A 72,089-nucleotide genomic window follows, 5' to 3' on the forward strand; every position below is an offset into this window, starting at 1 on the left:
GTCGGATAGTCAAATTACTACCCCGATGGATATTTCTCATCCGTCGGGAGTCTCTGCACAACTTCAAAGCTCAATAATAGTCATAAGTGCAGATGACTTAGTAATTGTACAATCACTTTTAGGATTGAGGGAAGGAAGTGAACTGAGTGAGAGTCTGGGTTGCTCCCAGGAAAAGGGAGAGAAAAAGAGTGAATTAATGCAGTCCATTTCTTCAGGACTGGCAAAAGTGAGTGAGAGGAGTCCCACCTTAGATGGTGAAGGTGAGGGTGTGAGGGTGGGAAGCCAAGGGGAGCCGTTGATGCAAGAAAAGAGAGATCATGAGAGAAATGCAGATACAGGAGAGATAAGGGTGGAGGTCATTGCTAGTGAGTCAATGAATGTCCAGGATGCAGACAGGGAGGGACTATCTCAGCAAAGTCAAGCTGTTATAAATTCCACCTCCTTGGATGCTGAGACATTTACTCATCCTGTTCCATTATATCAACTTTTAGCTGGACAGGGCAATGAAAATGCAGAAAGGATGCTGAATTTGGTGCACACCACACAGTCTATGCAAAGAGCAAAGGATGCAATCACAGTTATGCCCTCTACAGCGGGTGATATTGACTATGAGACTGGTGGGTCAGAAGAATTCTTTGCTGATGAGGGTGAAGATATTGTAGATGAGGCACTAGACATAAGGGGAGAAGTAGGCCCTAGTTCCAGATCAGGCATGCCATCATGGGCATTCTCCAAGAACTGTGATGAACATCATTTCAAGACCACCCTCATCCAACTCATCAGTCAGACACAATCTGCTCTTCAATCATCCAATAATGCTAACACCAAGAAGCTCCTGCAAGCACATCTTGCTTCTCTCCAATTACAACAAATTCAAGGCTATCAACATAGTCAAGATGTCACTTCCACCAAAAATGAGGTTGATCAACTCAAGAAGGACATTTTTGACAGATTGGAAGCTAGGCTTCCAGAAACAACAATGATGGATATTAAAAGACAGCTAAGGAAGAACTCTGATCTTGCCACCAAGGTGGATTTCCTGGATAAAAGGATGATTTCTATGGAAGCTTCTCTTACAGCAATTCATCTACACCAAGCACAATAAACATACTTGCTTCAAAAGCTAGTGGTTGCACAAACTTCTTCCTCTACTCAACTTGATGATAACAAAAAGGGGGAGAAAGGAAGCTCCATAGTCCCAATCAGTCAAGAGAGTTCAAGGAGTGAGGGGGAGCAGAAAGTGTTCAATATTCAAGTAAGCAAAGCAATTGTGCCAGCAATTGTTTTTACAAAGCCACCTGCTAAAGATAGCATTGATCTAATCAATGAAGCAGCAGCTGAGAAGAAGCTGGTGAGCCCAATAAACTGGAAGAAAACTGATGAAAATATTTAAAAGAAATTTGGTCCAATACAGAAGCCAGAAAAAACAGTCATTCATCACTCTCAAGTCAAGAATATTTCTGTGAATAAAATGAGTATGAATTATCTTGAAAGAGGCCAAACATCCTGCATCAAATCTCCAAAGGCAAATCTGATCATGAAGCCAAAAAGGAACTACTCAAACTTTCAGACAAAAATCCTTTGGATACAGTGTATGAGACACCCAGGCCAGATGAGAAGAAGTTGTTATCAAGGTCAATAGAATTTTACAAAGATCTAGCTGATTCAGTACTGAAAAGAAGAATTGCCAAGGTTTTCAGAAATGGTAAAGAAATCTGTATGATGGCTGGACACCCTCAGTTTGTAGAAGCAAAAAGAGAAGAGAAAGAAAGATTAAGGCAAGAAAAGAAGCAAGTTGCCCTACATGCAAAGAAACTCAAACAAAAGAAGGAGCAAGCTGCTATCTTGGACAAGCTTCAAGCTGTGAAGACCACAAAAGAGATTCCTGAACAACCATCTCAAATTGCTGAATCTAAAGATCAGAAAATGCAAGATACACCTCAACAGATAAAGAAACCAAGGTACAAGAGGAGAATTAAGAAGAAATTGGACTTCAGTGATGAGGAAATGGAAGACTACTTTCCTATAAAGTCTACTACTACAACTCAGACATCCATGCCCTCTGTGATACATGAGGATTTCAAGGTGGATCCATTCAAGAACTTTCATGGTGAACCTATCATTCCAAAGGATGAGCCAATAGACTGGGATAGTCTACCAATTCCTGAGTTAAACATTCCTCTATTCAAGAAGCCAAAGAAAACAAAGATTAGAGCAATCAAGAAAGTGAAGCCTTCAACTCTTAGATCCAAGTCCCTAACCAAAGCTCAACCTAAAGTCAACAAGGGAGATATCATGTACATCTGTGATATCAAAGAATTTTCTGACCTAAACCTCTACCTGGATGAACTGGAAGAAGTTAGAGGGATTGATGCTTAAAGAAATCTACATGAAAGTCTAGTATTCAGGTATAAGGGAGGAAAATAGATCACATGGCCATTTGACATGATTCTTCAAGAAAGCCAATCTGTACTGATAAAGGTCTATTCATCCTTCAAGAAGAACTTTGGATTCAATATGACTGCTAGAAGACTAGTTCTAAAGAAGATTGAAGAACTGAGAAGTATTAGAGCTAAAGATGCACTCCTAAAAACTTTAACTATTCCTTACACAGGGATTAGAGTGCATCTAAGGCCCTATTGGCTGATGGAATTCATGGATGATAAGAGAGTTAGAAGATTCTTCAGATTAGAGGACCAGCTGAGTATTTCTAGCAATGAAACTCTATTGAAAATACAAGGAATGCTAGATCTCTCAGAAGCTGATGAACTTGAATTCCACAGACAACTCCAGAATTGGATAGAAGAGAACAACAGGAAGCTTGGGAAGAAATCCAAACCATCAAGGAAATAGATTTATCTGCTCAGACTAGAGGAGCACCTTGATAACGATTGTGAGCAAATCTTTGTACACTCTATCTTGTCCAATTTTCAGTAAATAATGCAGCACTTATCAGTTTTATCTACTATTTTTTTAATCTGTACTTTTAGGGTGTTTTGTTATCATCAAGTTTCTCTTAATTTATGGCTACAATTCTAGTAGACATAAATTAGGGGAGATTGTTGGGAATATGTTGTGAACTTGATGATTAGATTAACAAAACACCTTAGTAGATTCAACTTAATGTAGTTTGTAGCACTCGACGGATGTTCAAGTATAGTCCCGACATATGAACTCTATAGTCCCGACGGATGACTATTTGACATCCATCGAGTGAGTAGCTTATGTACCAAATAAGATTGTAGCACATTTCTGCAAACGTACTGTGTAGATTCTGTAGGAGTTTATAAGTCATGTTGACTACTAGTGGATATGCAGAATAGGTGGATTAATTGTAAATAAGTAATGTCTTGTAATTCTGTATAAATGAAATGGATTCAAGTGACAAATAGCTACCCGATGGATGATCAACATAGCTACCCGACGGATGATCAACATAGCTACCCGACGGATGATCAACAAAGCTACCCGACAGATGCTTGACAATGCTACCCGACGGATGATAATATTCAAACATCATTTGACAGTGACAACACAGTCACATGCGTCGGGTGTTTGCAAAAAGGAATGTGGCAGCCTGTTTAACAGGAATTCGAGAATAAGAAGCATTACCATTTCCATGCAATTGAAAAGATATTCAAAGATGCTGGAAAAGAGTAACGAAGCAGCATGGAGTTAAACTAGATATGTTTTGTTTTATTATCTTGTCTTATTTACATGTAAACTTAGTAATATATAAACCAAGTGTAGCCAGTAGAACAATTATCTAAGCAAACACATTTTCAAAGAGAGATAGATAAAGCTGTACTTGTTAAAAATCTCTCTATAGTTTGACTATTCAACTTGTAAAGCAGCTGTGAGCCATTTTAGCTTCACAGAGTTCTATTTGATATATATATATATATATATATATATATATCTGGTGCATACTTTCAAATCCACCAGAAAGTTTTAAAAGCAATTGTTTTTATTGCTTTCATATTTTATCAAGTAAGAACAGTTTTTTAAATTTAGAAAAAGTTCCCAGAATTACATTCAACCCCCATTCTGTAATTCTTGTTGTATTGTTAGGGACTAACATACACACATTATCACACACATTTACTTTACTATTCTTTAGTATGACTCTGTCTTTTGTGTGTTGAAGGTACAAGATCGGCCTCTAAAATGGGTGCAAGTTTAACTCCTGTCAGCTTATCCAGGGTAATTTTTCCTTTATTTTTTCTTGTAGTCTTACATCAAGAATCTTGATTTGATATTTTCAAGATTCTTGACATTTTTAACAGTCCAAGATTCTTGAAGTCTTTTAACTGTTGTTTTATGTGTCTTGGATGTGACTTGGTTTGAAGTGTTTAGAATGCAGCAATATTTAATTTCCATCTTTTAATACAAGTCTTTGTTATTGAAGATATGCTACTCAAACAAGCTCCAGCATTATATACAAAAAAATGAAGATTAAGCAGCTTTAGTTACATATTTAGTTAATTTTTGATAGGATGTTCTTTGACGAATTAGGAATTTTGTGTTTACTTATTAGTTTGAATACGATCTTGGAAGATTTATGAACTTTTGTGTTTATCTGGTTTGAATTTTTAATGTCAAGATTGTATTGTTATAACTTTGTGGAATGGTGGGAATTAATTGTTTACAGGTTTTAAATTGCATTCTAATATTGATTTTTTTCTTAAATTATTGGTAAATGTATGTTATAGTGGAGTGGTGGGAATGAATTGTTTACAGGTTTTAAATTGCATTCTAATATTGATTTTTTTTTGCTCTTAAATGGTTGGTAATTGTATGTTAAGTTTAGACTGAGTTTTAGTTTTTATTTGGTTTGAACTATGAATTCTAGTATGTTTTCATTTGCAGGATATAGCACAATATGTTCAAGATTAATGTGATTCTAGAAAAACTTCTTTGGCTTTGCTGATGTGATCGTAGTATCTAACTGAGGTTGAGGCTATATTTTATGTACAAATTGTGATCGTTGTTTCTGTTAGAGCATCTTAATGTGAAGCCACCTCTGGCTCTGCAATTAGGATGTTTAAATATATCTAAAAAAATAAATTACAATGATTTATAAAACCAGTACTCGTTAAAGATATCTTGATAGTCTCCTAGTCTATGTCCTCTCTTCACTTCCTGACAGTTGTGCTCATAAGAAATGGCATTGACGCATACTTGAACAATTAAAACGTCATTTACGAAGAAACCTTTGGATTGGTCATGTAATTTACTCCGTTACAGAAATTTTATTCTGATCATGCAAGTAGTTACTTCACTGAAATAGTTGCTTCCTGTCAAAAGAATGTTAAGATATCTCATGTATTCTGGCCGTAAATCTTAGACTCGTTTATATATACTTGAATGTAAATTTCTTACCTTCTTTGGCTATGTTCCTGTGATTTAACTAGTCTTTGACAACAAGCGTGTATTTTACGTACAATTTAAGGTCACCATTCGTGTTAAGACTTCTGAAATTTAGGAAGCCACCACTGTTGCTGCTGCTATTGGCGCTATTTTTCTTGTCCAGTACAAGGCCTAAAACCAACCACTTGTTCTTTCATCTTGAATTTTGGAGATCAAGCTGGCAATAACTCAGGGGGAGCAGAATAAGGAGAAGAACAAGGATCTGGTAGACAGCCTCAACAACTCTGGAAATGCTGAGTCATCAAGAGCTAACTTACCAAGACAGAATGTATGGAGTAAATATCATCCTCAAAATTTGGTACTTAGTGATCCACATAGTGGAGTTAAGACTAGAAGAGCTATAACAAATGAATGTTTTTATTCTGGGTTTCTATCTCAAATGGAACAAAAGAAAGTAGATGAAGCTCTTGGAGATCCAGATTGGGTGATTTCTATTCAAGAGGAACTCAATCAGTTCGAAAGACAGAAAGTGTGGAAGCTTGTACCAAGACCTAAAGACAAATCAATGATTGGCATAAATGGGTTTTCAGAAACAAGCTCAATGAAGATGGAGTAGTAACAAGGAAAAAGGTGAGACTGTTGCTAAGGGATATTCTCAAGAAGAAGGGATTGACTATGATGAAACCTTTGCACCAGTTGCTAGACTTGAAGCCATCAGGATATTTTTAGCATTTGCAGCATATTCAAATTTCAAGGTATATCAGATTGATGTGAAAAGTGCTTTCCTGAATGGTGAGCTTGAAAAAAAGGTCTATGTGGAGCAACCTCCTGGATTTATAGATCCCGAGTTTGAAGATTTTGTCTATTTTCTCTTCAAGGCTCTTTATGGTCTTAAGAAAGCGTCGAGAACATGGTATGGCCCTCTCTCAGAATTTCTTCTTGAAAATGGTTTCACTATAGGTGTCATATATAAGACTCTGTTTTATAAGAATCACAAAAATGATATCATACTTGTGCAAGTCTATGTTGACGACATTATATTTGGATCTACGAATGATGCACTTTGTGCAAGGTTGGTTAAGTTTATGCAGAGTAGGTATGAGATGAGTATGATGGGTGAGTTGAACTTCTTTCTTGGACTTCAAGTGAATCAGAAGCTAGATGGTATCTTTATTTGTCAAACGAAGTACATCAGAGATCTTCTGGAGAAATATAAGTTGGAAGATTTAACACCTGCAAAGACCCTGATTGCAGCTGCCACAAAACTTGATTAAGACAAGTCTGGTAAGAAGGTGGACATCACTAATTATCGAGGCATAATTAGATCATTACTTGTATGCACGGTTCCAAGATGATCCGAAGGAATCTCATCCGACAGCTGTCAAAAGAATTTTCAAATATCTAAAGGGTACACCTAATATAGGTATCTGGTATTCTATTGATACGGGCTTTGATCTCATCGTCTACAAAGATTCTAATTATGCTGGTTGTAATATTGATCGGAAGAGTACTTCAGGAAGATGTCAGTTTCTTGGAAGAAGATTGGTTTCTTGGTTTAGTAAGAAACAACATTTAGTTTCTACTTCTACTGCTGAAACTGAATACATTGCTACTGGAAACTAGTATTCTTAAATTCCTTGGATGAGAAACCAACTCCAAGTCTACGGACTTGAAGAACATTTGTGATGCCCTCAATCTCGGGGTTAGGAAATGAGGACCCACACAATATTAAACTAATAATAAATAATTATAAACCCCGATTAACTACTAACAGGATCTTAGCAGGATTAAGTATGAGACAAGAGAAAACTAACAACCAACATATTAATCTTACAACCCAAAATATATTATCAAATATACACAATCGATTCTGACTTGGAACCGACAGATAATTTATTGTATCTTTACAACCTTCCAACTTACAGCGCTTGATCACACAACCTGTACTACCTGCTTTGGCATCTGGAAGCCTACAACACGTTAAGGGCCACCATGTACGCTCTTACGAGCAGTGCGCCTAAGTTTGGCCATATTCTCACTTAACTGCCATGGTTAGAAGAAAGCAAAATATATGAGCATAAAGAGCTCAGCAAGTAACTATATGACAGTTCTATAATGCAAAGATAATTAAATACCAAATTCTACTCTAAGGTATTCCACTTTACGACTCTAGGTGGCAGATTTCTATCTTTGGCAAATGGAGGGTTATGAAGAAAGGTTTTGGGCTTTCAGGAATCAAAGCTCAAGATAGGGTGAAAGCCAACATTCATCACAAATCATTATTTGGATCTCAAAGGATCTCTCAAGAGGAAAGCAAGAATTTATTCAACTCTGGGAATCAATTATATGATTGCTAACAATATCAGAATAAAACCAGGGTTCTCAAAGCTGTATGCTAAACAATAACACAGTCAACTCATCACAAATCATTTTAAAGCATTTCATTTTCAAAGAAGCAATTGCTAAGTAAAGGTATTCAATTTCTCTTTATAAAGTAGTAAGGAACCCTTGATTGGACTACTTTAACTTTCATAAATAATACGGGTGATCAGCCATACCGACCTCCATCTGGTCGTTAAGGTACCTATTGTATAATTTTAGCCTTAAATTGGACTAGCCCCGCTAGTCTCTTATATGACTGGACTGGTCCCACTAGTCTCTTACGTCTCAATCCAATCCATCAGGAATTCATTTGGAAAACCTTATGTTGGAAAAGAAAGGTTTGACTAAGTTCATTTTATCATTACCAAGAATATGAAATCATTCGGACTCTTTCGAGTCGAAAATCATTCTTAAGTTCAATTTCAAGAATTCAAAAGATTGAATAAATCAAAAGTAATCAGAGGTCAATACTATGGTCGACGTCAAATGATAATCAAAGTATGAGGGTTAAGGATTCAGAACAGTACTAGAAATCATTATGGTATAAGGACTTAGGTTAATCGAAACAATACACAAGGGAGCTCATAAAGATTCTTATAAGGTTCACTAGAATTCAAGGTATCCAAAGGAATCAGTAGGTAATTAGGATATGAATCAACATGGTTATTACATGGGCTTGGACAATAAGCATATTAAGTCATTACAAGAACAATATCAGGGTGTTTCAAAGAATCAATAACAAGTATGGTACAAGATTCAATATCAGGGTTCAAGAATCAATAACAGGTTATCACTAGTGTTATAAAGATCAATACTCTATCATGGCATCATCAATATCTTTCAATACACAACTTATACAAGTAGGCAGAGTTACTTTCCTCCTTTACGAGGGTTAAACTACTGTCACTTATGTTGGGTTTCGAGCACATAAACGCAACGGAAATTGTAATTAAAAATATGAAAAATCAGAATTCTCGAAACCCACCGCAGGATCCATGCGAAAAACATATATCTAATTCGTAGATCTGATTGTTTACCTTAAGAAGCTTTACCAATTGGTTGACTAATGGAGATCCAAAGCTTGTTCAATGACCACGCATCCCGCTCTCGCGATCTACGCTCTATCGGTATCCACACGAATGCTTGAACGCAATGATTAGATGTGTACTAGCACACGATGGTTTCTTCTTGCTCTCTCCATCTTCTCTCTTGGTGGCTAGGGTTTTAGTAAAAGTCTTGCTCTCAAAATCAGCCACACAAGAGATATTATATAGAGAGTAGAAAACAAATTATAACTCTTAACTAATTAGGAGTTATTACTAATTCGAAATTCTTATTTGTATTATAATTAAGTCTCACTTAATTATTTAACAAATAAATTTCATAATTAATATTAATAAATTCGAATATCAATATTTATCTAATTAATTAAGTCATACTTAATTAATATTATAAATAATTCGAATTACTTTAATATAATTTAAATCCAATTTAAATTAAATAATCCTTCAAGCATTCTTAGTGTGTGACCCTATAGGTTATTATTATGTTGGCAACAAATTTTAAATCTAATTTAAAATCGTAAACAATGAGCGGCATCTAGTAATACATCATTGCTACCCAAGTAATAATAATTGAATCGGTGATCGATTAAACCTTTTGTGAATAATGTACAATGTAATATAATCCCTTTAACCAAATATTATACATTAAAGTAGAGGCATGTAATGTGTCATCCTCATCATAGTTTAATCCAAGTTTTCTTGATCAATGAGTAGACTATCACATCAAATCAACATTTGAGCGTGGCAACGCATTTCATAGTCTAGCTCACACAAGAGGCCAATAATATCACTCCTAATATAGGAGGGTTAAATCCCATCTAGATCATTCATATTTCTCATACGATTCATAATATACCCAATGTCCACTTTTATCATTACCCGGTCAAGGATAACTTTTAATGGAATCAATGTATATTAATTCTCGTATAGAAATATAATGACTTCAGGTCTAAGGACCATTACATCATTATCACTGTGAGAATTACTTATGACACAACAAACATGTAGAAGCTCACACTGGGTATGTCCAGCACCATGTACATATACATCTGCCTGTGTTTTGACTTTAGTATCATCATACCTATGACAATGAGATGTGATCATCAGTCAAAAAACACACCAATCTTAATGCATTATTATTGTCCCTTAATAATAATACTCGACTAGGGACCTTTAGGAATATTGATACTATTCTCATAATCTCATTTCTAAGTCACGTACTTAGAGATATAGAATTGCATATCATATTTTAAGGACATTTATTAATCTAACATTAATATCGCAGTAAATTAAGAATTAATAAATTATAAAGAGAATAATTGATAGAACATAAATATTAATAATCCTAATGTCTTAAACTAAAACATCATAGTGTTGTCTCTAGGGCACAAACACTAACAATCTCCCACTTGCACTAGAGTCAATCACTGTTAGGGCGACAACACGCGCTAAAATTCACGCAAGTATATGCGTTCGCAAGTAGTATAAGATATAAATCAAATTCGTTCCCACAGAGACTGGTTTAGGTTAAGTTCAATTTATCCACCTATGCAACAATGTATGGCAATCGTTCAATGCTAAGACAAATAACAAACTGGGTTTTAATTAAACTAAGAGATTATACTAAATAGCATTAACTAAGAAAATTGAGGTTGAATTACTTATATGAGATAAACATGGGTTTCTAACTTCATTACTACTTCATTCAAAGTCATTATTCTTAACCTTAGGATGTAATGGTGATGACACTAATCAGATAACACGAAACTAGTAAATGCCAACTTTTATTGTATGAATACTCTACTATCAGACACCCACAAAAGAGATAGAAGCTGAATAGACACCAATTACGTTGAGACCCAATATGTCTATAGAATTTGACAACATAAAGGTTTAATGAACAAGTTATCTATCATGATTACATAGGGCAAGTAAGATGGTAAAAATTACCTATGAATCATGCATAACAAATACATGAACCTATGCTAGCATGACAAGTTCTAAATCTCTATATTCACTTTCGCTTCAATAGAGATTAACACGCTATCTTATATGTTAGCTATGCACATAAGACGAATAAGCACAATCAATACTAGGATATCAATCAATCACCACACACCAAAATATTGAAAACAATTAACTATAGAAATCTATAAGTAAATCCGAGAACCCCACGATAACGATTAGTTCATAACTGAACTCATCGGCACCATGGGTTCCAATGAAAGCATGATAATAAATAATATAAGAGTACTAGGGTTCAAAGACAAATCGAAAACAAGCATCCAAGTATCAACTATATTGAAGAAAATAAGAGTGTTCTTCTCCGTAGCCTTCTCGTGCTCTCTAGGTCTTCTTATTGCTTTCCCAGCCCTCCTGTTGTTAAAAACATCTTTTTTTTTGGGTATATATAGGCTCCAGGATGATCAGGACTCTCAAAATCTTCAATTTCGACTAAAATCAGGATTCTGGGACAGAAACCGGGCGCGGCCTGAAATAGTGATTTCAACGGCGCAAAGGCGCACTGCCATCTGGCGCGGCCGCGCTGACATTCTGGAATTTTTCTGACAAATCTTCTTTTGGCAATATCTTGAGTTCTGCTCATCAGAATTAGGCGATTCAACTATCCATGCGAAGCTAACAAGATTTTCTACAACTTGAGAATGGACTAGACTTCCAATTCTGACCTCTTTTCAGCATATTTCCTTGAAAAGATCCTTTCTTCATTTAACTCATGCCTGAAATATAATAACACAAAAATACATCAAAAATACCAACAACTTGAGTCCAAAACACCAACTTAAGCCTATAATGAAGCATTACAAGTAGATATAAAATTCACTCATCACACCCCCAAACTTGAATCGATGTTTGTTCTCAAGCATAAACAGACTCAAATCTACAAAACAAACCTAATGCATGAATACAACTACGTGAATGCAACTAAATGATAATGCAATCGATCCCCTCAGAATAACCATAACCAACCAACAAGCTAATGCCTCTAAGAATGCAATGACTTAAAATAGAGCTCTAATAAATCCCACAAACCAACTCACAAACCAGAATCGTGTGTGTGTGGGATGCTTAACAGATATACTCTTGATACTAGATCAATAACCATAACTTATCTTTCATCAAAACAATCACAAGTTTATAACTAGAATAGACGTTAAACGCATAATGACTCATACCACCTCCTTTTTACTAGAGTTATACAGGGATTCATGCTATTATTGAACACATAACAAAGATGCTTACTTGACCGTGCAATAAATGAGGTCCCAAAAGACTTATGTAATAATACCCATGTAGCGAGCGTTAGGTTAGCAGATCCCAGACTATAAAAGCCTTAGGTCACTAGGCACAAAGTCCCTTAGAACTTAATAACTCGAGTATTAAAGAGCTCACTTTTGATGCATAAATACATACTTTTTTTCTCTTTTTTTACTTTTGTTTTTCTCTTTTTTTTTCTTTTCTTTTTCAACAATTTCTGAATGAATGTGTTTCGCTCCATCTCATTCAACCCTAGACTACTCATATAAATATGAGCCGGCTACTAGCCATTTGACGCCTAGCCTTACAACAACTAGCAATGAAATCCAAGTTTTTCTCAAAATTAAAATTTAGTGTTTTTACGCCATTACGAGAGTATCACAAATTCTATATAAAACCAAGTGATTAAATCTCAACAACAAACAAGTATGATCATGATCTAGATCAAAAGCAACCCTATAAGACTTTGTGAAAATATCTGTTTATGGCATGTAAATTAATTCATTAGGACTTAGACATCCCTCTATTCGTCATCACTACACTCACATCAACATCAACCAATCAATCAGAAATAGCTCAACCTAAGGGATCATGTTATATGCATGCAAAATACAACTATATGGACTCACATAATAACACAAAAAAATATGTCCATTATGAACAATCATGCCAAAATATGAATGAACTACATCTAAACATGCAATATGAATCTATATGAAACTATATGAACTATATGGACACACACAAACTAATCCTTACATTATCACCCCCAAACTTAAAATTTTCAATATCCTCATTGAAGGTAATAATAAGGATTTCAGGCATACCTAGACGTCAGAAAGATCACCCTCTTTGGGTGGAGGATCAGATGGCCAATCAACCTCGACACCAGTGTCTCGGAAAATAGTACGAAGAGCGTGTGTCAAATCTTCAGCAAAATGACAGTGAATATCATGCATCGCCTCCATACGCCTAGTCAATCACATGTACCGTGCATCACTAACACCAGTCATATCAACTGTCTGCTGCACATGAGAAGAACCCTCTGTAGGCACTAGAGGATCCGTTCGGCTACCCTCTATATCATCAAAAATATATCTTAACCCCTTGTCAGGGGTGCACCTAAGAATGGATAACTCAAGTGATATGATAGTGGGTTGAGCTCATGTGTGGGAGCATCTTCAATAGACGGCTCGAGGCGCTCCTGAGAAATTTTTAGCTCTGCTAACCCAAGAGAATCGAACGGCATATTTATCATCCTCTTCCACGGAGGTGCATTCAAATACTGCAGTTGCTCTGCCCCTTCTTTGTCATCAATAACTAATTTCCCCATTAAGGATCGCTCTAAGATATCTAACTTTAGCAATTGCTCAAGTTCCGAATTTGCTACAGAGTTGACCCACTCTACTTTAAAGCACTCCTCTTTAGCTGTGGGTAACTTTATTACCTTGAAGACATTAAAAGTGACCTTCTGATCATGAACCTTCATCGTAAGCTCTCCTTTTTGCACATCGATCATAGTTCGGCCTGTAGCTAAGAATGGTCTCCCCAAGATAATGGGAATCTTCTTATCCTCCTCAAAGTCAAGAATTACAAAGTCAGCAAAAAAGATAAGTTTGTCCACCTTGACCAACACATCCTCCACAATGCCTCGTGGATATGTAATAGAACGATCAGCCAACTGCAAGGACATATATGTCGGCTTCGGATCAGGTAGACCAAGCTTCTTGAAGATAGAAAAGGGCATCATATTGATGCTAGCTCCCAAATCACACAAACACTTGTCGAATGACGATTTTCTGATGGTGCAAGGAATAGTGAAGCTTCCAGGATCTTTAAGCTTCGGAGGCAACTTCTGTTGCAGCACTGCACTGCATTCCTCCGTAAGAGCAATGGTCTCTAAGTCATCGAGCTTAGTTTTCGAGAGAGAATATCTTTCATAAACCTCGCATAGCTACGCATCTGTTCAAGAACTTCAGCGAAAGGTATATTGATATGAAGTTTCTTGAACACCTCCATAAACTTAGCAAATTGCTTATCCAACTTTTGCTTCTGCAGCCTCTTAGGAAAAGGAGGTGGAGGATAGACTTGTTTCTCCCCTGTATTACCCTCATGAGGAGTGTGTTCCATAGTTTTCTTCCTTGATTCCACCTCGGCATCATTTAGCACTTCTTCTTCATCCACAACTTCATTATCTGAAGCTTGAGATTTTTTAGGCTCATCGTCTTGCTGAATATAGGGACTTGCGACCTTTCCAGACCTTAAGGTGATGGCGTTCACCTGTTCTTCAACTTCCCTCTTTCCTGGATTGGCTTCTGTATCACTAGGAAGTGTTCCTGGTGGTCGATTCAATAAGGCGTTAGCAATTTTCCCTATTTGGTTCTCCAGAATCTTGATAGAATCAGCCTGGCTTTGACATATATAAGAGCCTGGTTTTTGCACATAAGCCTCAACTCCTCCAATTCAGATTTTTCATTCGAATATAGACCTGCACCTACATGAGTTTGTTGTTGAAGTTGGAGTTGTTTTCTTGGTGCAAATTGTTGCTGAAAACCAGAAAGATTGAATTGCTTGTTTCCAAACTACTGGAACAGTTGTTGCATCGTATTCTAATTGTTGCTCCAGCTGAAGTTAGGATGATTCCAGTTGCCAAGATGATAAGTGTCTGGAACTGGTTGCTGCGATCTCTGAAAGTTGCTCCCAAACTGAGTTGATTCACTAGATATAGCGCATTGCTTCGTCGCATGCGAACCTGCACACAGCTCACAAACACTGGTTATCTGATTAACACAATAGTTAGCCAAAAAATTGATCTTCATAGACAATGCCTTAAGTTGAGCAGTGATAGATGTAGCTGTATCCACTTCAAGAACTCCTGCTACCTTGCCCTGTGGCAATCTCTGGGTTGGATACTGATATTCATCAGCAACCATCAGTTCAATTAGATCATAAGCTTCCTCATAGCTCTTTGCCCATAATGCTCCACCTGATGTTGCATCGAGCATGGGTCTTGACTGTGCTCCCAACCCGTTATAAAAGCAATTGATGATCATCCAATCAGGCATTCCATGATAAGGACACTTCCTAAGCATCTCCTTGTAGCGCTCCCAAGCTTCACATAAAGATTCTCCTGTTTGCTGCGCAAATTGAGTAACAGCATTTCTGATTGCAGCTGTCTTCTCCATAGGGAAGAATTTAGTAAGACACATCTGAGCAAGATCATCCCAAATAGTGATAGAACCTACTGGTAGAGAATGTAACCAACACTTAGCTTTATCCCTCAGAGAGAATGGGAAAAGCCTCAGCTTTATAGCATCTTCAGAAACACCATTGACCCTGAAGGTGTCGCAGATCTCTATGAAATCCCTAATGTGCGTATTGGGATCTTCCGTTAGAGAATCCCCAACCTAAACTGAGTTCTGCACCATCTGAATTATGCCAGGCTTGATCTCGAAGGTTTTAGCTGCGATCGTTGGCCTGAAAATGCTAGATTGAATGTTATTGATCTTGGGTTGAGAAAAATCCATCAAGGCTTTCGTTCGTGCTGCTGGATCCCCCATTGTAATGAGTACCTAAAACACAAACAAATAAACCGTGAAATTAAAAGAATCCGAGTCAGTGAACTTTAACGACCACTAATGACAAGCACATAAACTAAAAATTAACACCGAGTCTCCGGCAGCGGCGCCAAAAACTTGTTAGGGCAACAACACGCGCTAAAATTCACGCAAGTATACGCGTTCGCAAGTAGTATAAGATATAAATCAGATTTGTTCTCACAGAGACTGGTTAAGGTTAAGTTCAATTTATGCACCTATGCAACAATATATGGCTATCGTTCAATGCTAAGACAAATAACAAATTGGGTTTTGATTAAACTAAGAGATTATACTAAATAGCATTAACTAAGAGAATTGAGGTTGAATTACTTATATGAGACAAACATGGGATTCTAACTTCATTACTACTTCATTCAAAGTTATTGTTCTTAACCTTAGCATGCAATAATGATGACACTAATCAGATAATACGAAACTAGTAAATGCCAACTTTCGTTGTACGAATACCCTACTACCAGATATCCACAAAAGAGATAGAAGCTGAATAGACACCAATTATGTTGAGACCCTATATTCTATAGAATTTGACAACATAAAGGTTTAATGAACAAGTTATCTATCGTGATTACATAGGACAAGTAAGATGGTTAAAATTACCTACGAATCATTCAAAACAAATACATGAACCAATGCTAGCATGACAAGTTCTAAATCTCTATATTCACTTTCGCTTCAATAGAGATTAACACGCTATCTTATATGTTAGCTACACACATCAGACGAATAAGCACAACCAATACTAGGATATCAATCAATCACCACACATCAAGATATTGAAAATAATTAACTATAGAAATCCATAAGCAATATCAGTTAGAACCCCACGATAACGATTAGTTTATAACTAAACTCATCGTCACCATGGGTTCCAATGAAAGGATGATAATAAACAATATAAGGAGTACTAGAGTTCAAAGACAAATCGAAAACAAGCATCCAAGTATCAACTATATTGAAGAAAACAAGAGTCTACTTCTCTGTAGCCTTCTCGTGCTCTGTAGGTCTTCTTATTACTCTCTTAGCCCTCCTTGCTGTTAAAAACGTCTTTTTATGGGTATATATAGGCTCCAGGATGACCAGGACTCTCAAAATATTTAATTTCGATCAGGAATCTAGGGCAGAAACCGGGCGCGGCCGCGCGGCCGCGTTGAAATATGGATTTTAGCGGCGCGGGCGCGCTGCCTTCTGGCGCGGCCGCGCTAACATTTTGGAATTTTTCTGACAAATCTTCTTTTGGCCATATCTTGAGTTCTGCTCATCAGAATTAGGCGATTCAAATGTTCACGCGAAGCTAACGAGATTCTACAATTTGAGAATGGCCTAGGCTTCCAATTCCGACCTCTTTTTAGCATAATTCCTTGAAAAGCTCCTTTCTTCATTTAACTGATACCTAGAATGCAATAACACAAAAAAACATCAAAAATACCAACAACTTGAGTCCAAAACACCAACTTAAGCCTGTAATGAAGCGTTCCAAGTAGATATAAAATTCACTCATCAATCACCCATGTATCTAAAACTCATGGAACTAGTATGACCATCGTACTTCTGCTGCGATAAAGCGTTAGTCAGTGGGTCTACAACACTATCATTATTATGAACTTTATATTTAGATCTCCTTAATCATTAATCTCATTAATAATGAGGTATTGCCTAAGAACATGCCTAAACAGTCTCCATGGTTGTTTCAAAAAAATATCAATATATTCGACTTCCATAGAATCATCAATATTCTTGCTGTGAACTATTCAAGCTAACATCAATTATATTTAGAGAAAACACAAAACAGACATAAACTCGTAATCATCCTTGTATGTCCAAAAATTAGGTTCAGAAACTAGTATTAGTGTAACCCTTTACAACCAGTTCCCTATCTTCTCCATACACCAAAAATAAATCTTTAGTCCTCTTTCAGTACTTAAGAATATTCTTGAAAACTATCAAGTGACCCTCACCTGGATTAGACTGGTATCTGATCATCATGCTCAAAGCATATGAAATATCAAGACAAGTACATATCACTGCATACATTATAGATCCAATTGCCGAAGCATATGGAGCTTTTCTAAGACGGCCCTTGTCATCTAATGATTTAGGGAAGTTATCCTATGAGATCACTATCCCAAGAGACATCGGGACATATCCACTATTTGCCTCCTGCATCCTAAAATAATGTAATATTTTATCAATGTATGTACTTCGACTAGGTCGATTAATCTCTTCAATCTATCTCTATAGATCTTGATCCCTAATATATAGGTAGCATCACCCAATTCTTTCACCGAGAAACTATTTCTCAACCAAGTCTTAACAGCCTGTAGAGAAGGTATGCCATTCCTTATTTGTTAAATGTCATCTACATATAATACTAGAAATGTCACATGGCTCCCACTAACCTTCTTGCAAACACAAGGTTCATCTTCGTTTTGAATAAAGCCAAAAATTTTGACCGTTTTATCAAAATGAATATTCATTCTCCTTGAGGCTTGCTTCAATCTATAAATAGATAGAAGCAACTTACAAACTATCTTAGCAAACTTTGGATCGACAAAACCCTCAGGTTGTATCATATATACATCATCTTCAAGGCTCCTATATAAGAAAGCAGTTTTGACATCCATTTGCCAAATCTCATAGTCAAAGTAAGCAACTATTGCTAACAAAATCCTTATGGACTTGACCATAGTAACCGGTGAAAAAGTCTCATCATAGTATATACCATGAATTTGTTTGAAACTTTTTTCCATTAGTCGCGTCTTATAGGTCTGTACTTTACCATCCATGTCAGTTTTCTTCTTGAAAATCAACTTGCACCCTATAGGTTTCACCCCTTCGAGTGGATCAACTAAAGTCAGTACTTTATTTTGATACATGGATTCCATAGCGGATTTCTTGGCCTCCAGTCATCTCTCGGAGTCTGGACTGTTCATAGCATCTTGTTAGTCCCTTAACAATATAACAAGAATTACAGAAGGGGGGTTGAATGGAATTCTTGAACCTTTTTCTTGAATAAAATTATTCTAACTCAAATATATATATCAGTGTGAATTGATTAGCAGAATGCAGAATAATCACTTGAAATGAATCAAAACACAAGTAATTAAAAACAAGAGTCTTTAAAAATTTTCTGGTGGATTTGAATAATTCCACCAGAGATATATGATATATATCGAGAGAACTCTGTGTGCAAAAAGCTCAAAGCTGCTTACAAAATGATAAAAACTAAGAATGAGAGAAATGATAAGAATTCAGCTTACAAATGTTTCTCTCTTTTCTGTTTTTTCCTCAGTTGGTTAGTTGCTATTCTATTTGCTGCTTCTTGGTTTATATATCACCAAGATTACAAAGCAATAAGACAAGATAATAAAACAAAAACTATCGAGTCTATTACAATGCTACTTCATTACTCTATTCCAGCATCTTTGAATATCTTCATAATAGCATGGAAATGGCAATGCTTCTTTGTTCTCAAAAACCCAGTTGAATAGGCTACCACATTTTATTTGCATCCACTCGACGCATGTGACTGTGTTGTCACTGTCAACAGATATTTGAATTCTTTATCCGTCGGGTTCATGATCATCCGTCGAGTTACTGATCATCCATCGGGTTGTTGATCATCCGTCGATTTCATTGTTGTTTATCTGTCGGGCAGCAATCAGGCACTTGACTTCATTTCATTTATGCAGAATTATAAGACATCGTCTATGTACAATTAATCAACCTATTCTGCATATTTAGATAAAGTCAATCATGACTTAAATACTACTACAGATTTTAAACAATGTGTATGCAGAAATGTACTACAGACTTATTGTTACATAAACTACTCACTCGATGGATAATAAGTCATCATCCGTCGGGACTATATTGAGTTACCCGTCAGGACTATAATCCTTATCCTCGAGTGCTACATTTTTCACTAAGTAAAATCTACCAAGGTGTTTTGTTCATGAAATCATCAAGTACACAACATATACACAACAATCTCCCCCAGTTTATGTCTACTGGAATTGTAGGCATAAATTAAGAGATACTTGATGATAACAAAACACCCTAAAAATAAAACTTTAAAAGAAAGTAGATAATACTGAAAAGTGCTTCAAAATGTACAAAGTTTTGCTCACAGTCATTTTTAAGATGCTCCTCTAGCCTGGCAGATTTATCTAGTTCCTTGAAGGTCTGGATCTCTTTCCAAGCTTTTTGTTGTTTTCTTCAATCTGATTTTGGAGCTGCCTGTGGAATTCCAGTTCATCAGATTCTGAGAGATTTAGCTTTTCTTGCATTTCCAAGAGAGTCTCATTGTTAGAGATTCTCAATTGGTCTTCTAATCTGAAAAATCTTCTCACTCCTTTGTCATCCATGAACTCTACCAGCCAGTAGGGCCTTAGATGCACTCTTCTCCCTGTGTAAGGGATAATTAGAGTCTTTGGGAGTGCATCTTTAGCTCTAACACTCCTTAGCTCTTCAATCTTCTTCAGTACCAATCTTCTTGCAGTAATATTGAACCCAAAGTTTTTTTTGAAAGATGAATAAACCTTAATCAGTACAACTTGGCTTTCTTGAATGATCCTGTGAGGTGGCCACTGAATTTCCTTTCCTCCTTTGTACTTGAACACTAACCTTTCAGGTAGGTTTCTGTATGCATCAATTCCTCTCACTTCATCTAGTTCATCTAGATAGAGGTTTAGATCAGAAAATTCTTTGATGTCACACAAGTACATGTAATCTCCCTTATTGACTTTAGATTGAGCTTTGACCACAGATTTGGATTTGAGAGGTGATAACTTCACTTTCTTGACTGCTCTTGACTTTATTCTTCTTGGCTTGCCAAGGATTGGCAGATTGAAGTCAGGAATTGGTATGTTCTCCCATTCTATTGGCTCATCCTTTGGCACAATAAGTTCACCATGAATGTTCCTGTAGGGATCCACCAATTTGATATTTCCAAATACCACAAGGGGTTTTGATGCTTGAGTTGTAGTTGGAGTGGATTCCTAGGGAAACTTATTCTCCAAATCCTTATCAATAATGTCCAGTTTCCTTTTGGTTCTTTTAGCCAATTCCTTGATTCTTGGAGATTTCTTCTGTTGTTCAACCTGCTTCTTTGATTCAATGATTTCAGATGGCTGAGCAGGAATTTGTTGTGATGAATTTACAGCATATAGCTTGGCCAAGATAACAATTTGCTCTCTCTTTTGTTTAGTCTTTTTAGCATCTAGAGCAGCTTGCTTCTTTTCCTATTTCAATCTAGCCTTTTCTTCTCTATTTGCTTGAGCAAATTGAGGATGTCCAGCCACCACACAAATTTCTTTCCCATTCCTAAAAATTTTAGCAATTCTCCTTTTAGAAGCTGAATTAGATGGATCTTTGTAGAAAGCAATTGACCTTGACAGAAGCTTCTTTTCATCAGGAGTAGGTGTCTCATACAAAGTATCCAAAGGGTTCTTCAATGATGATTTTGAATAGTTCACCCTTGGTTTCAGAATTGTTTCAGCCTTTGGAGATTTGATGCAGGATGGCTGCCCCCTTTCCAGATAGTTCATGCTCATCTCATTCATAGAAATCTTCTTGACTTGAGAGTGATGGATGGCTGACTTTACTGGCTCCTTAACTAGCCCAAATTTTTCTAGTATATCCTCATCAATTTTCTCCAAGTTGACTAAACTCAACTTCTCCTTATCAGCTGCTCTTATGTTGGCTGCTGCTGCATTGATCAGATCTATACTATATGTAACTGGTGGTTTTGAGATAGTAATTGAAGGCAAAATTACTTTACTGATTTGAATTTGAAGCCTCTTCCCCTCATTTGGTCGTTTCTCCCCCTTTTTGTTATCATCAAGTTGAGTAGAGGAGGAGGTTTGAGCAGCCACCAGTTTTTGAAGTAAATATGTCTGTTGGGCTTGATGAAGATGAATGGCTGTCAAAGATGCTTCCATGGCTGACATTCTTGTATCCAAGGCATCTATCTTGGTTGCAAGATCAGAATTTTCCCTTAATTGCCTCTTGATATCAAGCATTGTAGTTTCTGGAAGCTTAGAATCCATCTTGTCTGAAATGGCCTTCTTCATCTCCTCAATATCACCCTTGATGGTGTTTACATCCCTAGCATGTTGGAAGCCTTGAATTTGTTGAAGTTGCAAAGAGGCTAGATGTGCCTGAAGGAGCTTCTTGGTGCTGGCATTTGTAGTGGTTTGAAGAGCAGTATTTGTCTGATTAATTAGTTGGATCAGGGTTGTCTTGAAGTAGTACTCATCACAGTGCTTTGAAAATGCCCATGATGTCATACCTGATCTTGAACTGGAACCTACTTCTCCTCCTATGTCCATTGCTTTATCTTCACTATCCCCACTTCCATCACCAAAGAAATAAGCTGAACCACCAGTCTCATAATCCACATCACCAGCTGTAGATGGAAAAGCTGTGATGGCATCCTTAGCTCTTAGCATAGACTGAGTGGTATGCACCAGATTGAGCATCCTTTCTGCATTGTCATTGCCCTATACAGCTATAAGTTGATAAGCTGGAACAGGGTGAGTAAATGCCTCAGCATCAAGGGAGGTGGAACCTATTACAGCTTGAGGTTGCTGAGATAGTCCCTCCCTGTCTGAATCTTGGACATTCATTGACTCACTAGCAATGACATCCATCCTTATAGCTCCAGTACCTGCATTTCTCTCATTTTCTCTCTTTTGTTGCATCAGGATCTCACCCTGGCTCCCCACCCTCACACCCTCACCTTCACCATCTAAGGTGGGACTCCTCTCACTCTCTTTTGCCAATCCTGAAGAAATGGATTGCATAGTTTGACTCATTTCCTCTCCTTTTTCCTGGGAGCAATCCAGACTCTCACTCATAACACTCTTCTCTATCAATCCTAATAGTGACTGTACAACCACTAATTCTTCTGCACTCGAAATAGATGAAGTTTGAGGCTGTGCAGAGATACTCGACGGATGAGTGATATCCATCGGGTGAGTGGTTTTGCTATCCGACGGATAACTGCTGTTAAGCTTATCCGTCGGGATACAATCACTACTCGACGGATGAGCAATATCCGTCAAGAGAGTAGAAATGAATGAACTAGGAATAAAAACTATTGTGGACTCTGTGCTGATTGAAGATATTTTGGGCATAGATGATTCAACAGTTCCTGAAAGAATTGGCAAGTGAGCCAACAAATCATCTAAAAGATGATGCTCACTTGCACTAGATTTTGGCTTCCCCAACAAAGTTAAAGAAGGGGAATCAGGAATTGATGTGTTTATCATATCCACATCCAGTGAGTTTGTGGGTGAGTTAGGTATTTGAGGTGCTTCTATTACTAGAGATTTTGGCTGTGACTCCACATTTATTGGAGCCACATCAAATTGAATTTGTGAAGGTGCAGTGATTGTGTCTTTAACACCAGTTTGCACAGTGTGTGTACCCTGTGCATCCCCAAGGATTTTAGATTTCTTCTTTCTGGCATAAGTTTTGGGTGAGCTTGTGTCCCTATCCCTCTTGGCCTCTGCTCTTGGTTGAGAGCTTTGTTCAATAACTACCTCATTTTGGGAGGATGTAGCTAAAAATGAGCTTTTATCCTTTTTAAGCACTGCAATTTGTTGGGAAACTGCAGTGTGGCTAGGCTGGGAACCACTTAACTCTCCATCCTTATCCTTAGGGTTTCTTTATGTTCACCCCTTCCCTCACCTATCTTGCCCACCTTCACACTCCCCTCTTTGGTTTTGGTGGATTTTGCAACTGGCATCTTTTGAGAGATACCAGAGGGGGCTTTCTTAGATTTGGGTTTTGAAATTTTGCAGTTTTGGTAGCTTGGGTAGGCAACTGTTGGGTCATTGACACAGTTGCCATAGCCACACTAGAACTCAAAGAAATTGGTGAGGTTGGAACAGTAGTAGGGATAGATGAACTTACCTCATTTACCTGAGGTGCTTCCATTACATAGAAATAGAACAATGGCACATCCTTGTGATGATTGGCCCTGTTTAAATCTGCAATGAGCCTTCTCTCTTGAACCCAACAATCTAATTTGTTGTTTGGGTTCTCAATCACAATCTCTTCACAGAGGTGGTTAGCTAACATCATGAAAAATCTAGCATAATAAACACTTTTACCCCTCTTGTTTAACTCTCCTAACTTATAGCCCAACTCAAACAGAACAAGGTCACTAAAATTTAAATACTTATCTGTAACTAGCATGTTAAGCATGGAGATATTGACTGAATCAAAATTACTGACTTTACCTGAAAAGACCTTTGTCTCTACATCACACATAAAACTCCATTCTTTCCTAAGACCCAATCTCCTAATGTCACTTAACTTAGAAGTAGAAAGAGCGTAGTTCATGGAATTAAGCATATTGATTATGTCAGTGTCAGTGTGTGGTGAGGTCACAGTGTTATCAGAAATCTTGAAACATGCTTTTATAACATCACTATTGATATAGAATTCCTTACCTTTGATGGTTAGAGTGATGGTCTTATCTGTTGAGTTGTAAGTAGCAGTGTTCCACATCTCTTCAACAACTTCACAAAAGATTGTGGGTGATTCCAGCATGGCATAGCTAAGCTTGCAATTCTTCACAAAGTCCATCATCTTGTGATAGTCACCAGAATGCTGAATCCCCTTGTTCACTAGTGCAGTGAAATTGTTCTTCTCATAAATGAACCCAGTTTGAGACATAATCTTTACAACAGGTGCCATTGTTAGAGAATAAGAGCTTGTAAAGAGGGAGTAAGTGCTTTGAAAGAGAAAGAAATTTGAGCAGTTGATTGAGAATGATAAAAGAAAAGTGATTGAAATGAAATAAACTTTTATACTATCTCAAAAATAACTGTAAAAAATAATAAAGTAAAATAAAGCAACCAATGAAAATTGCCTAAAATAGCCGTTTGAAAAATAAATTGTAAAAATTCCACCCATTATCCGTCGTGTTATGCTTACAAACTGTAAGTATACTCGATGGATAATGTTCAGGAAATTAACGGCTAAGATTAAGACAATTCGACGGATGAGGATAAACTGTTATCCGTCGAGTCATAAAATAATCCAGAAAAATAATTGATTTTTATTAGAAAATAGTATACCGACGGATGATCAAATTCGATGGATAAAGATCATCCGTCGAGATATAAATTTTGACTTAGCCAAAATTTCATCCAAGACTGAAAAATCAATTAAATTTATGGCTGCATTTCAACTTATAGATTATCTCATATAGATTTAAGAATAATTAAGCATACCTAACTCACTTACGAACCTTGAAAAGGTGGACTCATCCAGTGGCTTGGTAAAAATATCTACAAGCTGCTTCTCACTTGAAACAAAGTGTAGTTCCACAGTACCATTCATTACATGTTCCCTTATGAAGTGGTACTTGATGTCTATGTGCTTTGTCCTTGAATGTTGTACTAGATTTTCAGTGATAACAATTGCACGTGTTATTACAGAAAATATGAATCCTTTCAACTTGCAAACCATAGTCTAGCAATTGATTTTTTATCCATAAAATATGTGCACAGCAACTGCCAGCAGCAATATATTCACCTTCAGCTGTAGAAGTAGAAACTGAATTTTGCTTTTTACTGAATTAGGACACAAGCTTGTTTCCTAGAAATTGACAGGTTCCTGTTGTACTTTTTCTATCAATTCTACAACCTGCATAATCTGCATCTGAATAACCAGTTAGATCAAAACCAGAATCTCTAGGGTACCAAATGCCAAGTTTTGGTATTCCCTTGAGATATCTGAAAATTCTCTTAATAGCTATTAAGTGAGATTCACTAGGATCAGCCTGAAATCTAGCACATAAACATGTACCAAATATTATATCTGGCCTACTAGCTATTAAGTACGGAAGTGAGCCAACCATGCCCCTATAACTTGAAATATGCACAGTCTTTTCAGTAGTGTTTAATTCAAGCTTACTTGCAGTATCCATGGGAGTTTTTACAGATGTGCAATCCATTAGATCAAACTTCTTTAAGAGATCAAAAATATTTTTAGTTTGACTAATGAATATTCCATCACTAACATGCTTAACTTGCAAACCAAGGAAGTAAGTTAGTTCTACCATCATACTCATTTCATACTTACTTTGCATCAATTTGGCAAACTTTTTGCAAAGTTTCTCATCTGTAGAGCTAAAAATAATGTCATCTACATAAATTTGAACAAGTATACTAGTGCCATTAACATTTCTAAAGAATAAATTTTTATCTACAGTACCTCTTGTGAAGTGATTTTCCAAAAGGAACTTTGATAAAGTGTCATACCAGGCTCTAGGTGCTTGCTTCAGTCCATAAAGTGCTTTCAAAAGATAATAGACATGTTCTGGAAAATTTGGATCTTCAAAACCAGGAGGTTGACCTCCTCCAAATCTCCATTCCGAAAGGCACTTTTGGCATCCATTTGATAGACCTTGAAATTGGCATGGGCTGCATAGGCTAAGAAGATTCTGATGGCTTCAAGTCTTGCAATAGGAGCAAATGTTTCATCAAAATCTATTCCTTTTTGTTGAAAATAGCCCTTAGCAACCAATCTAGCTTTGTTCCTGACTACTATGCCATTTTCATCCATCTTGTTTCTGAATACCCATTTAGTGTCTATTGGAATCTTTCCTTTAGGCTTGGGCACCAGCTTCCATATATTATTCCTTTCAAATTGATTTAGCTTCTCCTGCATAGCTAAAATCCAATCTGGATCCAACAAAGCTTCTTCTACCTTCTTTGGTTCTTTCTTGGAAAGAAAGCTGTTGTATAGGCATTCTTCTTGAGTTGCTCTCCTGGTTTGAACTCTAGAAGAAACATCACCAATTATAAGTTCAAATGGGTGATCTTTTGTCAATTTCCTTTGTTGAGGTAGATTAGCTCTAGATGAAGAGGCCTCATTGTTGTCTTGATGTGTGATTGAGTTTTGATTGATAGAAACTCCCCCTGAGTTTGTGGATCTTTAATTTGAGAAAAGGGAACTTTCTGTAAGTGATTTTTCTTGACTCCCAGCTTCTTTTGATAACCCGACGGATGGTCAATTTTGAGTACCGACGGATGAAGTTGGTTGTCTTCCAACGGATAAAGCAGATTGCCTCTCGATAGATGTTGAGTTTTGTGCTTCATTGGTAGTGGATTTCTCTGCATTATCCTTTGGTACTGTTTCTTGATCACTTTCATCATCACTGTCATCACTAACCATCTCCATATTGTTGAATTTGAGACTCTCATGGTAATCTCCATCTAGTAGTCCTTCAATCTTTTTATCATCAAACACAACATGTATTGATTCCACAACAATGTTGGTTATTAGATTGTAGACTCTATATGCTTTACCAACACCATATCCAACAAAAATTCCTTCATTTGCTTTAGCATTAAACTTCCCATTTTTATCAGTTTGATTTCTCAGAATATAGCATTTGCAGCCAAAGACATGAAGAAAATTTATAGTTAGCTTCCTGTTTTTGAACAATTGATAGGGAGTCATGCATCTTGCTTGATTAACCACGGAAATATTCTGAGTGTAACATGCAGTATTTACAGCTTCAGCCCAGAAATATGTTAGCAGTTTAGATTCTTCAAGCATTGTCCTGGCAGCTTCAATAAGTGATTTGTTCTTCCTTTCCACTACTTCATTCTGTTGTGGAGTTCTTGCTGCTGAAAACTCATACAGAATCCCATTTTCCTCACAAAATGCTCTCATGACAGAATTCTTGAACTCAGTTCCATTGTCACACCTGATTCTTCTAACCTTGAAATCAGGATGATTATTGACTTGCCTTATGTGATTGATGATGATTTCACTAGCCTCATCTTTAGACTTTAGGAAATATCTCCAAGAGAACATTGAGAAATCATCTACAATTACTAGGCAAAATCTTTTCCTAGAGATGGACAACACATTGACTGGTCCAAACAAATCCATGTGTAGCAGTTGCAAAGGCTCTTCAATTGTTGAATCAAGTTTCTTCCTGAATGATGCTTTAATATGCTTCCCCTTTTGGCAGGCCTCATACAATCCATCCTTAGAAAACTCCACTAGAGGAATGCCTCTAACCAGTTCTTTCTTTAATAGCTCATTCATGGTCTTGAAGTTTAAACGGGATAGCTTCTTGTGCCATAGCCAACTTTCATCTTGACTTGCTTTACTGAGAAGACAAGTAACAGATTCTGCATTAGATGAGTTGAAATCAGCTAGGTACACATTTCCTTTTCTCACACCAGTGAGAACCACTTTGTTGCTTCTTTTGTTAGTCACAACACAGGCTTCTGAATTGAAGGTTACTGAGTTTCCTTTATCACAAAGCTGGCTAGTACTCAACAGATTATGTTTGAGACCATCCACTAAGGCAACTTCCTCAATGATGACACTGTCCTTTGAAATCAAGCCATATCCCACAATATAACCCTTGCTGTCATCTCCAAAAGTAATACTTGGGCCAGCTCTCTCCTTAAACTCTGTGAGCAGGGTAGAATCACCAGTCATGTGTCTTGAACAACCACTATCCAAGTACCAAAGATTCTTTCTGTTTCCCTGCACACATCAAAATCAAATCAAGTTAATTTCGGTACCCAAGTTTCCTTGGGTCCTGCCTTGTTAGCTTTCTTTTTCTGTTTCTTAGGCTTTATCTCATTTGACTTGGGAATTTCAGATTCATCCTTAGTCATTTGAGTTGAGCCTTTGAAACCATTCATTGCAACAGAATTATCATGCATATTATAATTAACAGGGAATGACATGCTATTAGTGAACATGTTATTCCAGTAAGGCATGCTAACACTACAAGAATAATATCAATAGACATCACACATTAGACATCGGTTAACTTTGTCACTGATGTTAAAAGAGGTATTGACATCATCCCGTGTTTTTGTGATGTCTTTGTTCTTTGTAGACATCGGTTATAATTAAATCGATGTCAAAACTTCACCAAAAAAAAAAAATCGCGCCCACCTTTTCTTTCCCCCCTTAGTCAAAATTTCATTCAGTTTTAGTTCTAAAATTCCCCCTCCCAAAATTCCCCCCCCCCCTTAACCAAATTTTTATTCCCCTCATTCCAATCTCCATCTCAAACTCCTCTCTCTCTCTCGAACGAACCCCTCTCTCTCTCGAACCTCTCTCCGCTCACAATCTTCATCTCACCGTCTCAACTCCTCTCACATCTCTCTCAAATCTCTCTCTCCCTCGCATCTGTGCTCACATCTTCCATCTCTCGACTTTGTGCTCAACCTCTCACCTACCTCTGGTAATCTTATTTGATTAGAAACTCTAATTGGTAACGTGGAATGAAACTAGTGTTGATGTTTTGATCGAAACAAACTTTGTATATTGAGATTTTTTCAAATCGAAACCCTAATTTACTTTTAAACAGAAGTGAATATATATATAGCCATTGTATCTCTCATAAAACACTCTTTTGGTTTACTATCTCATCCAGAGTCGCCGTTAAAAGCAAAAGCAGAGAAAGGATGGTTCAGGGTCTTACTCATCGCAAACGCCACAATTATGCCACCAAATCCAACCAATACCGAATTGTCAAAACCCCTGGTACTCTTTTCAAAAACCCCTTTTCTATTTATGATTTTTTTGTTACTTACTAGTTATTAATTTTTAAGAATATGTATGTTGTTTGATTTTATATTATATACTTTATTGTTATGTATATATCTTTATTAATTATTTTTGTAATTAGTTCTAAAAGTGATTGTTTAGATTTGGGAAATGTTAAGGTTAAGATTATGTAAATGGTGATATTTTAAAATTTGATGAAACTTTAGGAGGTAAGCTGGTTTATCAGACAACTAAGAAGAGAGCCAGTGGACCTAAATGCCCTGTTACCTGAAAGCGAATCCATGGGGTATGTTTTTCTTGCATTTATTTTTGATTTTTTTTGCTATTTACATTGTGTATTTGTCGATTTTTAGCTATTAATTTGTGTTTTAGTTGTTACAAGGCTAAATAGTTGTTACATTTGGGCTTGTAGCAATGTAAGATTATATATATATTTTTTTGAATAATTAGGCTTAATGCCTTATAGTTGAGTATTGAACGATAAAAGATAAGCCCTAACCACTTGCATCGTGCTCGCTTTAAGATTCATCGAGTATATGAAACTACTAATTTTGACTCTTTGCATTTCTCTGGAGTCTCTTTTTAGGTCAAACTAGCTTATACATGTGGTCACATGTCATCCGTCAAACTTAAATCACAGTGTTAAGCATATACATCAATAACTACTACAAAAACTTTAAATTATATCTAAGACTGATTATGGTCGAGACTAAACTTTACATGTATCTAAAAATCGATGTAACTTGTCTTGAAGAACATATGTGATGTTCAATTTAATCGATATACATGTAAGTTTCTTTTTTATTTGCCTCTCCTCTTTTTCTTCAGTTTCTTATATACTGATCAAGTTCCACGAAATGTAATTTATTAAAATTAATTTGCAGAAGTATACGTATGCAATTTATTAAAATTTCTTTTGAGTTTTGAACCAGAATCTGACTTGCTGTTTTGTTGTTCTATTTCTCTCCACAAAATCTGACTTGTGTCTGCAATTTGCTTTTCTATTTTGATATTTGATTAGTTGTGTCAATTCTGATGAGTTATTATAATAACTATCCTAAAATATGAGCTATTTAACAGTGCCTTCTCTTTATTAACTATGCAGTCTGAAGAAATATTTAATGGAACCATTAGAGAAGTGAAAGAAGAAACTGGTATAATTGTACATCCAATTTTCTTTGTCACTCTTTACTTGATACCTTGAAGCTAATTACTACTTTTTCCATCTACACAAAACATTCCTGGAAATGGTTGCCTTCAGGTCAAACTTTGATTTTTTTGCGCTACCTGAGGTTATATGAACTTAAGAAGATAATGTTTTTTTAAATGCACTCTGAGAAAATATATTTGTTTGCAATGGAAAGGCATGCTCAACTTGTGGCTTTTGAGAAATCATTTGCATTGCCTTACCATTGTCCATTTGATGACACTATCTACCAAGAGTGTCTTCTCTTATAGGAGGATGATGGGATTCAGACAATATATTTGTTAGGTTGCATTGTGCTCTAGATTTCATTGAAAATGTATATTCTGCTTCTACGGGAAGTTCAGCCGCTTCTCTGCAGTGCAATCATTATATGTATAGAAACAAATCTCTAAGGCATTGGGTTTTTCTCATCTTTCTTGTAAATTATTTTTTGGATATTGCAGACATATTCAACTGTTGGCACACCGGATTATATTGCTCCTGAAGTTCTTCTAAAGAAAGGATACCCATTGGAATGTGATTGGTTAGTTATTGCATGTAAAATAGAAGAGCTTGAATCCCTCGAGGAAATGTTTATATATATCATAAGCATCGCTCTTAGAAGCTAAAAGAAGAGTTTGCCTATATGAAATTTTAGGGCATGGTTGATAAAGCCTGTCCTTTTCTGAATTTGCTTTTGCTAGGAGTCTCTGGACTAATGGTCTTATTGGTCTCCAGGTGGTCACTTGGTGCTATTATGTTTGAAATGCTCGTGGGATACCCACCTTTCTATTCTGATGATCCCATGACAACTTGTAGAAAGGTAGGTTGTTTATGCATATCTGTTTCTTAAGGAGTTTTAGCAAATTTGTCACTTGTTATGATAAATATGTCTAGATTGGTAATTACCATTTTCCGGTCAAAACTCAAGAGCCAATTGATTCGCCGAACCAGCAGTCCTCAATTTTGTTTCTTATCTTTTTTCTCAATTATTTAATTCTCTTTTCTTTTCTTCGCCTGTCACCCTTCTTCCCGCTCCTGGATTCACTGTTTACTGGCAATGAGTGCATTGCACGGTATCCTTGCTTGATGCTTCATTAAATATTTGCATGGAAGTGCAAACTTTACTAGAAACGCCAAAGTATTAATTGTTACAATTCCTCGAACTCTTGCAGATAGTTAACTGGAGAACACACCTGAAGTTTCCCGAAGAAGCACAATTGTCTTCAGAAGTGAAAGACCTAATTAGCAAAATACTTTGTAATGTAAATCACAGGCTGGGTTTAAAAGGTGCAGATGAAATTAAGGTGTTGTATGGTGTGTCATGTTCTATGTTCTTGGACTTGTTCTGGAAGTGCTTAAGAAATAGAGTGAATTACCTTTTTGCACTATTTATTTCAGGCCCATCATTGGTTTAAAGGTGTTGAATGAGACAGATTATATGATATGGAAGCTGCTTTCATTCCCGAGGTGAATGATGAATTGGACACCCAAAATTTTGAAAAGTTTGATGAGGTAAATGTGTTTTTTATTCGTTCTTATTTGAATTTCTAAAAGCGTGCAAGTTTCTTTACAGTCTATGCTTATTTGTTTTTCCTCTTTCTATTTCCTTGCAGTCTAAACACCAAACTCAGGCTTCAGCAAGATCTGGTCCGTGGAGAAAGGTAATCTCACTTGTTGATTTAAATTTTTTATAACTTATAATGATTATGTTTAAGAAGCATTCCAACTTCAGTTTCTGCACTTCCAGTAAATCTGTTGCATGTCAATGTACATTTGGCTCCAAATTATTTGTCACCAGGTTTCTTTGAATTTCGTGTCATGTGGAAATTGATACGGTAGAAAAGGGTATGGTGCTTATAGAGAGCTGCCATTATTGACCACCCTGCATAACAGGACTGGGAGAGAAAACCCTGGATTCTGGATTCCTAATTTGTAAAAAAGTGGACACTAGACAATACTGGATCTGAATTGTCATCTCCACTAGAGTAGTTTACTTTCAGAAGTGTTTACAATGTGCAAAGCATAGTATAAAAGCATGTATATAGTTGGTTATAATTCTTCTTTTTAAATATACAGATGCTTTCGTCGAAGGATGTTAACTTTGTTGGTTACACTTACAAGAACTTTGAGATCATCAATGACTATCAAGTTCCTGGAATGGGTATGTCTCTCACTCTCTTTGTGTGTGTGTGTCTCACCTGATTTTTCTTTTTCATATACTATAATGCACAAACTTCACTCATTTGAGAAAATATATTTGTTTGCAATGGGAAGGCATGCTCAACTTGTGGCTTTTGATCCGAAAACAAGTGGCACAAAGAGGTGGGGAACTGGAACCCTACTTTTAACAGGAGGCAGGTAAACAATCGTTATCATCTAATTGTGATTTGCGGTTCAGTTGTTTCTCTTATGAGCAAAGTTGACTGTTAAATTCTTTTACATATGCTCTTTTTGGGAGGTTAAAACAGCACCTGTGTGGTTGATTTGATCGTGCACATGGCATCTGTCCAGTAAGTGGGGGATCATACTTGCTTGCTTGGGATAAAGCAGCTTGCTCATCTTGTCCTCTGCAGTTGTTGAGATATCTAAATAATGGGAACTTATATGGGCCCTTGCTGTCTTGTGTAGAGAGGATTGGTGTCTCATATTTTGAAGAGTGTTCAAAACAGGATAGTGAAAAAACTATCTTACAATTTTCATTAGACTGAATGTCTTCAGTTGGTTTCTGGAGAATGTAATAGTTTAGATTTCAGATCATATGTTTTACTATTTTGGTTGACGTTCTCAGACAATAATTACACAATTAGTGATGTAAAACTTTACACAATTTGGTCTATAAACTTCTTACACATCACTTTCAATTAAGAAAAGCTGATGTCAAAAAAGATAATGTACATCACTTTAAGGTAAAAAAGTGATGTCAAAGAAATCCAGGTTCAAGTCTAAATGAAACATAGAAATCACTTTGTTTAAGATAAAACTGATGTCAAGTAACATTATAAATATCACTTTTAACCAAACAAAACTGATGTCAAAAAACACAATGTACATCAATTTCAGACAAACAACTGATGTTAAACACTAACATGTTCAAGTCTAAATGATACATAGACATCACTTTATTCTAGAAAACACTGATGTCTATATGCTAAATTAGACATCACCTTTCATTAAAGAAACAGATGTTTAATATGTCATTTTACATCACCTCTGTCAAAATTATCGATGTTTTTGTGACAAAAAGCATAGCTCAATATATGTTTAATATGTTTTAATAGGTGCAATTTAGTTATTAAATAATTTTGTTATAGCATTTTTTGTAAAAAATCATCACATAGACATCAGTGTTTTTCACTAAAATCGATGTCTTTGTGATAGAAAACATAGCTCATGATATATTTAACATGTTTAATTAGGTGTAATTTAGTTATTAAATAATTTATTTATAGCATTTTATGTAAATAATCAATACATAGACATCTGCTTTTTAACTAAAATCGATGTCTAACCGAGTATAGACATCGGGTATTCACCGATGTCTAGAATAGACATCACCGACATCAACATCGGTTGGCAAACAACATAGACATCGGCCAAAAAGCGATGTCTATGGACTTTTTTCTTGTAGTGTAAATGGCATTTGTGGCATACTAAATGCATCATAATAGGGATTGGGTGCAAATGGCATATTAGCAAACTGTGCATTTATATTATGTGTGGACATAGCATTTATAGGCATGGGAGGCATAGCATTCATATTGGGAAGGTGAGGTGGCACAAACATGGATGTAGGCATGGCAGATTTGCAATTAACAGACAAATGATTTACATTACCATACTTGACACAGATTTTTCTAGGAGCATATTTATCAGGTGTGTAGTTATTGTGTTTGTTAATCCCCACTTTACCATTTCTATTATTTTTCTTTTTAGCCTCTATTTTCACCTCAATCTTTTCAAGCCTGTCACTTAACTGTTTGACAATCATGTGACCAACATTAGCCTTTTTCCCTTTCTTAACTTGACTCAATTCTCCTGAAACAAAGTTCTTGGAAACAGATCCATACTTTTCATTCAGCTTAACAAGTTTGGCTTTACTGATAGGCTTGCTCACAACGGACGGATGAGAATTTTCATCAGTCGACGGATAACCTTTTTGGTTATCCGACGGATAACCCTCATCATCCATCGAGTCTACATCACCAAATTTGGTTCTAGTTTCTCCTTATTCTTTTTCCAGGCTGCATCACAGAAGGACTCGATTTCTTGAACTTTGGTGATTTGAGCATGGACATCTCTAGATGTTTTCCATGCCTTAATTACCTCCTGTTCACGCTCGAGCTGCTTCTTTAAAATTTCTTCTTTCTTCAAGGACTCAGTTAATTCCTCCTTGGCAATCTTACACTCAATTATTAATTTTTCAAAATCAATGAATTGAGACTCTAGCACATTATTTCTCTCACTCAAGAACAAATTGTTTTCTTTGATTTTAGCATTTTCTTTAGTAAGAGACTTAAGTGTAACACGCAAATGATATAACTCTGTAGACATGTCATTTATAGCATCATTACACTCAGCTTTAGATAAATGTGCAAGGTTTGTGGTAATTACCTGATTACTTGAAGAACTTGTTTCTGTTTCATCAGACTTGGCCATTAGGGCTAGATTGACATAGCTGACATCTTCATCTTCATCCAGACCATCTGCTGCCCAGTCATTTTCTTGTGTAATGAAAGCCCTTTCCTTTTGTTTGAGCAGCTCAAAGTATCTTTGCTTATAATCCACAGGCTCAAAATTTTTCTTGCTGGAATCTAACTTTCTATACTCACTGGAAAAATGCCCTGCCAAGGCACATTCGAAACATTTGAATTTAGATTTATCCACCATGTTTCTATTTGGCTTGGCTGCTCCAAAGTTCTTTTTGAACTTGAGCTTGGAAAATCTTCTGGAAATAAATGCTAAATGTTCATCAATGTCTTCCATGTCATCTTGGCTCAAAGAATCTTCATTTTCTACTACAAGCCCCTTGCCCTTGCTTTCACAGACCCTTGAAGTTGACTCAACAGCTTCCATCTTCATCTCCTTCTCTTTTTCCAACTCAGCAACTAGTGCAATGGATCATCCTTTCTTCTTTCCTCTCTCTATCCTCTCATCTTGTTCTATTTCAAGCTCATAAGTTTTCAGGATGCCATACAGTCTCTCCAAAGTAAACTCCTTATAATCTTGTGAGTTTCTTAATGAGACTGTCATTGGTTTCCATTCCTTTGGAAGAGATCTAAGGAATTTCATATTGGAGTCTTTTTTCTGATAGACCCTTCCATGTAGCTTTAGAGCATTTAGTAGTTTTTGAAACCTACTAAAAATGTCAGTGAGAGGCTCACTTTCTTCACTATGAAAATACTCATATTGCTGAATCAGTAGCTGCATCTTGTTTTCTCTGAATTGCTCAGTGCCATCACAAATAATCTGTATAGTTTCCCAAACATCTTTGGGAGTTTTGCAATTGATGATGTTGTCAAACATATCACCATCAACTCCATTGAACAGAATATTCATGGCCTTTTTATCCTTCCTGACTTGTTCAATGCCAGGATCAGACCATTCATGCCTTGGCTTGGGGACAGATGGCTCATTTCCAGTTGCAGCTCTCATTGGTACATGAGGGCCTCTTTCTATGCAATCCACATAGGCCTCATCTTGAGAAAGCAAATGAAGATGCATCTTTACCTTCCAATGATGGTAAAATTTTTATTATCAAGAAAAGGAATCTTGACTCCAACATCCTTCTTGTTCATCTTGCTGTATTGTTTTGATCTTTAAACTCTTTGTTTGTTAAGAGCTTGCTCTGATACCAATTGTTAGTCCCTTAACAATATAACAAGAATTACAGAAGGGGGTTGAATGGAATTCTTGAACCTTTTTCTTGAATAAAATTATTCTAACTCAAATATATATATATATATATATCAGTGTGAATTGATTAGCAGAATGCGGAATAATCACTTGAAATGAATCAAAACACAAGTAATTAAAAAAGAGAGTCTTTAAAAACATTCTGGTGGATTTGAATGATTCCACCAGAGATATATAATATATATCGAGAGAACACTGTGTGCAAAAAGCTCACAGCTGCTTACAAAATGATAACAACTAAGAATGAGAGAAATGCTAAGAATTCAGCTTACAAATGTTTCTCTCTTTTCTGATTTTTTCCTCAGTTGGTTAGTTGCTATTCTATTTGCTGCTTCTTGGTTTATATATCACCAAGATTACAAAGCAATAAGACAAGATAATAAAACAAAAACTATCGAGTCTATTACAATGCTACTTCATTACTCTATTCCAGCATCTTTGAATATCTTCATAATAGCATGGAAATGGCAATGCTTCTTTGTTCTCAAAAACCTAGTTGAATAGGCTACCACATTTCATTTGCATCCACTCGACGCATGTTGTTAGGAATATGTGTAATAGTTTGATGATAAGTTAAACAAAACACTTAAGTAGAAATCTAGTGTTTGTAGCCTCAACGGATAAGACCATCTTGGCTATCCGTTGAAGGAGTAGCTTTACTTAGAAATAAGTTTAGTATTGTAGCACATTTCATTCTCTGGATTCAAGTTGTAATTCTTAGATGTTGTGGGAAATTATCAGTCACGTTGACTACTAGCGGATATACAAATAGGAGGGTTAATTTTAAATATTTCATGCCTTGTAATTTTGTTTAAGTGAAGAAGTATCAACTGTTATTGAAGACCTTCAACGGATAAGAAATAAAGCTTCAACGGATGTCTCTAAAGCTTCAACGGATAATATCCATCAACGGATAAGTGTTTCAACGGATAAGACTTTAACTGCTAATGCATCATCGGATAAAGCTTCAATAGATAAAGCCTCAACGAATAAGGCATCAACGGATGAAAGCTTCAATGGATGCTTAGTTCAATAGCAGTTGATAGTGACAATTCATAAGCTGACAGAGGCACATGGGTTGACAGAGACAAACTGGAATCTGGCAGCCTCTAGTAGGAATCAAGAAAACGCAGCATTTCCATTCTGGTGCAAACTAGGGAGTATTCAAAGATTAACAGCTAAGCCTAAATTGCATTGGATAGAGAAATGAAGAAGAAACATGTGAAGAGCCTTTTAATTGTATTTTACAGTTTTGTCTTCACTTGTAAACTTGGTGATATATAAACCAAGTAGCAGCTAGTAATTAGATGAGAATTTTCCAGAGTTGTTTAGAAAAATCCAGAGAGAAAATCATCTAGTTTGTACTAGGAAGCAGCTGTGATTTAATTCTTTGAATCACAGATTTTCTGAAATAACACATCTCTGGTGGAACAACAAATCCACCAGAAAAGTTTTTAAGTTCTTTGTGTTCTTTACATGTGTGTTTGAATATATATATGTCTGTATTAGCTTCAAGCAATTCACACACATTTGCTCACTAAAACACTTAGCCTTAGAAACTGCTCAAAACTTGAAAAAGTTTTGAGATTTACATTCAACCCCCCTTCTGTAAATCTCATTGTTAGTTCACTGGGAATAACAATTGGTATCAGAGCAAGCTCTTAACATACAAAGAGTTTAAAGATCTATTCTGCTAACATCATGAGTGCACAGAAGAATCCTCCTGCTATCAACATGAGTAGGAAGGATATTGGTATAAAGATTCCAGTCCGGGAAAAAGATAACTATCATCTCTGGAAAGTGAAGATGCATTTACATCTTCTTTCTCAAGATGAAAGCTACATCAACTGTATTGAAAATGGTCCTCACATCCCTCACAAAATGGCCACAGCTGCTACTGCAACAGTTGCTGTTGGATAGTCCATTCCTAAGCCAAAAGCAGAATGGACTATTGAAGACATGGAAGAAATTCGCAAGGACAAGAAAGCCATGAACATTTTGTTTAATGGCATAGATCAAGATATGTTTGACAATGTCATCAATAGCCAAACTGCAAAGGAAGTTTGGGATACTGTACAAATCATCTGTGAAGGTACTGAGCAGGTTAGAGAGAACAAGATGCAGCTTCTTATTCAACAGCATGAATATTTTCACTTTGAAGAAGAAGAATCATTAAATGATACCTTCAACAGATTTCAAAAACTGTTAAATGGATTAAAGCTGTATGGTAGAGTGTATCAAGTCAAGGATTCCAACTTAAAATTTCTGAGGTCTCTACCAAAGGAATGGAAGCCTATGACTGTCTCTCTAAGAAATTTACAAGATTATAAGAACTTCATACTTGAAAGATTATATGGAATTTTGAAGACTTATGAACTTGAAATGGAGCAGGATGAGCTTTTGGAAAAGGGAAAGAGAAAAGGAGGATCAGTTACACTTGTAGCTGACAATGAGAAGATTGAAGCCAGGAATGAGGAGAAGATAATGCCAAGTCTCAAAATTGGCACAAGCAAATCAGAATCAAGCAAGGGTAAGGAGCAAGTAGATGAGGATGAAGACAATTCCAGTCAGGATGACTCTGATGATGTTGATGAACATATGGCTTTTCTGTCCAGGAGGTTTGCAAAGATGAAATTCAGGAAAAATACAAAATTCACTAAGCCAAACAAAAATATGGTGGACAAATCCAAGTTCAAATGTTATAACTGTGGCATTAGTGGACACTTTGCAAGTGAGTGTAGGAAGCCAACATCTGATAAGAAGAAACTTGAGCAAGTTGATTACAAAAAGAAGTATTTTGATTTGCTCAAACAAAAGGAAAGAGCTTTTCTCACTCAAGACGATTGGGCAGCAGATGGAGTCAATGAAGATGATAATATGGAATATGTCAACCTAGCCCTGATGGCTAGTTCTGATGAAAATGAAACTAGTTCATCAAGCACCCAGGTAATTACTACTGATCTCTCTCAGCTTTCTAAAAATGAATGCAATGAAGCCATAAATGATATGTCCAATGAATTATATCATTTGCGTGTTTCCCTTAAATCACAAGCTAAAGAAAACACTGGGATCAAAGAGAATAATGTGTTTTTAAGTGATAGGAATGCTGTGTTAGAGGATCAGGTAATTGAGCTTGAAAAGATTAAACTAAAATGCTTGACTGTTGAGAGTGAACTAGAAGAAGCTGTTAAGAAAGTAGAAATTCTTTCTAAATAGTTAGAAAGTGAGCAAAAGGTAATCAATGCCTGGAAAACATCTAGGGATGTTAGTGTTCAGATTGCCAAGGTTCAGGGAATTGAATCATTCTGTGAGAATGCCTGGAAGAAAAACAAAAAGGAGTTAGAATTAATTGATGGATTGTCAACGGATGTGGAATCAACGGATGATGAAAGTTATCCGTTGAAGGTGGAAAAAGAGCATCCGTTGAAGGCTCATCAATTAAAACAGGCAAGTAATCTTAAAAATAAAAATCTCAATAAGAAGGATGGTTCAACTTTCAAGAACTTTGTCAAAGAAGGAGCTAGCACATCCAAAGATGCCAGTAAGGTGAATATAGGATACATGACTTTAGATCAGCTGAAAAATAGGCTTAAGTTGGTTGAGGATAAAAAGGAAACTAAAAGAAAATCTAAAAGAAATGGGAAGGTAGGGATTAATAAACATAACAATTACACACCTGATAAGTATGCTCCTAGAAAAAGATGTGTACATTGTAAAAGTGTTAATCATCTATCTGATAACTGCAAATCTGTTAAGAATGCTCCCATGCCTTCAAATCCCTCCATGCCTAACATATCTATGTCACCTCTGCATGCTATGCCTGTTATGTCTCATCAGAATCCCCATGCACATTTTGCAAACATGCCATATATTAATAATCCTTATTTTACTGCATTTAGTATGCCTCAAATGCCATACAATATGCCTGTGTAGAATAATATGTTTGCACAATCTATGCCTTATCAAATTCAATCAAATGTGCTAAATGATTCTGTGACTAACCCTACACTTCAACCAACTACATCTGAGACCAAGGTTGACCCAAAGTTACCTAAGTCAAAAGATGCAGGAGGAATGAAGTCTAGGAAAAAGACTAACAAGGCTGGACCCAAGGAAACTTGGGTACCAAAATCAACTTGATTGATTTTGTTGTGTGCAGGTAAAAAGAAGGAATCTATGGTACTTGGAAAATGGCTTGATTTCAAAAGAAAATGTCATCATTGATGAAGTTGCATTGGTCTCAAACACAATTTATTGAGCATCAGTCAACTGTGTGACAGAGGGAATATTGTTTCCTTCAATTCTGAAGCCTGTATTGTCACAAGTAAGAAGGACAATAAAGTGGTTCTAACTGGAGTTAGAAAAGGGAATGTGTATTTAGCTGACTTCAACTCTACAGATGCAGAATCTATTACTTGTCTTTTCAGCAAAGCAAGTCTAGTTGAAAGTTGGCTATGGCACAAGAAGCTGTCCCACTTGAATTTCAAGACAATGAATGATCTAGTCAAAAAGGACTTAGTTAGAGGAATGCCTCTATAGAATTCACAAGGGATGGACTGTGTGATGCTTGTCAGAAAGGAAAGCAAAAGAAAGTATCATTCAGTAAGAAGCTTGAATCTGCAATTGATGAACCATTACAACTGCTACACATGGATCTTTTTGGACCAGTCAATGTATTGTCAATTTCAAGAAAAAGATATTGCCTAGTGATTTAGATGATTTCTCAAAGTTTTCATGGGTTTATTTTCTTGGATCAAAGGATGAAGCTAGTGAAATCATTATCAATCATATCAAGCAAGTCAACAATCATCCTAATTACAAAATAAGGAATATTAGGAGTGACAATGGAACTGAGTTCAAGAATTCAACCATGAAGTTGTTCTATGAAGAAAATGGGATCATGCATGAGTTCTCAGCTCTAAGGACTCCACAACAAAATGGTGTGGTGGAAAGGAAGAACAGATCACTAATTGAAGCTGCAAGGACAATGCTTGAAGAGTCAAAACTCCCAACTTACTTTTAGGCTGAGGCTGTTAACTGTGCATGTTATACTCAGAATATTTCTCTAATTAATCAGGCAAAAGGCATGACTCCCTATCAATTATTCAAGAGAAGAAAACCAACTTTAAACTTTCTGCTTGTCTTTGGTTGCAAATGCTACATCTTAAGGAATTAACCTGATCACAAAGGGAAGTTTGATGCAAAGGCTGATGAAGGAATATTTGTTGGTTATTCTACTGGAAAATCATATAGGGTCTACAATCTAAGAACCAACATTATCATGGAATCTGTGCATGTTGTGTTTGATGATAAAAAGATTGATGGACTAACAGATGAGGGACATCATGAGGGACTCAAATTTAACAATATTGAGATATATTGTGATGATAGTGAAGATGAGAATGATGAAAAAGGCATCTCAAGAAGAATTCAAAATCTGCCTTTGGATAATGCACAGAATGCTGCATCCGTTGAAAGTCATAATTCAGCTTCCGTTGAAAGAAGCAATGCAGCATCCGTTGAAAGACAAAGTGCATCATCCGTTGAAGTTCACAATGAAGCATCCGTTGATAACAGTCTGTCAACGGATAATCAATTCACTTCATCAGTTGATAGAGCTCCCAATTCCTTTCAAAGGATCAGCAACTCAGGGGGAGTTTCAACCAATCAACATTCTATCTCACATCATGACAATACTGAGGCAACCTCATCTAGAGCTAATCTACCACCTCAAAGGAAATGGACCAAGAATCACCCTTTTGAACTGATCATTGGTGATGCTACATCTAAAGTGCAAACTAGAAGGGCTACTCAAGATGAATGTCTGTATAGTAGCTTTCTATCACAGGAGGAACCTAAGAAAGTGGAAGAAGCTCTATTGGATCCAGATTGGATTTTAGCAATGCAAGAGGAGCTAAACCAATTTGAGAGGAACAAAGTATGGAAGCTGGTAGCCAAGCCAAAGAACAAGAGTTCTATTGACACAAAATGGGTATTCAGAAACAAGATGGATGAAAATGGCATTGTTATAAGGAATAAAGCCAGACTGGTTGCTAAAGGCTATTCTCAACAAGAGGGAATAGATTTTGATGAGACATTTGCTCCAGTTGCCAGACTTGAAGCCATCAGAATCTTTCTAGCCTATGCAGCCCATGCCAATTTCAAGGTCTATCAAATGGATGTCAAGAGTGCATTTCTAAATGGGGAATTGGAGGAAGAAGTTTATGTAAGCCAACCTCCAGGATTTGAAGATCCAAATTTTCCAGACTATGTGTATCATCTGTTAAAAGCACTCTATGGACTAAAGCAAGCACCTAGAGCCTGGTATGAGACTCTATCAAAATTTCTTCTAGATAATCACTTCACAAGAGACACTGTTGACAAAACTCTTTTCTTTAGAAATGTCAATGGCTCTACAATACTTGTTCTAATTTATGTAGATGATATTATATTTGGATCTACAGATGATAAGCTTTGTGAAAAGTTTGCTAAGTTAATGCAAAGTAAATATGAAATAAGCATGATGGGAGAGCTAACTTATTTTCTTGGTTTACAAGTTAAACAAGTTAGTGGTGGAATTTTCATTAGTCAAACTAAATATATTTATGATCTTTTAAAGAAGTTTGACTTAAAGGACTGTTCATCTGCAAAAACTCCCATGGCCACTGCCACCAAGCTTGAATTAAACAAGGCTGAAAGTCTGTGGACATTTCAAGTTATAGAGGCATGGTTGGCTCACTTTTATATTTAACTGCTAGAAGACCTGATATAATGTTCTCTACATGTCTCTGTGCTAGATTTCAAGCTGACCCTAAAGAATCTCACTTAGTGGCTATTAAAAGAATCTTCAGATATCTCAAAGGGACTCCAAATCTAGGAATTTGGTACCCTAGAGAGTCTGGTTTTGATCTAATCGGCTACTCAGATGCAGATTATGCAGGCTGCAAAATAGACAGGAAAAGCACAACTGGCACCTGTCAATTTCTAGGGAACAAGCTTTTGTAATGGTTCAGCAAGAAGTAAAATTCTGTTTCTATATCAACAGCTGAAGCTGACTACATTGCTGCTGGTAGTTGCTGTGCACAGATACTATGGATGAGGAATCAACTATTTGACTATGGACTAACTATTGGCAAAATTCCTATATTCTGTGACAACACCAGTGCCATTGCCATTACTGAAAATCCAGTGCCACACTCAAGAACCAAGCACATTGACATCAAGTACCACTTCATTAGGGAACATGTGATGAAAGGTACAGTGGAACTTTATTTTGTTCCAAGTGAAAAGCAGATTGCAGGCATATTTACCAAGCCACTTGATGAATCAACATTCACAAGATTAGTAAGTGAGCTAGGTATGCTTAATTATTCATAAATTTATGTCCTCTTTATAATCTGCTTTGAAGCCTGAAATGAATTTGCTGCAAGAACAAAGTTGGCTTTAAGTAAAAAGTATTCTATCAATGGATATTCCCCATCCGTTGAAAGCCAAAATTGTTCTATCAACGGATGTTCATTATCCGTTGAAAGACAAATACATTTCTGGTAATTTTATCCTTCAACGGATAAAATAGTGTTGATCATCAACGGATACTATTTACCTTATCCGTTGAAGTGTCACATCAGTTACTTTAAGTGAGTTACAGCCGTTGATTTTTTTACTTAACCGTTGATACAGATATATACTGTTTGTATGTATTTGTATTAAAGGCAGTTTTCAGAATTTCTACAGTTTTCTTTATTCTCAAACGGCTGTAATTTATTTAAAAGTATCATTTAATCATTTTATTTACATTTTAATTCAAGAAAGTATAAAAGCCCATTGAATTCTTATTTTTAATTTACGCTTTCTTGCAATTTTTATTCTCTTCCTCTCCCAAAACTCTCAAGTTTTTCTCTGCAACCTCTATTCACAACAATGGCACCGGTAGTCAAAATTATGTCTCAGTCTGGATTTGTTTATGAAAAGAACAATTTCGTAGCCTTGGTTGAAAAGAATGAAGCCCATTCTGATTATCACAAAATGATGGACTTCATCAAAAACTGCAAACTAAGCTATGCAATGCTGGAAGCCCCAACCATTTACTGTGAGGTAATTGAGGAAATTTGGACAACTGCAGAGTTCAACTCCACAGATATGACTATTGCCTTCTCTCTCAAAGGTAAGGATTATTGCATTAACTGTGATAATATACAGTCTTGCTTTAAGTTGCCTGAGAATAATGCCATGACACCACACACTGATAAATATGTATCTGCTATGTTAGATTCCATAGGCTATTCTTTTGATTCTGCCAGTTTAGGTAGTATTAGAAGGAAGAGCCTTAGGAAAGAATGGAGTTTTCTTGGAGATGCCTTTATCAAGGTTTTCTCTGGAAAGATTAGCAATTTTGATGCCATAACTTCATCTCTTGTTAATATGCTCTATATGCTAGTTTCTGATAGGTACTTTAATTTTAGCAACTATGTCATGCTAGAATTAGGTTCCAGGTTAGGTAACAAAGCTAATAGACCCCATAACATCTACTATGCTAGATTCTTTATGTTATTGTCTAACCATGTTGCTGAAGGGTTGGTTATATATAATGAGAGCAATAAACTTAAATGATGGGCTCAAGAGAAAAGGGTCCTTGCAGACCTTTTGAGAATCAACCTCAACAGCCAGGTGCCATTGGTTTATTTACCAATAATGAATGCACCACAGGTAAGTGAGGTAAACACTTCTATAACTCCTACTGTTTCTAACCTCATTGTTTCTTTGCCTTCTAGTGTGGCAATGGAATATGTGTCTTTGTCCCAACAGGTTCCTACCATAGCCACCAAAACTAAAATTTCAAAACACAAGTCAAAGAAAACCACCTATGTTGTTTCTCAAAAGACAACAGTTGTAACAACTACCATAAACCCTGAAGGGAGTGAAAAGGGTGTGAGTGGTGAGGGGAGGGGTGAACATCAAGAAACCCCACAGGATAAGGTGGGAGAGGTGAGTGGTACCCTAGCCAGCCAAGCCACAGTCTCTCAAAAGATTGTGGTGGTTCAAAAGGAGTCAAATGCATCCCTAGTTACATCCTTTCAAAAGGATGCAGCTATTGAAAATAGTCCCCAACCAGGGACATAGAACAAAAGAGGGAGGGACACTGAAGCCACACATTCACCAATCAAAGCCTTTTCAAGGAAAAAGAAGGCTAAAACCCTAGTTTCCACACAGGGGGCACACACAGCACAGATACATCCACCTGTATCTTTGCCTTCTCAAATTCAACTTGATGTGACTCCAGCAAATGTGGAGTCACAACCCCATTCTCTCATAATAGAAGCACATCAATCACCAAACTCTCCATCACCCTCTCTGGATGTGGATATGATATTCACATCAATTCCTGATTCTCCCTCTTTAAAACTCTGGGAGGAGCCCCACTCAAATCCTGATGATCATCATCTTTTAGATGATTTGTTGGATCATCAGCCAATTCTTTCAGATATAGTTGAAGAATCTGTCACCTCACTTAAAATCAATTCACACAGATTCAACAATTATGTCACTTTCACTATCTACATCTTTTCCTTCTTTAACGGATATCTCTCATCCGTTGACAAGTGGTTGTTCTTCGACGGATAAGCTTAACAGCAGTTATCCGTTGATATCATCAGTTTCCACTTCAACGGATACTCCCTATCCGTTGATGGTCTCTACACATATAACAGAAACAATTCCAACTGTAGAAGACATGGTTACTGTACAATCACTTTTAGGTTTCAGGGAAGGGAGTGATAATTTGAGTGAGAGGCTGGGTTGCTCCTAGGCAAAAGGAGAGGTTGAGAGTCAATACATGCATGCTATTTCTTTCAGCATGGCAAAAGTGAGTGAGGGGAGTGCCACCTTAGTAGGTGAGGGTGAGGGTGTGAAGGTGTGTGTGAGCCAGGGTGAACTCAAGCAGGATATTGCTGATCTGAAATCCTACAATGCTGAGAAGTGGATTCAGTCATGCCTTATGGTACTATGCAAGATTTGTTAGTGAGATTGTGGAGAGAATCTGATGCTGACAAGAGGCTGGCCAGGTTGGAAAACAGAGTTTAGATCATTGAAGACTCTATGGTCACCATTCTTCAGAATCAACAATCTCAGACAAATCTACTAATGCAGCTGGCAAAAGCACAAGGCTTGACCCCTATCCTTGATGATAACAAAAAGGGGGAGAATAAAAGGGAAGGGGAAGGAGAGCCATCAACAACAGTTCAAATATCTAAAGTGCTAGTTCCTGCCATCACCACTTCTCCAACTATTCAAATCAAAGGAAAGCTTGATGGAATTGATCTAATCCAGATAGCAGTAGCTGAATTGCAAGTCAAAGAGCAAAGGAGGAAAATTGATGAAAAGATGCAACAAATTTTTGGTTCTACAACTTCTAATTTACAATCTGTGAAGCATAGCACAAAGGTGGAACCAATTATTATGGAGCTCAAGCCAGTAAGGAGGAATAAGGTTGGAGAGATTTCTACCAAGAATATGAAACCTATAGTTCTCAAGCCCAACAACAGATCCAATAAGGACTCTACAAAGAATTCTCTAAGCTTTGCTCAGATGAAAGAAGTGGATTTTCCTCTTCCAAAGCCTGATGAAGACAAGGCTTTGGGTGGAAGTATCATAAAGCATAAAGAGACCAAGGATGTGGTTGAAAGGATGAACATGGTTATTATCTTTAGAGAGGGAAAGAGCATCTGTGTGATGCAAGAACATCCCAAATTCTCAATAGCCAAGAGGGAAGAAGCCAGAAGGTTGAAGGAAGAAGCCAAAAAGCTAAAGGCTGACAAAAGAGCACAAGCAAAGCTTGAAAAATAGCTAAATTCAAGTCAAGCTAAAGGAATTGAAGACAAGAGTGACGATGTAGGTATGGGGGACATGTTTAGTGATGATGTGGGAGAAAGAAGTGAGGAAAAGAAGAAATGGCAGAAAGGGAACAGAAAGAAGGCCAATGCAAAAAGAAAGATTGTAGATGAAGCTGAAGAAACACAATCAAAATCCAAACCTCTACCTTCTATTCCTGAACCCATTGTGCCTGACCCCTTCATAAATATCCATGGTGAAACAATCACACCTAAAGAGGAACCAATTGATTGGGACACCAATAAATTTCCCACCTTCTTAACCACTTCTCCACCATCAAAGAAACAGAAAAGAAAAATCAAATCAACACCTCCTCCAACCTCAATCAAATTCACTCAGAAGCCTAAGCCTAAGCCAAAAGCCTCTAAGGATGATTATGTTCACATTTGTGACATAAAGGAATTTTCAGACATTGAACTCTATCTGGATGAGCTGGAAGAAGTAAGGGGAATAGATGCCTACAGACAGCTACCAGAAAGACTAGTGTTCAAATACAAAGGAAGTGGGGAAAGAACTTGGCCTTTCTACAGGATTCTGAATGAAGGCTACTCTACCTTGGTTAGAGTCTACTCAGCCATAAAAAGGGATTCTGGCTTTACCAGGACTGCCAAGACTGAGATTCTCAACAAGATTGCCAACATAAGGAAGACTTGGTGGGAGCCCAATGCCTTGCCTAGAACATTACTCATTCAAGAAAGAGGAATTACAGTTCACAAATCACCTCATTGGTTGATGGAGTTCAGAGACAACAAGGGAGTCAGAAGATTTTTCAGACTTGAAGATCAGCTCAAGATTGCCAGTAATGAAACTCTCAAGGATATGCAATCTAAGTTGGACATCAATGAAGAAGATGAAGCTGAGTTCAACAGACAACTTCAACTTCAAATAGAGAAGAATGACAGGAGGCTAGGAAAGAAAACAAGGGGTCAAAAGAAAAGAAATTAATCTACTCAGGCTAAAGGAGCACCCTTGGAAACAATGTAATTCTTCAATTCCATCTCAGCATACACATTTTTACAGCACTTTTGAATTTCTGCTTTATTACAGTTAATATGTTTGTCAAGTGTTTTGTTATCATCAAGCTAAACCCAAATTTATGCCTACAGTTCTAGTAGACATAAATAGGTGGAGATTGTTAGGAATATGTGTATTAGTTTGATGATAAGTTAAACAAAACACTTAAGTAGAAATCTAGTGTTTGTAGCCTCAACGGATAAGACCATCTTGGCTATCCGTTGAAGGAGTAGCTTTACTTAGAAATAAGTTTAGTATTGTAGCACATTTCATTCTCTGGATTCAAATTGTAATTCTTAGATGTTGTGGGAAATTATCAGTCATGTTGACTACTAGCGAATATGCAAATAGGAGGGTTAATTTTAAATATTTCATGCCTTGTAATTTTGTATAAGTGAAGAAGTATCAACTGATATTGAAGACCTTCAACGGATAAGAAATAAAGCTTCAATGGATGTCTCTAAAGCTTCAACGGATAATATCCATCAACGGATAAGTGTTTCAACGGATAAGACTTCAACTGTTAATGCATCATCGGATAAAGCTTCAACGGATAAAGCCTCAACGAATAAGGCATCAACGGATGAAAGCTTCAACGGATGCTTAGTTCAATAGCAGTTGATAATGACAATTCATAAGCTAACAGAGGCACATGGGTTGACAGAGATAAACTGGAATGGGGCAGCCTCTAGTAGGAATCAAGAAAACGCAGCATTTCCATTCTGGTGCAAACTAGGAAGTATTCAAAGATTAACAGCTAAGCCTAAATTGCATTGGATAGAGAAATGAAGAAGAAACATGTGAAGAGCCTTTTAATTGTATTTTACAGTTTTGTCTTCACTTGTAAACTTGGTGATATATAAACCAAGTAGCAGCTAGTAATTAGATGAGAATTTTCCAGAGCTGTTTAGAAAAATCCAGAGAGAAAATCATCTAGTTTTTACTAGGAAGCAGCGGTGATTTAATTCTTTAAATCACAGACTTTCTGAAATAACACATCTCTGGTGGAACAACAAATCCACCAGAAAAGTTTTTAAGTTCTTTGTGTTCTTTACATTTGTGTTTGAATATATATCTGTCTGTATTAGCTTCAAGCAATTCACACACATTTGCTCACTAAAACACTTAGCCTTAGAAACTGCTCAAAACTTGAAAAAGTTTTGAGATTTACATTCAACCCCCTTCTGTAAATCTCATTGTTAGTTCACTGGGAATAACACATGTGACTGTGTTATCACTGTCAACAGGTATTTGAATTCGTTATCCGTTGGGTTCATGATCATCCGTCGAGTTACTGATCATCCGCCGGGTGGTTGATCATCCGTTGAATTCATTGTTGTTTATCCGTCGGGTAGCAATCAGGCACTTGACTGCATTTCATTTATGTAGAATTACAAGACATCATCTATGTACAATTAATCAACCTATTCTGCATATCTAGATAAAGTCAATCATGACTTAAATACTACTACAGATTTTAAATAATGTGTATGCAGAAATGTGCTACAGACTTATTGTTACATAAGCTACTCACTCGATGGATAATAAGTCATCATCCGTCGAGACTATATTGAGTTATCCGTCGGGACTATAATCCTTATCCGTCAAGTGCTACATTTTTCAATAAGTAAAATCTAGCAAGGTGCTTGTTCATGAAATCATCAAGTACACAACATATACACAACACATCTTGGTACGTGTGAGGCTTATCCTTATCTGTAAGCATCACATCACCATCTTGAGTCAAAAAAATCCATAATTTCTCCCGGACTCATGGTGAATCCTACTAGATCTACGAATAACATGTGTTTACTAAACATGATTACTTTCAACATTTTGATGGACATCCTGATCTTATTCCAACTCTGGTTCAATGTTATCATGTGGTTCTCGATCTTCGTCGAGATGCATTATCCTCTCACTGATTTTCTTATAAAGTAGTTCTCCCTCAAAAAATACAGCGGCCCGAGTAACAAACACTTTTTTCTCGAAAGGATTATAAAACTACACCCTAGTATCACTTGGATATCCCACAAAATAGCATATATCTAATTTTGGTCCAAGCTTGTCAGAGGCTAAACGTTTTACTAACGCTTCACATCCCCAAATTTTCATAAATGACATGCCATGACATTTATCACTCTATATCTCATACGGAGTATTTTGAACCGCTTTAGTCGGAACTTGGTTAAGTGTATATGCAGCCGTTTCTTTGAGCATAACCCTAGAAAATGAATGGAAGATCCGCTTGACTCATCATCGATCACACTATGTCCAATAAGGTACGATTTCTCCTCTCAAAATCTCTATTCCTTTGAGGTGTTCCAAAAGGAGTAAGTTATGATACACTATCACATCCGTTCAAGAAACTCTTGAAATTGAGGTTTAAGTATTCTCCTCCACGATCTGATCGTAGAACTTTTATACTTTCCTCTATTTGATTTTCTACTTCAGCCTTATAATCTTTGAACATTTCAAAAGAATCAGATTTATTCTTCATAAGAAACACATATCAATATCTACTGAAATCATCAGTAAATGTTATGAAGTAGTATGAGCCACCCATTGCCATCATATGCATTCGATCACATACATCATTATGTATAAGTCATAATCGTTCGGTGGCCCTTTCACCTGATCAGGTAAAAGAAGCTTTAGTATTTTGCCAATGAGACAAAGTTCGCATCTTTCGTATGATTCAAAATCAAACTTATTCAAGTATTCATCTATATGTAACTCAGAAATGCATTTCTCATTAATATGGTTTAACAACGATGCTAGAGGTAATGTTTGATTTGAGTCAACTTAGAACATATAAACTGTTAACTAATTATGCAACATCATAAGTCTTATCATTAAAATAGAATAAACAACTATTGTTTATTTAATTAAAATGAAAACCTTTCTTCTTCTGACAAGAAATTGACTTAATGTATCCGCTAAAGGCATGCACGTAATAACAATTTATCAAGTTCTCAATCTCGCTTTATGGGCAACATTAGATATCGAGTTCCTTCAATTAGAGCAACAACTTTTTCTCCAATTCTAACCCTATACCTGAACCTTGACCATTTCTAGTCTTCTTCTTTAGATCTTCCAAATAAGCTTGACAATTTAACTTCCATTCATCCAGTTATTTCCACAGAAATGAAAATCATCTCCTTTAGTAACACCACTATTAGGCTTCAAAAGCCCTTTGGGATTGGACTTTGGTTTGGCACCGAATAAGATCAAATCTTCACCTTGCCTGTCCACTTTCCTTTCCCATTTGCATTCCATGTGTACATCATCAGTATGGATGTAATTCATGCCTTTACCGTGTTACACGTTATTTTCAGCAGTTCTAAACATGCTTAACAACTCAGTGTGTTATGTCTATCTCATTCCTTTTGTTCTTAACAAACTAAGAATAGAAGTTGTTCAAAGTTTGTTTGATCAAATCAAGCTGAGTCTCTAGACTATTCTTGAAACCCAAAATATTAAGGTACATATACCTATCATCTTTAGAACATGTGGTCTAACCGGATATCATTCTCCCATTAATGTAAAAATATGGTGCCATATTATTGTCAAATTTTTCTGATGAGCCTATCCTTCAAACATCCTTTGAAGGTGCTCAATCATATCATAAGCATCATTATGCTCTTGTTGCTTCTAAAGTTTAGCACTCATAATTAAAAGCATTAGACATGAAATATCAGTTACATAATCAATTTACTTCTGGTAAGCATTTTTGTTCAGCACATGTTTCATTCTCAGCTAGAAGAAATAAGGGAGGGGTTTGAGTGAAATCCTTGAACCTGAGGACAATCCTCAAGTTCCCATGTCAATTGAGAAAATTATTTCATGTCAGCTTGTCCTTCTCAAGGACTATTACATAGAGAAGTTATTTGTGTTATTTGTCATTTGATATCTATAATATTAAAGTGCATAAAATGACTTAATCTACAGATGATCATAAAATTATGTTCAAGTGATTATTCATATATATATATATATAATATATATCTCCCACTATTTTTATCAAATCAATAGCCCTAACTATTAATTCGGAAAGAATATCTTTTATATCCTTTCTAGTGAGCCAAGATCCATGTTTCACCATGCGTTAGGTCAGCTTTGGCTTTTCTCCTAAAACATGATTATTCAGTTAGACAACATTTGTCAATTATATCAACTATATAACTCTTGGATAGCTTGGTGGAACAATATTTGTTCATATTTATCTAATAAATCTCGTCAAACTCTATGCCTCTAAGTTCACAATCCTATTGTGATAACTTAGTCAAGTCAAACCCAATAGTCAAAAAGTATCAATATACTTCAACACATCTCCCACGATAGATAGGGGTACTTCGCTTTGGCGAACCCACTCCTGGTCGATCTAGGGGTTAACGCATTGGACTCATTGGAAGGCATCTGATCAACTTAATGTTAACTTTAGGGTTTTGTTAATTTTAAAACGATCATGATCCCATCATAAAGAGATTCTCAATTTTTCCTTGAATAAAATACTTCAAATCAATATTCATCAATGGTTTGATTTCCAGGTAGTGAGGGAGTCACAACGGTCTCGCTTAAAACCCAAAACCTTACAAGTTCAATGAACTCGCTTTTGACAAAATCGCCCCATGTCAGAAATAAAGAAAATTTGTATTTTATTCTGTGTTTCATAAACACGAGAATCTCATAATCGTTTGTTCATTTTTAAAATCTTATTTAGCAAGCATGGCATGGGTGTCGTATCTAATACATACATCCTTAATCTAATTAAGCATGCATCTTTATAAACTACTCTACACTTACATTCATCATATGCGCATATATATGTAAAGTTCAATAAATAAGCGTGGTTGGTTATGGCTTCATCCTATATGATCTTTATCAAGCTAATGACAAAGATCTAGGTCAATCTAAGGTGGAAAATAAATACAGGCTAACTATTACATGTCTTCTTTCTTGTATTGCTTCCTTGGATGGCCTCCGTGTGGGATTACCCTTGATCTTCAAATCTTCATGTCTTCATGTACATTACAAGAATGAAATATGAAAACTAATCTAATGAACTTACAAGAAGAACTCGAGTTACATTCGAGATTTAATAATTACAAGATTAAACGATATGTAAGCCGTATTTGATAAACCAAAATCATTAACCTAAGGTCATAAGCCATAACCATTCACCATGCTCAATTAACACAAAATAACATGTTAAAACACATAATATGATCTTAACATATCATACCCATCATGATCTAATCATAAAAACCAAATATTGGAAAAAAAAATCAGAAAATTCGAAATTAAATCTAATAACATTAAATCGCAGATTACAGGGCCTAAGCGACGTCAAACGCCTTACAGATCAGTCGATGATATCTTTTGCTATCAGTTACGTTCAGACGCTCGATTCCATATGAAATAACGTATTCGTTCGCCAAAATCGGACACCAGACAGGGATTTCAGCAAATCCACTGCATCTGATTCAGAATTGTATCAAATACGATTCTTATAATAAGAACAAACACAAAACATGTATATATCAGTATATATACAGATTATATAATCATCATCTGATTATACAACTATCATGAATATTATATATTCAAAACATATATATATATATATATATTGTAATATTCGGGATATATCGCGTAATTATTTTTGCTATTAAATAATTATTATATGTGTTCAGTATCTATTCTGTGAATTATTTGTTAAGTGTTATCTGTGTTTGGATATTTAAAAATAATATTAATTGAGTATTTAAATTTTTATATGTCCAAAATAAAATATAGATAATTGTCATATCTTCCTAATTATTTTTATGTTGATTTATGAATTTATAGGTCTCATATGAATTTTATGAAATCTTTTTCCGGGTATTTAAAATCTATTTTATAAAAACGGGAACTAGCCGACGTCATCCATTTTTACGTTTTTAGAACCCGAAACTCTTCCGAGAACTCCTTCATAACCTAATTGCAATATTCCAAGCATTTTTCATGTTTCAACTTTTTCGATCTGGTGTACGGTTTGTCCTGCGCGAGTCTCGGCGTAACATTTTCGATACGTTATTTGTTTCGGTAAATCAATAAAACTCGTATTTTCGATAAACGGGAGCTTTTTATTAAACTATCACAATTATCACCACGTAATACGTGTAACCAGGCGCTGAGACCAAGACCGCAGTACAAATTGTACTGATTTGAATAATTATCTCGAAAACCGATACCGTTTGGACCAGTTTTTATAAATAAACGTACCATTTTATATTCGGAATGATCCAACGGGATACTAATTTTCCGTAATTATAAATAGCCTTTTTCCGTATTTTATTCCGTATCAAAATCATTTGCAGTCAGTTAAATATATAATTTTCTAGAGAAAAACCTTATATTCATATAATCTTCTGAAAATCAAACCACAAATTGAAGGTGTTATTGATCTCCGTTTGGAACGCTCGAGTAACCAAAACAGAGATTTTAAGGTGTTCTTTCAGTTTCTTCAAGTTTCAGAACTGCAGAAATCAAGGTTATTTTTCTATATTTTTATTTAATTTTGAATTATTTTTATTAAAAATATGAATTTTTGTTCGAATGATTGTTTGTATGATTTTATGATTGCATGTTGTAGAGCTTGTTTTCCTGATGATTTTCATATGCCATACGTTTGATTTGGAGTTCAATAACATGCTCAAAAGTGGGTTTAATTTTCGAATTTTGAAATTAGGGTTTATAACCCGTATGAATGTTTTCAACTGAAATTTGGGGCTTTTTGATTTAGGGGTTATTAGCTGTTGATTTATAGTGGATTATGTTCCTTATGAAATTTGCAATTGATTGGTATGTAGCTCGTTACCAGAGGATGTCTGAATCGAAGGGAGTGGTATTTTAAAGTTTTCGATGTTTCGCCGGAAACCAGCAATGTTTTTGGCGAGTTTCTGGCCAAGTCTGGGGTTATTAATGTGTTTTGATTGCATGAATCAATTCCTAGTTGTCTATAGATGTGATCTGGAGCTTGTGGTGAGGGGAGGGTGTCGGAATTGTGTTCTCCAGCCACCTTGTATTTTCCGGCGACGGGGGGTGTAAAATTGCAGTTTGGTACCTAGACTTTTGGGGACGATGAAGTTTGGTCCCTGAAGTTTCCAGAGTTTGCAAATTTAGGATTCCTGTTTTAAAAATATTCAAAAATCATATTTCCTATTTATTTTTATTATAAAAATTCGTTTTTAATTTCTGAAAATTCCAACAAATTATTATTTTAATTCCAAAAATTATTTTTAATTCAAAAATAAATCTGAATTAATTAATCAAATAATTTCAGTTAATTTTTAATTGATTAATTGGTCAATTAATTCAAAAATTAATTGATTAATTGATTTAATTAATTATTTAAAAATGATTTAAAAATTCCGAAAAATAGTTTTGAGCTTTAAAATATTATTTTAATTAGTTTTAAGGCTCGGTAATTATTATAAAATTATTTTGAAGCCAGAATGGGCCAACCGAATCCTGTTTATTATTCCGAGATTGATTCAACGACCCGTTTTAATTCTGAAAAATGTTTTAAAAATCATTTCAAATACCCGAAAGCTTGTTTATGACTCGAGACCTCTTTATAAATGTTATATCATTGATTATGTGATGTGTTATGTGTTATATGTGACTTGTTGGTTAACTGTCCGTCTATATATTCGATGTTTACTTGTTTATTGCGTAACTTTCAATCCGTTAATCGGATTTGGGTGAAACGAGGGGTAGATAGAGGTATGTTTCGAATAGAATCGTATGTGTTGAATATTGATAGATGCTTATTATATGTGAGCAGAAGAGGTAAGGTGTAGAAAAGGAAAACAGGTAGTCAAGGAGTAAGACAGTGGTGATTGAAAGCGAGTGCACTATAGTAAGCTAGTACCAGGCAAGTGTTCTGAACTTTCTCGAGATATTATAGTGATTGATAGTTCTGTTTTATATTGCAAGTGCTTTGAAGCATTGAACCCTAAACCCTGATTCCAGTTATTGATCTTGAGCCGTAAACCTGATTCTTTCTAGACCATTGATTGTTGTATACCCAAATACGAACCTCAAATATACGATACTACTCCACAAATACATACAAACTAAATATCAAACACTGAACCAGATTGCTTACACATTCAAACCATTGTATCTTATGCTTTAAAAGACCAAATCCTTGAAACCCTGAAACATTGATTCCTTGTTATCCAATTCTTTTGTTACCTAGCATCCGATCTTTGAAAATGCTCTATTGACCCTTATGCAGATTGAAACCATTTCATTATTGAACGTCCAATATTGTTAATGATTCTGCTTATTATTTATTACTGCTTATTCTGTTATTATGTTAGAATTGGATTGTTTTTATAAAATTATGGACCAGATTCGTGGTCAAACCATATAATTGTCAAGTTAGGCAAATGTGTGCCTTGGATCCAGTATTTAGAGCAGTGTTGTGTGCTTTGCTCGGGGTTAGTGCGTGACTGATCAGCAGCCTAGCCTTGGTTTTTAAAATGAAAATATAATATCCAATTCTAAATCATAATCCATTGTTCACTTGATATCATAACCATATTCACCTGATGATCATTATTCTCAGTTTTGTCATTGTGACTTGCTGAGCTAGTTAGCTCATTTGTGCGATATTGTTTATGTTCTTTTCCAGTTAAGAAGGAACCGGTTGGTACCGAGGATCCCCAGTCCAGTGCGAGAGCTAGGGGTTCAGGTTGATCGAGCTGAGCTAGTAGGCTTCTTTTGGAATAATTTAAGTTTGTATAAGTTTGTAATAATGTTTAATACTCAATTCTGAGTTGGAATAGTTGGGATTCGAATGTTTGTAATATAAGTAAGTGTGTTTAGCTTGTGTGCATACTTATACTGTTGCGGTCCATGGTAGTTGGTAAGTAGGGTCACTGCATATCATGATTATCTTTATTATTGTTATAAGCAGGTTATTAATAAGGTGTGTGTGTGGACCCCAAACTTCTGACCCGGGTTTGGAGGGCGTCACATATATACATACGCATATATAAACATAACAACATGTAAAATATATAAAATCGCATACATAACAGTCATGGAATATTGTATACATGTTATCATCATAAAACCAGTAAACACATAAACGAATTAAACACTTTTCGCAAGTAGCTCTGATGCCATTGTTGGGTTTCGAGCACATAAACGCAACGGAAATAGTAATTAAAAATGTGAAAAATCTGAATTTTCGAAACCCACCGCAGGATCCATGCGAAAAACATATATTTAATTCGTAGATCAGATTGTTTATCTTAAGAAGCTTTACCAATTGGTTGACTAATGGAGATGCAAAGCTTGTTCAATCACCACGCATCCCGCTCTCGCGATCTACGCTCTATCGGTATCCATACGAATGCTTGAACGCAAGGAGTGGATGTGTACTAGCACATGATCATTTCTTCTTGCTCTCTCCATATTCTCTCTTGGTGGTTAGGGTTTTAGTAAAAGTCATGCTCTCAAAATCAGCCAGACAAGAGATATTATATAAAGAGTAGAAAACGAATTATAACTCTTAACTAATTAGGAGTTATTATTAATTCGAAATTCCTATTTGTATTATAATTAAGTCTCACTTAATTATTTAACAAATAAATTTCATAATTAATATTAGCAAATTCGAATATCAATATTTATCTACTTAATTAAGTCATACTTAATTAATATTATAAATAATTCGAATTATTTTAATATAATTTAAATCCAATTTAAATTAAATAATCCTTCAAGCATTCGTAGTGTGTGACCCTATAGGTTATTATTATGTTGGCAACGAATTTTAAATCTAATTTAAAATCGTAAACAATGAGCGGCATCTAGTAATACATCATTGCTACCCAAGTAATAATAATTGAATCGGTGATCGACTAAACCTTTTGTGAATAATGTACAATGTAATATAATCCCTTTAACCAAATATTATAGATTAAACTAGAGGCATGTAATGTGTCATCATCATCATAGTTTAATCCAAGTTTCCTTGATCAATGAGTAGACTATCATATCAAATCAATATTTGTGTGTGGCCACGCATTTCATAGTCTAGCTCACACAAGAGGCCAATAATATCACTCCTAATATAGGAGGGTTAAATTCCATCTAGATCATTTATATTTCTCATAAGATTCATAATATACCCAATGTCCACTTTTATCATTACCCGGTCAAGGATAACTTTTAATGGAATCAATGTATATTAATTCTCGTATAGAAATATAATGACTTCAGGTCTAAGGACCATTACATCATTATCACTGTGAGAATTACTTATGACACAACAGACTTGTAGAATCTCACACTGGGTCTGTCCAGCACCATGTACATATACATCTGCTAGTGTTTTGACTTTAGTATCATCTTACCTATGATCAATAAGATGTGATCATCTGTCAACAAACACACCAGTCTTAATGCATTATTATTGTCTATTAATAATAATACTCGACTAGGGACCTTTAGGAATATTTATACTATTCTCATAATCTCATTTCTAAGTCACGTACTTAGAGATATAGAATTGTATATCATATTCTAAGGACATTTTTTAATCTAACATTTATATCACAGTAAATTAAGAATTAATAAATTATAAAGAGAATAAGCGATAGAACATAAACATTAATAATCCTAAAGTCTTAAACTAAAACATCATAGTGTTGTCTCTAGGGCACAAACACTAACAACCTAGAACACCTTTCCCTTTCATAGCCTGAATGCCTTCACGCTCCGAATCTACAATCTAACAATCAAACCCTAATTAGATTCTCACTCGACGTTTCCAGAACGCTTAACAATTAACCCTTATCGCAATACCCTAAGAATGTATATACTCGATCATATTCACATAGCACAATGTACAATATAGTCGTATACTTCAAATCAATTAGTCATCGAATCACATACATTACGATGAAACCATAACACCTAACACTTAATAGTGTATACTTATATACTTTAAACTCCATACTTTAGTAAATAATCTCAATTCGTATGACTCAATAACAAGCATCTCAACCCTTTTATCAAAATTTCAAACCAAACTTATGAACTACATCATGCAATCTTATATCCTAACATGCATTCATTTAACTAAACTCTAGAATCAATCAACCAAATAATCTAAAATCAAATCAAAAACCCCTTTTATAATTGTCAAAATTCAAACAAAAAACCATTTAATCAAATCAAAAGATTCTTTAAATACTTAAACCATAATCAATCTAAGCAATCAATCATTCTTCTCCTTTTAATTCACAAAATTCGAACCTCAACATAGCACAAAACCATCCAAAATCACATGCAACTAGTCTAATGCTATTATTTATACTAAAAATCATTTTCAATCAACCAAATCAACTAATCAACCTTAAACCAATTCAAGATCATGTGAAAATACCAAAGATTGCAACATGCATGCACTATTTCCAAATTATATCCCACAATTCATTCTATTCCATCAACAATTCCTGAAATATTCATCTATAATTCTTTTTCATTAACTAAAATCAACTTATTTACTTTCAAAAATAAAACCCATTCGGTTTTTAACAAAACAATGCATGAAACTTGAGAGAATCATGTCTTTTATCTTAGAGTTCAGTTCGTACATCATAACTCACCACCGGTTCACCGGAGTTCATCACCGGTGGCGGTGGTTTCACGGTGGTGCCCCCATTCGGGGGTTTCCAACCATAAAAACTCGTATTTTACTATCAAACAACAACAAGTATCACATGCATCAACCATTTATCACAAATTAAGAAGATCAAAGTCAAAACTTGCAAGAAGACTTCAAACCAAGGTTCTCGGCTCAATATCACACACAAATACATAAACACACACATGCAAACACCTACACACACATGCAAAAGATTTAAAGCCCACATATGGATTAAGAATGAAGTTTTATGGAAGAATCCATAAAAATTAAGTGAAGAAAAGAGGTGTACCGAGAGGAAACGAGAGAGAGACTTCAGGAGTGAGAGAGAGAAAAGAGAGATGAGAGAAAAGAGAGAGAACCGGGGTGAAGAAAAAGAAAAAGGGAGAGAGGAGGGAGGAGGGAGGATATATATAATGAATGGCCAGGGGTATAAAGGTCTTTTTCCCACTAGCTTATAGAATTTTCTTTTTGCTACTTTTTCCTTAATTTTTAATCTAAAAACGAATTTGAATAATGAATAACTCTCTCAGAAAAGATGGGAATGTAAAGAATAAAAATTTTAGAACGTAGATCTCGAATTTAGCTTTTCAGCCATATTTTTAAAATAAATTTTGAGCGAACAGTTTATGTTAGATATATTTGTGATGTCATGGCTAATAATGATTTGTGTTTAGTTTTTTCAGATCTTAATTAACAGGACAAATCAGTACTTATAATGAAGTCAAAACTAAATATATCAAAACTTAAGTTATCAGAACTTAAGTTATCAGAAGATATTCATCAGAAGATAATATCAGGACTTAAGGGGACTTTCAGATAAGGAAGGCGGCTGATTGAAGGGAAAGAAGACCGAGACTAAAACAGGAAGAAATATGCATGGAGAAGAATTCTATGAAGAATAGAATACTTGGAAGAAAAGATAACTGATTGATATATTTTAGGATACAGAATTATATTCTATATCAATTAGAACTTATCTTTTAACTGTGTGTCTATATAAACACATCATAGGGTTTACACTAAATATGTTATCTTTATCGAGAATATTATTCTTTGTAACCCTAGCAGCTCTCTTGATAATTTGTTCATCATTGAGAGAGAACAGTTTCTTTGTAACAGAGTTTATTGTATTGAATAAAATTTGTGTTCTGTTACTTGTGTTCTTTATTCGATTTGATTGTAAGTATACACTGTATTCAACCCCCTTCTACAGTGTGTATGACCTAAGAAGTGGTATCAGAGAAATCTGTTAACACACAAATAGTAAAGATCCAAGAACAATCATATCTGAAGAAGAAACTCCAACAAAGCCCACCAAAACTGAAGAAACTCCAAAAACCATAACCCACAGTCGATATGAGACTATTAGGGTTCCCATGCTGAGACCTTCTGAGTATCCCATATGGAAAGTGAAGATGGCTATGTTTCTGGAAGCTACAGATCCAGAATATCTTGATAGGATTAATGAAGGACCACATATGACAACCAAACTCTCTGTGGAAGTTGCAGGTCAGCCAGCAAAGTCTGTACCAAAGGAGAAAAGTGATTACACAGCTGAAGATATTTTATCGATTGCCAAGGATGCAAAGGTAAGACACTTGCTGCATAGTGCCATTGATAATGTCATGTCAAACAGTGTAATTTAATGCAAGACTACAAAGGAGATTTGGGATGCTTTGGAAATAAGGTGTCAGGAAACTGATACAATCAAGAAGAACAGGAGAACTATACTCACTCAAGAGTATGAGCACTTTGACTCAAAGCCTGATGAGTCATTAACTGGTTTATATGACAGATTTGTGAAACTCTTGAATGATTTGTCAATAGTGGACAAGGAATATGATCTTGAAGATTCAAATCTTAAATTCCTGTTAGCTCTTCCTGAAAGTTGGGATTTGAAGGCCACAACTATAAGAGACAACTATGCTCTTGATGAAACAACTCTTGATTAAATTTATGGGATGCTCAAGACTTATGAACTTGAGATGGAACAAAGAAGCAAGAGGCATGGAAGAAAGTCAAGGATAGTTGCTCTTAAGGGTGAGGAGGAAATCCCCAAAGTGGCTGCCTCAAGGAAAGGCAAGGGAAAAGCTCTCATCACAAAGTCTGATACTGAGTCATCAAGTTCTGATAGTGATGATGACTCAGAAACTGGAAGTTTACCTGAGATGGACCCTGATGAAGAGATGATGAAGCTGTGTGCTCTTATGGTGAAAGGTATCACTAAGATTGCATACAAGAAATTCAGAAAGGGAAAGAAGTTTTCCAGGAAAGGTGCAAGTTCTGATAAGAAAGGTTCCAGAAAATCTGAAGGCGTAGGAGGAAAGTCTGACAAAGGAGATTACTCAAATGTCAAATGCTACAACTGTGGTGAGAAAGGCCACATATCTCCTGATCACAAGAAAGTGAAGAGTGACAAAGGCAAGGCTCTTGTCACAAAGAAGAAAAGCTAGTCACATGCTTCAGATTCTGAAGATGAGGAAAACTATGCCTTGATGGCAAATGCTGATAGCAGTCCTGACACTGCTGAGTTAAAGGTACCTCAAACAACTTATGCATTTCATACTGATGATATTACTGAGTTGAGATTATATCTTAAAACCATGTTTATTAGTTATAGGGATCAAACTTTAACATGTGAAAGATTAACTTCTGAAAATCTTGCTTTTAAAAAGAGGAATGTTTATTTAGAAAAAAAGTTAGTCAAGTTCAAACAAGCGCAGAAAGATAGAGATGATGCCTTTTATGTTAGGGATGAAGTGCTAAAAATGAATGAATCTCTAAAAACTGAGTTAGAAAAGGAAAGAGATATTATCAAGACTTGGACTAACTCTGGCAGAGCAACTCAGGATATATTAAGTAGTGGAAACTGGAAAGAGGGCTTAGGTTATGGAGATGATAAGAATAATAAGCGAACTGTAGAAACTGAGCCTATAGTTGTTAAACAAATGCCAAAGGTAAATCTTGTTAAGTTTGTAGCTGCAAAGTCTGATATTAAGAAATCAGAAGTTAAAGAGAAATTAACTTCTGACAAAGCAAAACAGGACAAGCCAACTGAAGTTAACATAGGCTTAATGACTAAGAAGCAGCTTAAGCATAAGCTGAAAGAAGTTAAGAATGTAAACAAGGTAAAGCCACCTAGGAAATATAGGAATGGAAAGGAAGGTGTGAATAAAAGTAACAATTATAAGCCTGATACTAATGCTCCTAGAAAGAAATGTCATAACTGTGGAAATTCTAACCATCTGGCTTCTTTTTGCAGGAAGAATAAGAATATAAACTCCTTACCTTCAAAATCAGGAGTTAAGAGTCAGTATTTAGATTTAAGCCACAAAATCCTTGTTTTCATTGTGGTAGTTTATGGCATTCCATTTATACTTGTAAGGAATATCATAGTTTATACTGTGATTATTATCAAATAAAACCTTCTTTAAAGAAAGTTAGCATTATTCCTTCCAGTGTAAGTTCTGATGCAAAGTCTGATATTGTAAATTCTGATAAGAAAAATGTTAACACAAACTCTGATGTTAAATCCGCTGCAAATGTTAACAAACTTAATAAGGCCAAAGGATCCAAGGAAGTCTGGGTCCTTAAAACTAATCAATAGTGGTCTTTGTGATTGTAGGGTAACAAGAAGAACATCCTAGTTCTTGATAGTGGATGTTCAGGACATATGACTAGAAATAAAGCCCTGCTATCAGACTTTGTGGAGAAAGCTGGCCCAGGTGTTTCTTATGGAGATGGCAACTTTGGAAAAACTCTGGGATATGGCAATATCAATCTTGGGAATGTCATCATTGAAAAAGTAGCTCTGGTCTCAGGACTTAAACACAATCTGCTGAGTGCGAGTCAAATCTGTGACAGAGGTTATCATGTGGATTTCTTTGAAGAACACTGTGAAGTTGTAAGCAAATCTACAGGCAAAGTTGTTCTGAAGGGATACGGACATGGTAACATTTATGAAGCCAAGATTTCAACAAGTTCTGATGGTTCTGCAATCTGTCTGTTAAGCAGATCATCAATTGAGGAAAGCCGGAATTGGAACAAGAAACTCTCTCATTTGAATTTTAACAATATAAATGAACTAGTCAAGAAAGATCTTGTGAGAGGACTACCAAAATCAGTGTTTGCTCCTGATGGCCTTTGTGATTCATGTCAAAAGGCAAAACAAAGAATATCTTCATTTAATAGCAAGACTGAATCTTCAATTCTTGAGCCTTATCACCTACTACATGTTGATCTATTTGGTCCAGTGAATGTCATGTCTATTGCAAGGAAGAAATATGCTATGGTCATAGTGGATGAGTTCACCAGATACACATGGGTGTATTTCTTGCACACAAAAAGTGAAACTGCATCTATCTTGATTGATCATGTCAAACAACTGGATAAATTGGTCAAAGACTCTGTGAAGATCATAAGAAGTGATAATGGCACTGAGTTCAAGAATTTGATCATGGAAGAGTTCTGCAAAGACCAAGGAATTAAGCAGGAATTCTCTGCTCCTGAAACTCCACCGAAAAATGAAGTTGTTGAAAGAAAGAATAAAACTCTTATTGAAACTGCACGAACTATGCTTGATGAAGCAAAGTTACCAACCTACTTTTGGGCTGAAGCTGTGCAGACTGCTTGTTTTACTCAGAATGCAACACTTATTAACAAGCATGGAAAGACACCATATGAGATGGTGAAGAAAAAGAAGCCAAATCTGAAGTACTTTCATGTATTTGGATGCAAGTGTTCTGTTCTTAAGACTCATCCTGAACAACTATCAAAATTTGATCTAAAAGCTGATGAAGGAATTTTTGTTGGATATCCACTTTCCACAAAAGCCTTCAGAGTCTACAATTTAAGAACAAGAGTTGTCATGGAATCTATCAATGTCTCTTTTGATGATAAGAAGATTACTGTATTTGAAGATTTCAATGATCATGAACAACTGAGATTTGAGAATGAAATTTTAAATTCTGATTCTTTAAATTCTGATGGTTTAAATCCTGATACTGCAAACTCTGATAAGTTAAACTATGATGGGTTAAACTCTGATGGATTAAACTCTGATGTTATTGAAACTGTGGTGACTATGTCAAAGGAAAATTCACCAGTGTGGGGGGAGCATATTGAAGATCCAACCACATCTCAAGAAGCATCAGAACCTAGGACAGACTCTTCAAGTTCTGATTCATCAAGTGTTGATGGGCCAAGTTCTGATAATTCTGGAAACTCAAATTCTGAAGAATCCAACTTAGAGAGTATAATTTCAGGGGGAGCATTCAATAATGATGATGAAGACAACATGGATCATGGGGAGCATCCAGTTCTAGAGATCACCTTCCATCTGCAAGGAAGTGGACTAAAGCACATACACCTGACTTGATTATTGGAAATCCTGAAGCAGGTGTCAGAACTAGAACAGCTACATTAAATGAATGTCTCTATCATTCTTTTCTATCTCAGACTAAACCAAATAAAGTGGAAGAAGCTCTTCAAGATGCGGATTGGGTGCAAGCAATGCAGGAAGAGTTAAATGAATTTGAAAAAAATAAAGTCTGGACCCTAGTGCCAAGACCAAAGAACAGATCAGTTGTTGGTACAAAATGGGTGTTCAGAAACAAAACTGACAGTGATAGCATAATTACAAGGAATAAAGCAAGGCTGGTTGCAAAAGGATATTCTCAATAGGAGGGAATTGATTATGATGAAACATTTGCACCAGTTGCTAGATTGGAAGCCATAAGGATATTTTTGGCTTATGCTGCTCACAAAGAGTTTACAGTCTTTCAAATGGATGTAAAAAGTGCTTTTCTTAATGGAGAATTGGAAGAAGAAGTATATGTTGAACAACCTCCAGGTTTTGTAGATTCAAAATTTCCTAATCATGTCTACAGACTTGATAAAGCACTTTATGGCCTTAAGCAAGCTCCAAGAGCATAGTATGAGACCTTAGCTCAGTTTCTTCTGGAAAGTGTATTTAACAAAGGGACTATTGACAAAACATTTTTTTATCTCAACCATGGCAAGGACTTACTTTTTGTGCAGATATATGTTGATGATATCATTTTTGGTTCTATAAATGACAGACTTTGTAAGAAGTTTGCCAAGTTAATGCAGTCAAGATATCAAATAAGTATGATGGGAGAACTCAGCTATTTTCTGGGCCTTCAAGTCTAGCAGAATGAAGAAGGAACTTTTATTTGTCAATCCAAGTATACCAGAAATTTGTTGAAGAAATTTGGAATGCAAGATTGTTCAAGTGCATCCACTCCCATGGCCACTGCAACAAAATTGGATAAGGATACTGGTATATCAGTAGATATTATTGATTACAGAGGTATGATTGGCTCATTACTCTATCTAACTGCAAGTAGACCTGATATCATGTATGCTACCTGTCTTTGTGCAAGATTCAAGCAGATCCAAGAGAACTTCACTTAACAGCTGTGAAAAGAATTTTCAAGTACCTTAAGGGTACAGCTGATCTAGGATTGTGGTATCCTAGGGAATCAGACTTTAAGCTAATAGGTTACTCAGATGCAGATTTTGCATGGTGCAAAATTGACAGTAAAAGCACAAGTGGAAGCTGCCAATTTCTTGGAGGCAGATTGGTTTCTTGGTTTAGCAAGAAACAGAAGTCAATTTCCACATCAACTGCAGAAGCAAAATACATTGCTGCAGGAAGCTGTTGTGCACAGATTCTTTGGATGAAGAATCAGTTACAGGATAATGGGTTAACATATTCTAAAATCCCAATTTACTGTGATAATCAAAGTGCTATTGCTATGACAGGTAATCCAGTTCAGCACTCAATGACAAAACACATCAGCATTAGGTACCACTTCATAAGGGAACATTTGGATGAAGGTACAGTGGAATTGCATTTTGTTCCAACAGATCAACAACTAGCAGATATCTTCACAAAACCACTATGTGAAGCTACTTTTACTAGATTGGTAAATGAACTTATAATTGGTTTCAGGTTCTTTCTCTAAATCTGCTTAGTTTATGTTCTGCTACATCAGACTTTATGATCAGTATTTACAGATATTACTATCTTTGTGTATTTTGTGCTTAAATTGAAATTTTTCTAAGTACTGATTGTTATCTGATGTGCATTTCTAAACTCTGATAGTGATATAAATGTTTCTGTGACTATTCCATCCAATGAGGATAACTGTGGTAAATGCTGACCTAGTAGTCTCTAATATACTAAAGATCCCATGTTTGAAGTAATTGTTTATATGGAAACTTTTTAACACAAGCAAATTCTGATATTGAGCTTGGTTAGGTTTACTTTGTGTATCTTATTACTAAGTCAAAAACTAGAATAGTGCTTCTTATCTGTTAAGTTCTGATGTTGATAAATGTTATGGATGTACTAAGTGCTGATAAGCCTCACTTATCAAAAGAAAAAGTAAAGAAAAAAAATAAATGTCAGGTACTCCTTTGAGATCTAGAGTAAAAATGTGGAAGGGAAGACCCAAGTGCATTGCTGGTATTAAGTAATATGCATTAGAAAAGCAAAAATTTCTTGGTGACTTTTCACACTCTATGATTACTGGAGAAATACTTTGACAACATCATAAATTCTGATAAGCAATTGTGACTCACTTACACTGTAATAACCCCAATTTTTGGAAATTTTTGAAACCCTTATAAATAGTGTTTTTGCTGAATGAGAAAACTTTTCATGCCACACTATGTAGGGGTTCTGATATGGATATTCTGAGATTTTATTAGTACTTTATATGGGATATGAGTGTATGTAAAGATCGTCAGAATCCAAATTCAAACACTTTGATTTTTCCCGGAAATCCACTAGATACGGAAATAATTGAATATAAGGTAACAGGATACGAAGGATTTAAATTAAAGGATTATAAGAGAGGATCATAAAAAGGAATATAATGTATTGAGAAAGGTTAAGGGAACCCAAGTAATAAGATCCCGGGTTTGATCCCTCAAACGATAAACGAAAACGAAAGTTAAGCGAACCGTATAATAGATCAGCGGTCATTAGGCAAACAATTAGGAAGTTCATCAAAGGGATTAAAGAGAGTGATGTCACCCAACCAATGAGAAGAGGACAAGGAGGGAAAGATGACATCACAACATGACATAGGCATGACATGGGAAGGAAGGAGATGTGGTGGATTTTTAACCACACAAAATCAAGGTTAAATTGGTAATTAACCAAAAACAAAACAAAACCAAATCAACCAAGCCAAATAATTCATTCTTCATCAAAACAAAAAGAAACCAAGGCATTATTCTTCAATTGCTCTCGGCTTTTTACTATTCCAAAGGCAAGAAATTTCAAAAATTCAAGATCCAAGCTTCCTAAATTGGTGAGTTAATTCCCTAATCATCCTTATGCATAGTTAGGGCTATATCATGAGTTTAAGCCATCAATTCTTTCTCAATCTTCTTCATTAAATCAATGAAGAAGACAATGAATAGTGTTTTCAAGTTTTTAACTTGAAATTTTTCTTGTTTTCCTTTAAGATCCAAGCTTCCCCAAGACTTCTCAAAGCTTCTTAAGGCTTCCTAGCTACTCCCACCACTTCAAGGAAGGTATATCATCTCCAAACCCTAGATTCCTATGTTTAATAAGATGATTTTGATTATTATGATGATATTGTAGCTTAATGTTTGTGGTTTAGAGTTTGGGTTGAAGTGGTATTGAAATGGAATGGTAAATCTTGTTGTTTTGGTTAAAAGAATGTAGTATAGTTAAATTCAAGCTTAGGCATAAGTATGAATGTTAAAATTGAATTGATTGGGGCTGTTATGATGTGATAAGGATGGATGTTGGTTGTATGATTGATTTGAGGTTGAATTGGGATGGTTTTGAATGGTTTAAAATTGGGAAATCGCGTAAACATAGCCGTCGTAACGTCCGATTTTCTTTAGACTGTTTTTGTGCATAAAATTAGGACCGGAGAACTCCCTGCTACATTATGACCATTGCCATGTCTAGATAGCTCGTGTTACGAGCTTCGTTTTAATATGTAGTTCGTTCGATTCCGATGCACGGTTTAGGAGAAACGACCGTTTCAAGTAACGGCGTTTCACGAACGAAACTTTTCCCCTCGCCTTACTTTGAAACATAGGTTAAAGACCAAAAAGGGTTAATTAATGTATGAAACATTTATGGTAAGTGTGTTAGGCAGTTGGTAAGACACTCGCGAAGGAATCGCCTTAAAACTCGTAAAGGTTAATTTATTAAAAATGGTGGAGCCGAGGGTACTCGAGTGACTTAAGAGAATCAATAAGCGCAAAACAAGTGTTAGAGTCTAAGTTAGTTAAAGTATAGATTTACAAGTGACCTTGGTTTAATTCCAACTTACTTGTTGTTTATAGGTTACCAGACTCGTCCCGAGCCTTTTATCACCCCAAGTCGCTCAGGCAAGTTTTCTACCCGTTATAACTGTTGTTGTGATGTATTTGTGTATATGCATGATCTTGCGTTAAATGCATATTTGTTATAGCAAATTCTTGCGATATATTGTAGCATGTTATATGGTACATATGCATGCCTGTTTCGTATTCTTGCCATATATATCTGATTGGTTCAGTTGATAATACCTATGCTAGAGATAAGCGGTATTGAGTTTACCCTTAGTATAGGGGATCAAAAGGTGAACATATTTCTAAACCGGGAGTCGATATTCCCGAGTATAATATATATATTTTTATATATATATGGTTATAGTTTTCAAAACTATTAATCGAATAAGGTTTATTCGATAACTTTAACTTTATTTTATTATTGAATATTATTTCGAATATTCATCTGAGGACTTATGACTCCTTTATATTATTATTGAATATTATTTCGAATATTCATCCGAGGACTTATGACTCCTTTATTTTATTATTGAATATTATTTCGAATATTCATCCGAGGACTTATGACTCTTTTATTTTATTATTGAATATTATTTCGAATATTCATCCGAGGACTTATGACTCCTTTATTTTATTATTGAATATTATTTCGAATATCCATTCGAGGGCTTATGACTCAGCTTATTATATTTATTGAATATTATTTGAATATTATTTGAGGATCTATGACTCCGATTATTTGCTGAAATATATTCTTTATTTTATTAAAGAATAAGGTGTCAATAATCAAACTTATTTTCGATTATTCAAATAAAGATAGTACTTTCATATAAGTATATCTTTGGTTATTTAATATCCATTTCAAGTATAAGTTTTAATACTTCTACTTCGATATTTTTATAAGGATTATCTTTATGAGAATATTATTTAAATAATAATATTCAGACATTTTCTAAAAATATTGGGACTGATTTACTTCATTAAATCAGCATTACTCCAAACACTCTTTAAAGTGTTTTCGAGTCTTCAAAATGATTTTTAAAAGTTAGAGCGGATCCCAAAACTCATTTTTATATTTAAGATCTTCCTTTTAAAAAGGGGATTTAAATACTCGCTCAAAACCTGAGGGATCCGGCTCTATGGTGTATTTTATATTCGCAACAAGGTTGCAGTTTTGGTAAATGAATTGATTACTTACCCAACGTTCGGGAAGTAAGTCCATCTATTGAGTCGGCATGAGCAACATGGGCTCAGTGGGCGTCCATGATAGTGTAAGTGGCTCAGTGGGAGTCCATAAAATGCATAAGTGGCTGAGTGGCAGTCCAGCATAAGGTCCTATTGCGACCAGGGTGATGACCAGTGGGGAATTCGTCCATCTACTAGTAGAAAATGTTACTTATTGGTATCTTTGCCTGATCAGCAAGATATCAGGTTTATGCCAAAATTCTTTCCTTTCCAAATTTATTGGATATTGCAATTCTGTTCATACTTTACATGACAGAGGTTTTCAGGAAACGTATGTATATATATAGGTGTATATATATATCGGGACTTAATGAGGTATATCATAACTTCATTTCCTTCAAAATATTTCAAAGATTGAATCTATACAAGTCTTATCTTGTAGTCTCATCAGTGAGATGAACTTTTAAAACTAATTATAACTTGAACGGTGGTAGTTCAAGTAGTATTTGGAAAAGATATAAGTATATTGGAGTATCTGGTAACTTCATCTTTTAAACTTATATCTAGTAAATGATTATTTTATGCATGACAAAGATTTTCAGAAAAACGTTGAGACAAGGTTAGATATATGAGATCACCTTGCAACGATATTTTTATACAGTTATAAACTGGAACTTTGTGTATATTATACATGGAAGAGGACTTCCAAGATTTTGAAAAGTATATATGTATATATACTGAATATTTTGCGACTTCATCGCATTAAGATATCAAACTTGGTTCATTTCTTTTGACCAAGACTTTCATGAGTACTATGAGAAGGCTCATATACTGTAAATCATTATACATATTATTTTGGTGGGCTTGCTGCTCACCCTTGCTTTCTTCTTTCATCACACAACATCAGATAGATAAGATGAACAGGACCAAGCTCCCAATTCACAAGCGGATAGGAAACGTACCGCAGCTTTCTGGAAGCGTTGAGGCTGCTGTAGCTGAGGTAGAAATTACCAATAGGCTAAGTTTTCAACTAATAATGTACCAGACTTATGTATACCATGAATTGTAATAATGGCAAAGAAATGTAAATTTATTCAGAAACCTGTTTAAGGTGCATTGGCATATAATTGTGGAATAAAACGACTTGTGATTATTTTTGGATATTCATCTCTGAGACTATAACTTGTGGTGTGTGTGTGTTTATTGTGGGGTCACAGTACAGAGTAGTTGATTATTTATTAAGATTGGGTGTTATTAAGGGAAATGGAACTCGTGACAACCCGGATCCCCGACCCCGGATTTGGGGGTGTTACAGAAGTGGTATCAGAGATAAGCGTTATAAACCTCAGAGATGAAGTGACGTTAAGATAATAAGTACACTAAGATAAATAAGAACTCTTGCCAAGTTCATAGTCGGGCTACCTAACGTAGTACTGACAGTTAAAACCCTTACGGGAACCCTTATAAATATCGTGATAGTAACATAGTTCGTTCTCGTATAGGGCAGCAGGGCACCGAACCCTGAGGTTCAGGAGCATCAGCATGAGGATGTTTTATTA

General features: G+C 35.7%; 1 long non-coding RNA gene and 1 other non-coding gene across 2 annotated transcripts; both read left to right on the forward strand.

The window, feature by feature from the left end:
• Positions 1 to 15,155: 15,155 nt before the first annotated feature.
• LOC141709320 (small nucleolar RNA R71) lies at positions 15,156 to 15,262 on the forward strand. The gene has a single exon (XR_012569904.1). It is a non-coding gene; the product is annotated as a small nucleolar RNA R71 (small nucleolar RNA).
• A 15,731-nt stretch (positions 15,263 to 30,993) lies between these two features.
• Positions 30,994 to 31,697, forward strand: LOC141706479 (uncharacterized). The gene is made up of 3 exons (XR_012568841.1): positions 30,994 to 31,008; positions 31,203 to 31,287; positions 31,640 to 31,697. It is a non-coding gene; the product is annotated as an uncharacterized LOC141706479 (long non-coding RNA).
• The last annotated feature ends 40,392 nt before the right edge of the window (positions 31,698 to 72,089 follow it).

Source organism: Apium graveolens, chromosome 2 (assembly GCF_009905375.1).
Source record: "Apium graveolens cultivar Ventura chromosome 2, ASM990537v1, whole genome shotgun sequence".
NCBI classification, from domain to species: domain Eukaryota; kingdom Viridiplantae; phylum Streptophyta; class Magnoliopsida; order Apiales; family Apiaceae; genus Apium; species Apium graveolens.